The sequence below is a fragment of the Columba livia genome (genome assembly GCF_036013475.1).
Source record: "Columba livia isolate bColLiv1 breed racing homer chromosome W unlocalized genomic scaffold, bColLiv1.pat.W.v2 SUPER_W_unloc_5, whole genome shotgun sequence".
NCBI classification, from domain to species: domain Eukaryota; kingdom Metazoa; phylum Chordata; class Aves; order Columbiformes; family Columbidae; genus Columba; species Columba livia.
The window spans coordinates 3690361-3762449 of NW_027043000.1; the positions used below are offsets into that span (position 1 = coordinate 3690361).

The following is a 72089-nucleotide window of genomic DNA, read 5'->3' on the forward strand; positions in this document are numbered from 1 at the left end:
AGTTGTCAAGATGCTTGAAGAAGTGACAGTCAGGCGACTATGGCAGATGAGGCAAAACTTTGCAGCCCAATTTATTCAACTTCTGAAGCGTTGGGCAACGTGCGGTTGGGCATTGTCGTGGAGAAGAATTGGGCGCTTTCCATTGACCAAGGGCTGGCTGCGGGCTTTGCAGTTTTCAGTGCATCTCATTGATTTGCTGAGCATACTTTTTGGGTTTCGCCAGGATTCAGAAAGCTGTAGTGGATCAGACCGGCAGCAGACCACCAAACAGTGACCATGACCTTTTTTTGGTGCAAGTTTGGCTTTGGGAAGTCTTTTGGAGGTTCTTCTCTGTCCAACCACAGAGCTGGTCATCGTCAGTTTTTGTACAAATTTCACTTTTCATCAATCCATCACCTTTTTCACCTTTCCAATTTGCTTCAAATGCCAAACAACCGTAGGACGGTTGACGCTAAGTTCTTCAGCAACTTCTCCTGTAGTTGTAAGATGATCAGCTTTGATGATTGCTCTGAACTGGTTATTGTCAACTTGCAATGGCTGGCCGCTACCCTCCTCATCTTCAAGGCTCTCATCTTCTTTGTGAAACTTCTTAAACCACCATTGCACTGTACGTTCCTTAGCAGTTCCTGGGCCAAATGCCTGGTTGATGTTGTGAGCTGTCTTCACTGCTTTATGACTCATTTTGAACTTGAATAAGAAAACCACTCAAATTTGGTTTTTGTCTAACATTTCCATAGTCTAAAATAAACATAAAATATATAGCTAGTAATAAGTCATTAGCAAAAAAAAAAAAAAAAAAAGAAAAAAGAAGAAAAAACATAAAGCAAGAAAATAACATTAAAATGATGCATAAAATAACCACATTTATTTAAGAATGTATCCCAATATCAAACGGAAAATTTCAACAGTGTGAAAGCCACAATTCCTTTTGCACTAGCCTAATACATCACGATGCCTTACTGTTTCCTGCTTCTACTACTTAATGACTCCTGGAACATAAAAATAAAACCCCATTCTATAAAAGGTTACCATCTGATGAGTTTAAAGTCTTAAGATGAATGTGCACACAATATGTGAATTATTTGGGGAAATAAAAAGGCTCTTTCTACTTTTGTAAAATAGATGAAACAATGGCAGTGAAAAACCCACACAGAATATTAAACATCACATAGAATATTAGAAGGAAAAAATCCTCCCTAGGAGATTTAATGTTACAGATATTTGGCTAATATCTTTAATGTGGGCTGGATACAACAAAACATTAGTAGAGGAGTTGAGATTTGAGATGTATCCTGGTATTGCTCAGAGAAGGAAACTAAAGATATATAAGGATATTGTTAAATCTTGCAAGATGTGCAATTACTACTTTAAACAAGCTATTAACTTATTCTCCAATTAGCTTTAGATATGTTGTGTTATTACCATAGACCAGTCACCGTAAGGAAGTATAAAATGTCGAACAGATGATCGGTTTTTAGTTTAACTAAATCGTTAAGTGTGCAAGCATGAAACACAATTTCCTTTCAAAGGTGGTGTTCAAACCTATATAGAAGAGTAGTTATACTCTGCTAGAGCTCTACAGACAACAGGGTGGGTCTTTTGGGACTGTTTGAAAGTTGATGGTTGTTTTAAACTAAGGATTAATTTTTACTGGAATCAATACCATGTGAATGCTGAGATACCAGCTTCTACAACTCCTTTCCAAAATGTCTTCAGAAGGGCAGGTCCTTCAAAGTGGCAGTCTGGATCTTATTTCTTGCTCAGTCTCTAAATGTGCTTGGAAGACACTTTAGAACACTTAACTTACCCATTTTCTAACATGGTTTGGTATGTCAGTTTGTCAGGTTATTGCCTCTAATCATTCACTGTTTTTCCAGAACGAAGAAGCAGATATCACTTTATGATTACATATTTGGTTTATGAAGCCACTTCAAATGTTCTCTCCTTTGTAGTACGAATCAAGCCCATTAATCTCATGGGATCATCATGAATGGCTTCTACGTTTGTCGTGTTTTCAGCAGCCAGCTGCTCACTGTTGAGATAAATGCTAACTTTGGAAGCCATCATGGTGGGGTTAGATGATCTTTCTTCTTCATCCTCCTCTAATGAAGGGCCTTTCTTTCTCCTCGGTTTTCTGCGTTTTCCCTTGACACTGTGATCAAGTGAGGCATAACACATCTGATGGGCAGACTCCACCTAGATGAACATGCACTTTAACATTCAGTAGTTATGCTTGCTCTAAAGTTATGTCTAAGACTTTGAGTATGTCTACACCGTAATCATAATAGTGGCTGAATTTTAACCAAATTAGCTCATTAAAAGCACAAATGATTCAGCTGTGGCAGCACAGAAAACAGACCAACGTAACCTAACAGTAAATGACTCGTGTTCTTGGGGTAGTGTTGGAACGATAAAGGACTCAGCATTCCGATTCAATGTGAATCACGCAGAGACATTTATTACAGAAACAAGCCTCCTTATATATGCAACTATATTCTAATCACGCGTCCACGCTCCAAGCATGGATTCGCTAAATGAGTATCACGGGCTGTCCATGCGCTGGAGTCTCACTGATGATACGTCCAATGATTCACGCCATGTTGGGACCCCGCTGATTGAGGAAGTCCCCTCTTTCTCACAGCAGATTCTGTTCTCAGCTTCTCGAAGCGGCCTTGAGATTCCTTTGAGCCAGACTAATTCAGCAACAAATCTTTATCTATCAAAACCCCTCCGCACTTCCCCCTTTCTGTTCTTGAATTAGTCAGGCCCCTTTAACCGCACGGTGAATCATTTTTGAAATATACTGCAACATAGAACACGTGATTAACAACATAATTACAATTACATATAATGCAGTTAAACCTTACTTAATAAGATCAAACAACTACCTGCCTATTCTTAAAACCTTAATTCTACTATGACAACCTTATTAACACACTATTTTAATAGATTCAAAATAACCAGACAAGTTAATACAATATATTCTCTTAAATTCCTAAAAGATTTATAACTGCGCAGTTTATAGGGTAACATATTTAATACCATCAGCATATACTAATAATTGAATTAATATCTTTAAAGTTATCTTAACCTATTTAAAAGATCAATAGCTTAAGATTAATATCCCTTCTAAATCTTTATCAGTTGCTAAACTTAGATTACTATGGTAGGGATATCTCATAATTTTACCTTATCTATGCATTGACTATCTAATCATAATACCACCCTTTTGGATCTCCTGCTGATTGTTCAAATTGCCATTCTCCACAGAAGGTACACCACCTTCTTACTAATAGGCTTCTAGACCACCAGGTCTGTGAGCATCTATAACACTGAATTAGGATCCATGGTTTACATCTGAAACAGTCCTCACAACTTGTCTCCCTCCTGTCCATCTCCATCCGTTGAATCTTTGTGGAATCCACTTCAATCCTTGGCCTGTAATGACACAAACATAACCTTTTCCCCAGGTTATCAATTGATGCGGCCTTTTTCATTGACTAGTGATTTGACCATAACTAACGTAGGTTCTTTCTGGTTTAGCATGGTTTTGGGTCATACTTGCAAAGTGTTTCATCACATACAATGCTTTTGACAATTGGTTTTGTGGTGTTTCCCCTACTTCCCCCCCTTTTTTTTGTTTTTTTTTTTTTTTTTTTTTAAAAAAAGAAAAAAAAAACAAACAAACAAAAAAAGTTCAGAACCAGATACGTGTGTTGGATCTTGACTACGTACTCAGAATCACAAATCAAATGTAGAGGTTCCTCCTTAAAAAGCTCTAAGTAATTTAAAGCTGTGCCAAGTTCTGCTAATTGGGTTGAACCTTCAATAATTTTTACAGAATGATGCCAATCGTTATCTTCACACCAAACCACTACAGCTTTATGAGACTTCCCAGAACCATCAACAAAAACTTTGCAAGTATGTAGGATCAGACCAAATACAAGTATGGCCTATGACCTGATGTTAAAGGCTTGCAGTCTCTGCAGCAATTTACATTTAGGCATGCCAAAAGCTGTGCTGTTAAAAAAAATAGCTAGTGCAATTTACAAAGACATAGATTACAAATAATAAAAAAAATAAATCAGAATTAAATTTCACAAATGGTACATATATGACAAAAGGATCATGGCCCATTAAGACTTAAATTCATTCCCTGCATTTTCTTGATCAGAGTGACAATTGATATATAACAGTCGGTATATCAGTCTGCTAGCAATGTCATCATACTGTCCCACAATAGCCACAGGTTTTTCATACACAAATCTGCAAGTCCAATCGAATGCAGTCAGCCTGTAAGGTTGTCAAAAATTTATTCCTCAACATTTCTAACTCCATTTTGGCTGTCATATTTATTGGACATTGTTTTCCCTTACCGGATCGAAGTCCTGTTTCAGATCTATCAGTGCAGTATTTGCTTTATCGAAACATTGGCTGTTAATACTAGTGGAAATACAGCATTTGAAATTTCCTTGGAGATTTCTCACTTGCAGCAAGCAGATCTGCGCCATCCAAGCAGCTTCTTGTAGGCCATGCAACTAAACAGAATTCTCAGAAAACATTATTTGAGCTTACAATTTACTTAACAAATCTTAACCTAAGAGAGATATAGGACTTTCTGGCAACTATAAGAATTCATGTATTAAAACTTTCCAAATTTGGCATTCTATTGGTCTCAAAAAACAGCCTTTCTTTCGTTCTCTCCATTGACCTCAAAAACTAGCATGGTGAATTTACTAAGATGTCTCTTACAACTAATTACCACAGAATAAGCCTATTAACAAATTTTTGGTTTAATTTTCCAGTTTCATTAGAACTACGGGTCTGCTAGGGATGCCTTTAAACTTCACCCTCAGAGTGCTCCATTCAGTATTACATCGCTGCAGTGGGGGGGAGAGAAAACCCCCCTTTCACCGCTTTAAACGTGGGCAGCCAGATTTTTCCTTTTTTTTTTTTTTTTCCTTTTTTCTGTTCTTGCTGCAGTTTAGATATACCCAAGGTCATGCAGCTGGCATAATGGCTGGTACGAAGTGGGAGGCTCTGGGAAACTTCTCAGTTACAGTGAGCTCAGTTACAGTGAGCACACAGGCCTGGGATATTTTGCTCTTTTGTTTTCCCATTTCATTCCAACCATAATACACTTTATATGCAATTCCAAGTAGCTCAGCAATAGTTACATTCCTTAGCTCCATATACCTTTTACAATTTACAGATGTCAAAAACCAGTATAATAAACATAAATCCATTATTCTATTATCCTAGATCCAAATCAGTTAATATTCTAGCAACTTTTAAATACAATCTCTTCCAAATTCTCATCTATCATAGCATTTAGGTGTTTTGGTGTGGTTTTTTTTTGTTTTGTTTTGTTTTGTTTTGTTTTGTTTTGTTTTGTTTGTTTTGTTTTGTTTTGTTTTGTTTTGTTTTGTTTTGTTTTGTTTTGTTTTGTTTTGTTTTGTTTTGTTTTTTTTCAAAGCAGAGTTTAACAATTTAAATGCTTTTCTGGTCTCAAAATTACTAGATAACAATATAAGCAATTACTCTAATGTGTAAGGATGCATCCTAAGGGGGAGCAAGGTGGAATTTTGGCAGTGGAACCGGTTCCCATTTTGTAATTATCTCCCCAAACAAGATTATTTTGGTACCAAATATAAATATGCAAACTAAAATACTGAGCTCAGATATGAAAACCAAACACCAAGTTCAAATATTCAGATGGATCACAGTTACACTAATTTAAGACAATATCTCCATTTTTGCATTGCACCTTTGGGCCGCTTACTGCCCAGCCAGGTGGAGGAACCTCTGGGTCTCCCTGACAAAACAGGTCAGTGTGCGCTGGAGCCCCATTGGCACCCACTCCCCTACCACCGCAGAAAGCTGGACTGGGCAAGGCTGGTGCACTGCAGCTGTTATTCCAAAACCAGGATTCTTTACATGGTGTGCATACTGAAAAGCCAAATCCAGCACACCGAGATGAGACACAGCCTGTCACAGAGTTGTGCAAGTCTGAATGCTGGAGTAAAGGTAGCATGCTGGAGAGAAAAATAACAGCTACTACACGCAAAATTTTACCATCACATTCATGCAGTAAAGAACTAAATTACTTATCACAAAATGCACATTTTGAGTCAATGGATTCTCATGATTTAACAGTCTGTGAACTTATCGTACCATATAGCAAAGACCTACCAAAATTGCAACATGCTTAAACGGATACCCACAAAGAAAACAGGTTAATAAGTAAAGCATCTTGCAGACTTTAACAAGTTTTCTGACCTGTGTGTTATCAGTTAATTCTCTCTCAGCTTGTTGAAGTTCAAATCGCACCGCCTGTAAAACTGCAGAGATTTATTTTGTCCTGCTCTTCTGGCCTTAAAAACAACATTAATCGCAACGGAGTGTTACACTGCGATATTGTATTCCCCAGACACTTTTCCCAATCACTTAACTTATACAGCAGCCAACACTGATTTCAATATTTAACAAGATCTTCCTTCCTCATAATTCCTAAGTTTTAAAACACCTCCCAATACCGATTTTTTAGGAACACAACAGAAGACAATAATTCCTGACCCCATCTTGCAAGTAAAAACCTTGAGAAGAGGGAGGGAGGGGGGAAGGGGAGGAATGCACAGGGCTGCTTGCAGTGTGAGTGTGAAAAGCGGGGAGAAGGTTTTACGGCGCACTTAAAAACAACTAGTATAACAATTAACTCACATTCCTAACAAGCTGCTTGATTTTCAGAGAGGCAATACACAGGACCACATAATAGGTACTGTAAAACTCGCAAATAATATGTTGATAGCAAACATTAGCATTCTCTACTGCTAATTTCAATACCAATGCTTCCTTAGCTTTCAAGTTTTCAACCTGCTTATTGATGGCCTCTTGAAAGTGGTCAGTAAATTGCATGTAATTCTCATTGGGACCCTGATTAATAGTTGCAAATGATTTGGCTGTTTTGTTGGTTTCAGGCACCTCTCAGCTTGATATGCAAGGTCTGTTGACTGCCTCAGGATTTCAGAAACTTATCGTGCCTGTAGTTGTGATATGTCCATTAGTGTCTCTTCTAGGAGTTGTGGGATACCTGCCCCTTTGAACGAATCCCCATCGTTCTGTCCTAAATGATCTATAGCTGTTACATTGCATAGGTCTAATTTTGCTTGAGTCTTTCATGGTTCTTATCTGATCTCGGGGCAACTCGTACACATACTTAACTTTTCAAGAAAAATGCTTCAAACCCTCATTCTCTTCCGAGTCATCAGATAACACGGACTTGAACAGTGCTGGAGAATCATTAGTAACAGGGGAGTTCAGAACAGTGCACATTCTCGGCAAACCTTTGTAGCATCATAATTATTCGTATAAGCTGAGTCCCCAAGCGCATCCCCTTTCCCGTCACAATCAGCATGACCGCATTGCTGACTGTTGGATTCACTCGCTAATAGCTGATCTGATCTTTCACACAGTTCTTTTGCCCAGTTCATATCCAGCAACTCCTTCTGCTCTCTCGTAGGAGTTAGAGGGGTAGAAGGCGGTAAAGGCGGACACGAATCAGTAAAAGGACTGATATTACACATATTTACGACTCTAGCATTCTCATCTTTCACCAGTTCTTTTGACAAATTGTCTGATTCCAGTCCTTTAGACTTCTTGATCTCTCTAGAGTCGGGTAATGGTATAGGAGTCCATCCACTCGGTAATTTTCCTCCCTGCGCCCCAGACTGCTGTATCATCATGGGTGCCGACGGCACAACAGGGGATGGAGTGGGGAGGGGGTCAAAAGACTCGATCCGGGTAAACTTTACGGTTATTTTTAGGTTTGCTATCAGGCTGCCCCCTTAAAGTCTTTTAAGGTGGAAATTATAAGCTTCCATGTAATCGCTAATGATTTAGTTTCTTTATCATCTCCATTGCTGACCTTATTCCGTAATTTCTTCCCTTTATCGTCCCAAAGTTATCGTTTAAAAGCCTTCTAATTTTCTCCCGGGTAGCCGTGAATTCTACACCAAATTAATAGTCTACATATGTTACATTTTTCCTATGTAAGTCCTCTCATAGAGAGAATATGCAGGAGGAACTTAACTGCAGCTTGTGCTTCAGAGAACACGTTCTGTCCCATAACTTTACTCTTCCCTCCTGCTCCCAGCCAATCAACTTTTCCCTTTGCTGCGTCGACGACTTTATTCCCGGGGCGTCCTTACGCCTCTGTCCAGTCTTCAGTCCAGCTGAAGCCGCTCCCGGCTGGGCCACTCCAGGCTTTTACCCGATCGTAGTGGTACACCAGAGTATCACGTCGGTATCACCATTTGTTGGAACGATAAAGGACTCAGCATTCTGATTCAATGTGAATCACGCAAAGCCATTTATTACAGAAACAAGCCTCCTTATATATGCAACTATATTCTAATCACGCGTCCACGCTCCAAGCATGGATTCGCTAAATGAGTATCATGGGCTGTCCATGCGCTGGAGTCTCGCTGATGATACGTCCGATGATGGGACCCCGCTGATTGAGGAACACCCCTCTTTCTCACAGCAGATTCTGTTCTCAGCTTCTCGAAGCAGCCTTGAGATTCCTTTGAGACAGACTAATTCAGCAACAAATCTTTATCTATCAAAACCCCTCCACAGGGTTATGGCAGCTATTACTGGAAAGATTCACTGTGGGACTGAGGGTACTTTATATAATTGGTCCAAGTTCTTTGGGATGTAAGACATTATTTGATCTCTTTTTATTCTTACTGGTTTTGTTTGTTTCTTTTTAAATTATAATCCAGTTACATTTTTCATAGGCTTGGTCTGTGCAGAAGACTAAAGATGGGTGATTCTTGTCTGTAAATATGATCTCATTTGCAGTGCAAAATGTATGCCTCGTGTGTCTTTCACCTGTTTTTCTCTGTGTTTTTCAAGCCAAATTATCAAACATGTTTCATATTGGAATTTTCATAGGTTAGTCTGTTTCTGTGAAGTTAATAAAGCAAATGTCTAGATTTAAAAAGAAAAAAAAAATAAATTTTCCACCACCTGGAAGTATCCTGAGAGAGAATTCAATTCAGCCTGATCTGCATGCCTGTGACCGAGCTTTATTATGCCATATGGATGGAAATGAGCTGTCTATAATTCTCCTGCTCCCTCATTAATGTCCCAGATGGAACAAAGGGTCAAGTCTGTGCTTAAATTTCTTGATGAACTACGACACTAATGCATGGTAATTTTCATGATGAGCAGTGTGAAAATTTTTGTTATATATTGTCATGGGATACACACAAAAATTCTGAGACAGACCACATTACCCTAATTCAGAAATCCAGAATTAAACTTAGAGATACCTGTAGCTGGTTAACTGGCCTTTGAGGCTGGGACTTCATCTGCCCGTAACAACATTCCTCTACAGTTTATCAAAGTAGAAAAATGTTTTAGTTATTAAGGCACACTACTGATTCTTAAAAGATCAAATTAACAGCTCCTCCCTGTTACAGAACCAACTTCCCCCAGTTTACTTTGGTAGAAGTTTGGTTTTTTTTGAAGTCACACACAGATCTCTTTCTCTATTAACAGAAGGGCGACTAGCTAAGAAATTCAGACATGCATACTGTGAAAATGAAAAGCATTTTCTGTTCATATGGATGGAAAGTTTCTCATTATTCACTAAGTGGGCGTCATTTTAGACTGCTAGGGGTACCATCTTGTGTGGGAGCATTGACTTTGGGCAGGGAGTAATATGTGTCTTAGATTGCTGTAACTGCATGGATCAAGCTGTTATTTCAACTGGTGCAGCTTTACATGAAGAACAGCTCTTGGTTTTGAGATATTTGGCTGAACAGGATCATTTGGACTGCAAAAAATCCAATTCAGTATGAGACCTGGTCTTAAAAAGAGTAGTGCAGTATGATGGTTTGCAGTTCTATCCCAAGCTGGTATTAATTCTGTGTTGAGAAACACAGAAAGCGTTGGTCAGTCAGTTTTTAACTACACATTTATCACAGCCTCTGAACAGACACGTGTTCTCAAAGTGAAGCTTACCTAAAATATCTTGATTGAGATTGCCATAAACTGGGTCATCTTCTGTGTAGTAGCCATCATAGCTAGAAGGGCAACGGAAAAATACTTTTAATTCACAGAATATGCTTGATTTAGGACTTCACTATTAGACTTTAAACATTTTACACGCATGTGGCAGTAGCAAGCAGATTGTATGTGATCTGAAAAACAAGACCAAAAATATCGGGGTGGGGGGGGAAACAAGTGTGGGGACACAGCACAGAAATGGCTATGTGCATGTTCTGAAGAGAGATTTGTTATCTAGCCAAGAATAGAACTCTTCTTTCCTGGAACTTACTTAAATATAAAGCTAATCTCAAGAACACTAAGCTACCGTTTGATGTAGTTCTAGAGGTATTATTGATCACTGAAACGAACCCACTTCATGTCCTCTGAGCCTGCTTTGCAATACAAACTAAAGCACTAAATGGGTCTCTTGGGGCAATATTCTTAAAAACAGAGACTTCCCAACTTCAGGTAAATTTGTAATTGAGGATTGGTTTGGGGAAACAGGTGAAGGCTTTTGTATTTCTGTTGCAAGGGCCTTTTATATTTTGGTTGACATGAGACCCTTTCCATCTCTGTTTTTTAACGTTTGGCCTATTTTTTTTTTACTATGGGATAAGAGAAACAGACTTGTAACAGATCATCAGGTATCCAGCAGCTGTATACAGACTCCATTTCATTGCTTTTGAACATCATTTATAAAATAAGGGTATGAAATGTAAATACATGTTTTTATATATTGTAACTTATTGTTTTCTGATATTTATCTTAAATTATTATAGACTTACTGAGTTTGAGTGATAGTAAATATTGTTTTATCTTTATATCTTGCACTTCAGTATACAAAATTCTCATATTAACATGCAATTATTTCATTTTTGATGAAATGACTGGAGTACATCACTTCCACATGATTTTTTAGTACATCACTTCCACATGATTTTTTTCCTGTTTTCTTCGGATTTTTCTTTTCCACAATGAGCGTGCTCTCTGGTGTTTCCAGGCGGGCTTCATGAGATAATGGATTTTTCCCTATGCTGTCCCTCCAAAGCCGTCTCTCATTATTTATTGCTTATTTCAACCTTTCCAGAAAGAAATATTTTATCAATCTTACCTTGGACTGTTGTCTTCATAGTCTTTATACTTTTTAGCAGGAAAATTTGTTAAAAAAAAAAAGAAAGAGCAAATGAAACATGCTATTTTTAGAACACTTCAGATAATTGTCCAACTGACATGCTTTTGATTTCACCGTAGACAGTAAAATGGAATGCTCTTGGCTCTGAGAAACTCCATTTGTCCCCCTGCTTTTCTCAAATACTTGTGACTAATACAAGAAATGTTGGTGTGCTACCCTGTCCTGTGGCTGCAAAGTCCACATTAGTTTACAAGTCCCCCAAAATGTATTGTAACACCTGTGATTAATTTCTTATTTCCTTCTCCTTCTGCTTCTACCTCATCTTTTTCTCTGCCTAGGGAGGTGCATCATGTGTTTATATTACAAGGCGAAGGGTTTGTTTACTTATTTTGCTATTTCTGCTGCGTATATCTCAGAAAGAGAGACCATGCAGAAAAACAAACTGAGGCAGAAAGGCATTGGCTCCAAAGAGATTTGTTACTAGAGCTTGATTAATAACTCAGGAATGCTTGACTTTCTATCTTCTGCTCCAGAACTCCCGAATTTAGCACAGTAAGCTCCGATTACATGAGCAATGCAACATCAGCCAACCTTACCAAAACCTTGCTCAGCATTAATTTTGTAAATGACTGTGATTTTTCATCGTAGAAATCTCTGCCTAGCAGCACTAAAAGACAAACCAAAAAGGCACTCCCTCATCCCACAGCTCTCCAGCAGCTCTTTTAATATCCTGTCATATTCTAATTCTCTTGTACTTGGTGAGTTCAGTTCATAAGCATAGGCCTGTTTATGTAGGTTATGTACGTATGTGTGTTTAACATGATTGAACCCGCTAGTGTTTGCCTGAGCACCCATGTGCATATAGCACAGGTGCAGTTTTCCCTGTGGAAACGCACTTTTTCTCTGAGTGGGCGTGGTGAGGATGTGCAACTGAAATCTACAGAATTGCATGCATAAGAGAGGTTGCAATGGCATCATCAAATCTGTTGAAAGTCATAGTTAATTTTAACAGAAACAAAAGTATGACTGTAGTCGCCCTCTAACGTGAATTAAACACATCAGTTCCTTATTGTGAGTGACACATTGATTTAAGAGCTACATTAGCATCCCACGATGAAAAGCAATTTGGACTTTTTCAAAACAAACTAATTAAGCATAAAATGTGCATGAAATCTGAAATTCAAATAAGCATTCAGGAATTTTGGGAAGATAAAATTTTCTCAAATGTACTTTGTATCAGTGCAGCTACTTAAAATTCTTTTTAAACTAAAGTACGAATAACAACCAGTTACATGAAAAGTACACCTTAATAAAGGAAGTTACAGATGTTAAAAATGTACATTAAAAATACAAATTTAGCCAAAACTTAATTCCTCAACTTGTACGTGTTCTGTTGGTTTTTCTTCAGAGAATGGACTCAGGTAGCTGTGTTTGGCAGTGGACTGGGCAGCTAGCAACCATTGTATAATCATACCTGGCTCCCCTAAACATGTTTGAAAGTTACATGCTCTCTACTAGAATCATTCTTGCCGAAAAATAATTAATCCATTTGTTGGCTTGAAATCTCCAAGCAGTGATGGCTTTCTCTGCAAACACTTTAACCACTCAAACTCCATTCCTTACAGAGACATTACTTACCTTGCTTCTTTTTCATATAGTATGAAATGTTCAGTATCAACGAAACAACAAGAGCCAAACTCAGAAAGGCCAAAACTCCCCAGACAGAAAAATGGCAGTCCATTTCTGCAACTGAGAGAAAAGAATTCCATAGTTTGTGTTGTCAACAATTTTACTGTATTCTCTGTGGTGGGCTGATTTTTGCTTTCTGTAATTGAAGCTACTATTTTGTTGTTTACTCTGTGACAGCCATTGCTATACAAGCTAAATAATTAATATCAAAACCAGATGCTCAATAATAAGAGAGCAATGTCAAGAAGCTGTTAACAGGACTACTATTTCATAGGAATTCGGCCAAAGGTTGGACTATTGGTTTACCTGTAAGATGCAGTAAAAGTCAGAAATCGATAAAGAAAAAAGTCAATAGCTTTGAAATTATTTTTGTAACTGTCTTTAACTCATTATTTGCAGTAAATTTTGGGCTCAATTCTGGAGTTCGTGAATGTAGTTCTGAAGATTAATTCAGTCAAAACAATTTCACTGGAAATGTCTCTGAATAATAGCTAAGACCATCAGGGTTTTAGAATCTCTGCAACAGATTTCAAAGGTTGGTTATGTCTTTTCTTGCATTTCCTATTAAAACCACTTGTACTCATATCCTCGCTCTCCTTCCTGAGAAAGTAGATGTTGTAGTGGCAAAGGAGGAGAAGTGGCTGGGAATCAGTGAACTACTACTGAGAAAAACCTGAACAGCTCCTGAAGAATCACTTGGGAAAAGGTGTGTCAACTTAAACAAAGAAAGCCTCCTTTTGCACTGAGCTCACCTCTCCTTGGAGCCATGTTAGAAATACAGGAAGGAACTCCCCCTGCACCAAGTGAATTTTGCCATTTAATTAATTCTTCGATTAACCTAACTCATACAGATTTTCCATCACAAACCATGCTGAAGAAAATAGCCTATTTGTGACAGTCTAGTGGCCAAAGTGATTGGCGTTGCTGCAAATGGCTTGTGAAAACCCTTCCTTTACAGAGGAAATGCTGAGCCAAATACATGAGTGAAAGGAGCTTGAAGCTAGATTTTTCACCTTCCCTAGAGGCATGTTTTATATTTTTCTAGATTCAGAGTGTTTGAAATAAAGCCTGGCCCCCAAAACTAAGGAATTCCACTAATATTGCATTAAAAGGTCAAGCTGGAACAGAGCAGTCAAGGGGAGAGATTAGATGGTACTCTCAGAATGGGATTAGAGCAGGTTCTTAACACACTTATTTGGTTTTGCTGTAGCTGGATTCCTTCAGGGGGGTGATGTTTTGTTTAGTCCGTAAAGGAAAGCTGAGGTAAAAGAATACAGGAATACACGTTCCCGTGTTGCCAGCCACAGGTGGCAGAGGCAATAGATGTGCTCCTGCTGAGAAGACAGAGATTTTTTTCCCTGTTTGACTGGCTCCAGCTCATCTTGGGGACAGCCCCTTTATGGGCTTTGTTCCCTAATTATGCTGGGGTTGCAAAAGCTCTCTTAGTTTTGTTTTATTTCAAGCCAGAGATGTATTTATGATGTTGAAACAAGAGAAGATAATCCTTGGTAGTAAAAAATGACAAATCACATGGAATTCTATGATGCAGGTTTCCTTCATGTCAGAACTCTCTTTTAAAAGGGACAAAACAGAGATGTAACTTTCTGACAGGCTTGTAGCTGTTTTTATCACATTGTACTTCCAGTGGCCATTTATCCTTCCTTTTATACTAAACAACCAATTTCCAGTCCTTTCTTTTCTCCTAGAGTTCTCCCAAAGGTGTTTGAGGGTTCTCCATCACAGCAATACTACTTTTCATGTTGAGAGGCACTTTTTTACAAGGTACAGACATTCTTGAGGAGGGATGACACCTCCGTGAAGCAGCTACATATTATTCTGATTTTTCAGAGAAGGAGTTAAAAGAAAGGGACATCATACCTTGAGAAGATGTTGTCAGGCCACGTCAAGAACCATCAGTGCTTGGAACGTGGTTAGTCTACAATTAGTCACTCGGCATTTGCATCCTATGCAACCTGTCCAAAACTACAAGAAGTCTGTGTCAAAGGCAAGAGCTTAAAATCTCAAGGTCGTGCCTAAATAATAAGAGTCATCCTTGTCCTCCTTCCTTCTTCTCCTACAAAATCTCTTTATTTTTTTTTTTTTTATTTTTTTTTTCAGGGAGCAAAGCCAGTATTGTTGCATAAGAGAAGTGAAGCACGTGTAACTGAGATAGAAACTACAACCCTGTGATTTGTTTGAAAGAGAGTCAATACCTAAAATAAAGTTCTGCTCTAAGTATGTACCTTTTTCCTGATCCTGAATGCTGCCATTTATTTTTCTGATTCAGGAATCCTTTTTTTTCCCCCCAGTGTTTCCAGGCAGAAGGAGAACTCTTAGTTTTACTTTTTTATTTTAATATTTTCAGCCCTTAATTGAAGTGCAGGAGGAAAACAAATTTTTGATTACAAGTATTATTTTTGTGTTTCCGATTCTGATTTAAATTGGAATATTATCTGGAAAAATTAGAGGTTTGAAAAAAAAGTTGTTTCCCTTTTCAGTCTCAGGTTTAACATCTACAGTATTTGAACAGTCCCACTTCTCTAGGACTTTAAAAATATTCTAGCAAAACAAAAGGCATGAAACTGGGATTTCTAATACAACGTACCAATGTGTTAAACCTCACTATCTATAGTTCTTTCTTAAACATGATTTAGGAAATTGCATAGGTGTGGGGAGATTAAGAAAACAATATTTATATGTATTCCTAGCTGAACACAACTGAGTTTATTTTTAAATTTATTTTCCACAACTCTGACTTAAACACCTGGTTGTATTTCAGGGGAATGTATACAAACATATGTGTGGCTTCAGGTTGTTTTGGTTTTTGTCTTTGCCATAGGAGCTATAAAGCTGTCCCTTTATGTATAATAGCAGATGCAACCCATGACAGTTAACTGTTTGTGCTGGTTGTTGCCCACTTGAAGTGCATGTACACTAATGCACGCAGTATGGGCAACAAACAAGAGGAGCTGGAAGCCATCGTGCAGCAGGAAAGCTATGACATAGTTGCCATCACAGAAACATGGTGGGATGACTCATATGACTGGAGTGCTGCTATGTGTGGCTACAAGCTCTTCAGAAAAGATAGGCAGGGTAGGAGAGGTGGAGGGGTGGCTTTATATGTTAGAGAGTCACTCGACTCTGTTAAACTTGAGGTCAGCAGTGACAAGGTTGAGTGCCTGTGGACCAGAATCAGAGGGAAGTTCAACAAGGCTGACATCCTCGTGGGTGCCTGTTATAGACCGCCCAACCAGGACGATGAAGGAGATGAATTATTCTACAAGCAGCTGGCAGATGTCTCAAAATCGACGGCCCTTGTTCTTGTGGGTGACTTTAACCTGCCGGATATCTGCTGGGAGCAAAATACTGCACAGAAGAGGCAGTCTAGGAAGTTCCTAGAGTGTATAGAGGACAATTTCCTTCATCAGCTGGTAAATGAGCCCACCAGGGGCAAGACCCCGCTAGACCTACTGTTTACAAACAGAGAAGGGCTGGTGGGAGATGTAGGGGTTGGAGGCCGCCTGGGGCATAGCGACCATGAAATAATAGAATTTTCAATACTCAGAGATGCAGGGAGAACCATTAACAAAACCTCTACGCTGGACTTCCGGAGGGCAGATTTTTGCCTATTCAGAAGTCTAGTTCAGAGCATACCCTGGGAAACAATGCTTAAAAACAAGGGGGCCCAGGAGGGTTGGACATGCTTCAAGCAGGAGGTTTTGAGTGCACAGGAACAGGCTATACCAGTGTGCCGAAAGGCTAGCCGGCGGGGAAGACAACCGGCTTGGCTAAACAGGGAGATTCTGAATGAAATCAGAAATAAGAAGAGACTTTACCGACTGTGGAAAAAAGGGCTGGCTACTTATGAAGAATTTATGGAAATAGCTAGATCATGCAGAAAAAAAATCAGGGAAACAAAAGTGCAATTTGAAGTTAATTTGGCCAATTCTGTCAGGGATAATAAAAAGTCCTTCTTCAAATATGTTAATAACAAAAGGAGGGGCAAGGAAAACCTCCATTCTCTGTTGGACTTTGAGGGAAATATAGTTAACAAAGATGAGGAGAAAGCTGAGGTACTTAATACCTACTTTGCCTCAGTTTTTACCAGTAAGACAGGTGGCCCTCAGGACAACTCATCTCTGGAGGTGGTTGACAGAGATAGGAAGCCAAATAGGCCCCTTGTATTCCAGGAGGAAATAGTTGGTGATTTACTGAGCCATCTGGATCCTCACAAGTCTATGGGACCAGATGGGATCCATCCTAGGGTGATGAGGGAGCTAGCAGAAGAACTTGCCAAGCTGCTCTCCATCATCTTCCAACAGTCCTGGCTCACTGGGGAGGTCCCATATGATTGGAAATTGGCCAATGTTACCCCAGTCCACAAAAAGGGCTGCAAAGCTGACCCTGGCAACTACAGGCCTGTCAGCCTGACCTCGGTGCCTGGCAGGGTTATGGAGCAGATCATCCTGAATGGAATCACACAGCACCTTCAGGATGGACAAGGGATCAGACCCAGCCAGCATGGGTTTAGGAGGGGCAGGTCCTGTCTGACCAACCTGATCTCCTTTTATGATCAGGTGACTCACCTGGTGGATGAGGGGAAAGCCGTGGATGTGGTCTATCTGGACTTCAGCAAGGCCTTTGACACTGTCTCCCATAATATACTCCTGCAAAAGCTGGTAGCCCATGGCTTGGACAAGTGTACACTACGCTGGGTTAAGAACTGGCTGGAAGGCCGGGCCCAGAGAGTGCTGGTGAATGGGGCTGCATCTAGCTGGCGGCCAGTCACTAGTGGTGTTCCCCAGGGGTCAGTGTTGGGTCCAGTCCTGTTGAACATCTTTATTGACGATTTAGATGAGGGGATTGAGACCATCATCAGCAAATTTGCTGATGACACCAAGTTGGGAGGGAGTGTCGACCTGCTGGAAGGCAGGAGGGCTCTGCAGAGGGATCTGGATAGACTGGAAAAATGGGCTGATTCCAATGGGATGAAGTTCAATAAGGCCAAGTGCCGGGTGCTGCACTTTGGTCACAACAACCCCCTGCAGCGCTACAGGCTGGGCGCAGAGTGGCTGGAGAGCAGTCAGACAGAAATGGACCTAGGGGTACTAATTGACAGGAAGCTCAACATGAGACATCAGTGTGCCCAGGTGGCCAAGAAGGCCAACGGTATCCTGTCCTGTATCAAAAATAGCGTGGTAAGCAGGACAAGGGAAGTGATCCTTCCCCTGTACTCTGCATTGGTGAGGCCACACCTGGAGTATTGTGTTCAGTTCTGGGCCCCTCAGTTCAGGAAAGACATTGAAGTGCTGGAGCAGGTCCAGAGAAGAGCAACACGACTGGTGAATGGACTTGAACATAAGACCTATGGGGAGAGGCTGAGGGAGCTGGGGTTGTTTAGTCTAGAGAAGAGGAGGTTTAGAGGTGACCTCATCACTCTCTATAACTACCTGAAGGGAAGTTATAGCCAGGTGGGGATTGGTCTCTTCTCCCAGGCAGTTAGCAATAGGACAAGGGGGCATGGGCTTAAACTCTGCCAGGGGAAATTTAGGCTAGATATTAGAAAGAAATTATTTACAGAGAGAGTGGTCAGGCACTGGAATGGCCTGCCCAGGGAGGTGGTGGACTCGCCATCCCTGGAGGTTTTTAAACTGAGATTGGCCATGGCACTTAGTGCCATGATCTAGTAAACGGACTAGAGTTGAACCAAGGGTTGGACTCGATGATCTCTGGGGTCTTTTCCAACCCAGTCGATTCTGTGATTCTGTGATTCTATGATGGAGAGTGAGAAATAAACAGAAAGAGAAGTCTATTAGACTAATTATAGTCTGTTCTGAAATAGTCTCTTGTATTCTATACTCTAATATTAATTATCATTCAAGTAATTTACGGTCAAATGTAGCAAAAGCAGATTATTATTTTTTACGTATTACATATTTCTTCCAAAGAACCTGTAGCACTGTGTTCAGGGGCATTCTCACTCTATTGCAATCAAATTTCATATTTAAAAAAATTTGTTATATCTTTGAAAAAACAGTCCTAAGAAAAAATTAGGCCCCTGGAAATAGTACATTATGATTCTAATGGGATAAGCTCAAATTTCATCAGGGTTTTCTGTCATAGTCTATCTCCGATGGGGAAAAGCAAGAGCCATGGTAGTTTGTTCATAAGAAACTATGTTGAAGCTATTCTTAGACTAATGCGCTCCTCTGTGAAAGAGTTCATCATATAGCCAAAGGTTTCATGAGAAGGACGATTCTCGTTTTATTGTTCCAAGCTGGGAAGTGTAAGAGGCAGAAATACTATATTTAATCATTATAAAGGTGGGAGTGTTTTGACTATCTAATACCTGAATCTCTCTAGTATTAATTATATATTCCCGTTCTGCTGTTCTTTCACTTCTGTTTGGAAACAGGGTCAAACTTGGAGTTGCACCCAAGTAAACACCTACCTTCGGTAATTTGCTCCATCTGGATGATGTTTTTACTTTTCTGAGTTTAGGGATGGAGTTACTCGTCTCCTCTTAGTATATTTTACAGTGCTGTAAACTATATTCAACAACAAAATACAGGCAAGTAAAAGACTTTATAAAGACATAGTTATGTGTGCCTTTTCTCCTTTTTAAATCTATTATTGACGACTTTCTCTATCAACAGAGAAAAAACACGGGAACAAATAAACTTTTGGTCACTTGTCAGGTTTTCTCTTTGCAGGGATCGTTATACTGTAATTGGAGGGGGGTGGAGAGGAGGAAGCAAACCAAAAACAATAACCAAACAAACAGAAGCCCCCCAGACATTCTAAACTTTCCTGGATTAATTTCTGCAATTCAATACTACTGCAACTCAGAGGAGAAGGTATAATCTTGTACTTACCTTTGGGGGCAGGGGACAGATTTAACAATTTGGGGCTAGAAATAGGTGTTTGTCCTCCTAACAGCATTAGAATAGGTAGCAGAAGTACTATGTTTGGTTCCTTCTTGTTCTAATGTATTTTGTTTAGAGAATCTCTCACAAAGGCTAACAGGAAGATACCATACTTCGACCAGTTTCTCCTACGGAAAAGGAACGTGAGGTGCGCAATATAGATGCATGTCTAGCTGGACATGCCATCTATGGTATCGACTCATCATTCATACAAGCAGATTAATTACTTTGGTCACTACCGGATTTAAAATGATCATCTGGAGCACAAAATTATTTGCTTCCTGTTCTTTCTGCAAATTTGTCAAGATGAGATAAAATTAGTGTTTCCCCCCTCTCCAACTGAATGGTGAGATAAATAATATTACATACTAATGACCCTTAGATAAAGAAACCCATTAAAAGACTGATGAATGTTAAATTAGCATTAAACATGCTTCCACCTGTGTGAGTTTTTAAGGCAAGATTAATTCTCCGGAAAGGATTCCTTAAACTGCAATTAATTAGTGCACAACTAATTGCTTTGTAAGTTATCAGCTTCATCCTTCAGAAGGGAAGCGGCCCATTGTAAAATAAGCCTTCAGCACAGTAAATATATTAAGCACAAAACTAACACCAATCCTTAGACTTCATTAATAAACCTTAATTAAGGAAGGTTTAAGCTGTCGATGATGACTCATCATCATCATGATTATTATTAATAATTTGAATTCAGAACCCTGACCAACTTTCTTGGAATACTAGTGCTCTACCAGTGTGTTTTTACTGCTGATTTGTTTACAAGTTTATAATACTGAAAAGGTAACACTTGCCGGTTTTTGTTGTTTCTAGGAATACTCCCCACCCTTTATCCAACAGACAATCAAGTTATGTTGGCAAACCTTGGATGCTCTTTTGTGTTGGACCTGGCAGCATGAATCCATCTCTACAGCTGCCACCAGTCTTTAAGGTCTCCAGCCTTTTTTTTTCCACCAGCTTTCTTAAAAACAGGAAGCGTGGTTCAGGCTTATGCAACCTCACTAGCAAACTGGCAGTCTCCTTCAGTGTTTGCCTCATTCAAATGTGTAATTTCCTTCAAAGGAATTTGAAATTCATTTGCATATGTAATTATGTATGTATTTATTAGTGTATTTATTATCCACCTGCCTTGCCACAGAAGAGCATGTACAGGAATATTAGTTCCATTTTATGTGATACAAACCTGCTTTTGTGATATTCACATGAGACCCACGCTCTAAGTCTTCCGGTTTGTGATGTTGTGTTGAATTCAACAAAAGTATTTAGATACCTCTTTGATGACTCTTTATCTCTTGAGATTTCTAAACCAAGTCTGAAAGTTCATCTCCGAGAGAGACTATGGTTTAGCTGAAATAGGATTCAGAGGCACGATGCAAAAATGATACCATTGCCAGCTCTGGAAGGTCAGGTTAGGATATCATGATATGTTTCCTCTATTCTTTAAAGTCTATAAATCTGGACCCACAATCCAGAACATTTGTGGAAAGACAGGGTACATCAGCATGTGGCTTACGATGTGTATTTATCTTTAAAATTTAATGAAACATGCCCATGTTTGGGTAGAGAAGCCATTGGAGTAGCTTCTTCCAGAGGAAGATTGCACTGTGAGCACCGTCAAAGAAGTTTTCTGTTAACTTCTGAGGGCTTGGTTTTTTTATGGTTTTTGTTTATTTGTTTGTTTTTGCAGAGCAGAAGATTTTATTTCCAATAGTGCATAATGTAGAAGGCAGAACGGTTTCTTAACAGAAAAAGTGAATCACATGACTACGTTTACCTTTTTTGAATACGTACATTGAAATAGCCCTCATTGTAGTCTAAGGAGCAATGTAAAACATTGTTCTTCAAGAAAAGTTCTTATGTGAGAATATAACCTGTGCAGTATATGCTTATTTGAGATGTTATTACTTTGGAAAATTATTTTTACATTAACTGCCTTAGATCAATGCTTAAGAAATAATTTACTGGATTAGCATCCTATTTGAACATGAAGGAGCAGGTTAGTCTTGATTAATATAATATAACCTTCCATCTGAGTCCAAAGGTGATATAGACTCTTAACTATTTAGAGCTTTATCATAATGAAGAGAGTTGATGAGGAGAAATTAATGGAAAAACACTGAAAATTGTGGGAATTCTTCCACTTCATACAGTTCTTGAGGTTGTAATTAACATGATGAAAAATCGCATGAAAATGACACTATTTTAAAGTGGACATAGTTTTGGCATCTGCCATCAACTGAATTTAGAGACCACACTCATCAATACGAGTAGAATCAAAATTTCTCATCGATAAACCAAAAGGCATGGGTCCATCACATTTCACTGAAAACCAGGATATATAATAGAACTAGAACTCCTTTTGGTAAGTGATGCATTCTATCATCTGTAGTCTGAACTGTGGCTTAAAGCAGGGAAGACATAGAGTTTTATGAAGTGGAGACTGCAATTCATGTGTTTTTGAAAGTAAAGGTTTTGTCACAAGCCCAGGGAAGGAGAAGGACTCAAGCAGTTATAAGGACTGGATTGAGTCATTCCATTTGTACGATCAAGTGAACAGAAGAGTCCCAGGGCCATCTGATAGGAGTCTGCACCTCAAGAGGACGCCTCTTGTTCAGCACAGAAGGATCTTGTACTAAAAGAGAAGCTGGGGAGAGTGGGAGATGCGCATTGTAATACTGGAGACAGTTGCTTAATTTCTCAGCTAAGAGCATGAGGAGTAAATCCGAGATCTGCAGAGGATTCAGAATGAAATGCTTATCAGCCTGAACAAGAAGCTTACAAGGAATAAACTCCTTTGGAGATAATTAGGGGCATAATGGAAAGGTGAACACTGAGAATGCAGCAAAGGATCTCTGGGTTTGTGGTCCTGGTGGAGTGTTAATAAATCTGCTCTCCAAGGGCAAATCTCTGTTGTACAGTGTCAGCTTTGACTGGCTACAGAAGGAAAGTCTATTCGACTGGACACGAGCTTGGTATGCTATTTTGAGCAGCCTGCAACAGAATGGAAGCTCTCTTCAATAGCAAGAAATTATTTGCTGCAGGCTGTAAAATCCATTGTGAATATAAAGGGCTTCTAACTTATCATTCTTGTCCTTTATATCAGTGTTACATTAAAAAACTTAGTGAGCCAGAGCATGCTTAACATGCTTTTATTCGGGATGATAAAGACAAGGACAAATCAAGTCCAGTTTTAGAAAGATGGGACATAAGGTAATATTATTCCATCCACATCTATTGTGCACAAAGACATTTCCTCTTCTTTTCAAAGTCCCCAAGCTATAAACTGCTGGGTGCATATTCTGGGAAAGTATCTCTGACTGCTTGGCTACTTATGTGATCTTTGGTAAACATATGCTGCTGATGTCTCCAAGGTAAGAACCTATGTCAAGTGGACATGTGACTTGGCTGGGAATAGCTGTTGGTATTTAAGTGCTTGGAGAAGGTAAATGGAGTATTATTAAATATTGACGTGCACAGCTGTATATGAAGGAGTAAGTCTGCTCAAATGGAGTCAAGCAAACAGTAATGTTTGGCTAAAGGCTAACATGATTGAGTAAAGCTGACTGAGACAACACTTGACAAAGTAAAAAAAAAAAAAAAAAAGAGCTTATGAGGTAGTATTTTGTTTGTTGTTTTAGAGAACGACAAGGAGAAGCATCCTAAAGTAGGCATGAAAGACAACTCTACCTTAGGGAGGAAAGGCATACTTAGAAAGAAGAGGAAGTGAGCCAGTTTCCAGAAGCAATACAGTTACCAGAATTTTTATATTTAAAGGGCTTTTCTGGTTGTGGATGAAGCATGGAAGGATGGAATGTTTTACTGTTGGTGTCTTAAAAAGGTAACAACACCCTTAGCAGTTGCCAGCAGGCTCTTCCAAGCCTGGAATTTGCTCTACATGAGCAGAAACCTCAAGGGAAAAGAATTTTCAGCCTTATTGACCTGAAAGCAGTTTCAGAGTTTTTTCCTTTCCTTTCCTCTACCCTAAGAAATCAAAAAGCTGTCTTGAATCCTTCCTCTCTGTTTTCAAAGAAGAAAGTGTTTTCTATGCCACTGAAAGAAGACTTCTGGGGACTAGCTTAACTCTTTCTCGGAAAATGAGCGTTAAAACTAAATACTACATTTTTCAAATGTAATTAAAGAAAATGCAAATTTAACAGGCAGCTGGCACAAGGCTTCAATGCATTGGACTTGATAAATCTGCACCTCTTATTTACTTCGCAAGTAAATCTTGGGAGTTTTGCGCAGGTCCGTGTGGTGGGTTCGATAATCAACGTCTAGGATACCTGCAGACCGGTCCCTGTTTGTGTGGAGACAGTGTGCCTGAAAGTCTGTGTTGGTTAGCGCCTCCTGTATATATCCGTCTCTCCACAAGCATGTGACATGTCTTTCCCTCCACAAGCATGTGGGTTGATTTTGTCACACATGTGCATCTGCGCTAGCGTTGAGCTCAGCGAAGTGTGTCTGTTGACACTTGGTGTGCGTTGGCTGTGCCTGTGTGTAACACAGCACAGCCATGACTGCTCAAGTGAACAGAGAAAAGGGAAATCATCTAGGTAGAGGCAATAAAGCAAAACCGAGGAAGGATTGACGTGTGTGGGGGGGACTATGGTGGGTCCGTGGATTCCCTGATGGAGGGCATGGAAACAGAAATTAGCCTTGAAGATATGAAGGCCTACCCGTGAAAAAGAAGGGAGTAAAAGAGGATCCCGAGATGTTAAGGATGTACCCGTGAGAGAGAAGGGAGTAGAAGAGTAACATTGATAACAGCAAAATTGGCCAATGAGATGTTACTGCTGTAACTTGTAACCAATAATGAAGAGATACATTAATTGGTAAAACTGTATAAAAATGCACTTGTGGCAATAAATGGCATCTACTACTTTCAAAACAACCACCTACCAACCAAACACCTAAATGCTATGTTGGATGTGAACTTGGTATTGTATGAGGTTGTATTTAAAAGCTGCTAGAATATGAACTGATTTGGGTTTAGGAAAATGGATTGATGCTTTGCTTAATACACTGTTTTTTGACATCTGTGAATTGTAAAAGGTAAATGGGGCTGAGGAGTGTGGCAACTCTTGAGCTGGTTGGAATTGTGTATGAAGTGTGTTATGGTTGGAGTGAAATGGGAGAACAAAAAAGCAACATATCCCAGGCCTGTGCCTGAACATGGATTTCGGGCCTGTGTGAAGCTGCAAGATAAACTCAGCTCATTGCAATCGAGGAGTTTGCCAGAGCCTCCCACTTCTTACCAGCGATTACGCCAGCTGCGTGGCCTTGGCTACATCCGAACTGCAGCAAGAAGAGAAAGAAGAAAAAAAAAATGGAAAAGCCTGTTTGCCCGCTGCTAAGTGGAGAAAGGGGGGCTTTACTCCCCCCGCTCTGTCTCTTTAATTCTTTTTTTTCCTGGAGTATTGTCATCCATCCTTGTTGTGGCACCGTGTTGCTTCTCGACTTTGAATCAGGGGTTGTTGGTGTTGTTTCTTTTTGCTTCTGTCTTTTTTCCTAGGTTTTGACACATCTGGGGAGAGAGCTCATCATTTTACCTCCTTGCTGAGGTCGGTCTTTTCACACTGGTCAGCTTTTGGGGGTCAGAGTGCTCAGTGCTTCTCTGGGTCAAACTGGTACTGATTTGGGTGTGGAGTGGAGCCAGGTTGGTTTGATGTGGAGTTCGAACTGATCTGTTTTCATGCTGGGCTGGACATCCTGCCATCTCAGATGGGGGCAAGAGGGAGGTTTTATTCCCCCCTCCCCAGCGATGTTACTGCTAGGCAACTGTCATACTGCATGAAGGAGTCTGAGGGTTGAATTTTAAAGGCATTGCCAGTGGATCCATAGTTCTAATGAAGCTGGGAAATTAAACCAAATTTTTTTTTTTAATAGGCTTATTCTGTGGTAACTAGTTGTAAGAGACTTCTCAGTAAATTCACCGTACTAGTTTTTGAGGCCATGGGAGAGAATGAAAGAAAGGCCGTTTTTTGAGACCAATAGAATGCCAAATTTGGAACAAAGTTTTGATACATGAATTCTTGTAGTTGCCAGAAAGTCCTATACCTCTCTTGGGTCAAGATTTGTTAAGTAAATTGTAAGCTCAAATAAGGCTTTCTGAGAATTCTGTTTAGTTGCATGGCCTACCATAAGCTGCTTGGATGGTGCAGATCTGCTTGCTGCAAGTGAGAAATCTCCAAGGAAATTTCAAATGCTGCATTTCCACTAGTATTAACAGCCAATGTTTCGATAAAGCAAATACTACACTGATAGAACTGAAACGGGACTTCGATCTGGTAAGGGAAAACAATACCCAATAAATATGACAGCCAAAATGGAGTTAGAAACTTTGAGGAATAAATTTATTACCACCTTCAAAGCTAACTGTATTCGATTGGACTTGCAGATTTGTCTGTTTATAGCTACAACATAGAAACAAGCTGTGGCTATTGTGGGACAGTATGATGAGATTGCTAACAGACTGATATAACGATTGTTACTCTGATCAAGAAATGCAGGGAATTAATTTAAGTCTTAATAGGCCATGATCCTTTTGTCATACATGTACCATTTGTGAAATTTAATTTTGATTTTTTATTTGCAATCTACATCCTTGTAAATTACACTAGCTGATTTTTTTAACAGTACATCTTTTGGCATGCATAAATGTAAATTGCTGCAGAACCGGCAAGTCTTTAATATCAGGTCACAGACTGTACTTGTAGTGGGTCTGATCCTACATACTTGCACAGTTTTTGTTGATGGTTCTGGGAAGTCTCATAAAGCTGTAGTGGTCTGGCATGAAGATAACAATTGGCATCATTCTGTAAAAATTATTGAAGGTTCAACCCAATTAGCAGAACTTGGCGCAGTTTTACATTACTTAGAGCTTTTTAAGGAGGAACCTCTAAATTTGATTTGTGATTCTGAGTATATGGTTAAGGTCGAACACACACATCTGATTCTGAACTGTTTTGTTTTTTTTTAAACAAAAAGGGGGGACAAGTAGGGAAAACACCACAAACCCAATTGTCAAAAGCATTGTATGTGATGAATCACTTATATCTAAGTGATGCAGCCTAAATTTGCCCTGTGATGAAACACTTTACAAGTATGGCCCAAAACCATGCTAAATCAGAAAGAACCTGCATTACTTATGGCCAAATCACTAGTTAATGGTAAATGGAAAAGGCCACATCAATTGATAACCTGGGGAAAAGGTTATGTTTGTGTCATTACAGGCCAAGGATTGAAGTGGATTCCTGCGAAACGGGTTAAGCCATGGCTGAATAAAGACAACAAAGACTTAACGGATGCAGACGGACAGGAGGGAGATAAGTTGTGAGGACTGTTTCAGATGTAAACCATGGATCCTAATTCAGTGTTATAGATGCTCACAGACCTGGTGGTCCAGAAGCCTATTAGCAAGCAGGTAGTGTACCTTCTGTGGAGAATGGCAATTTGAACAAACAGAGGGAGAGCCAAAAAGGTGATATTACACTTAGATAGTCAATGCAAAAATGAGGTAAAATTATGAGACATTCCTACCATAGTATCTACTGCACTCCTCCTCCCTAGTCTAGCAGCTGGTAAAGCTTTAGGAGACATATTAAAGTTAAGCTATTGGTCTTTTAAACAGGCTAATCTATCTTCTGAGATACTAACTCAATTAATAGTAGATGTTGATGGTATTAGGCATGTTACCCTTCAAAATCGTGTTGCTAGAGATTTTTGTTGTTATCATAAGGACATGGTTGTGATGAATTTAAGAGCAAGATGTTGTATTAACTTGTTTAATCATTCTGGATCTATTCATAGTACTTTAGACAAACTAAACCAGCACGTTAATAAGATTGTCATAGTAGAATTAGGGTTTGACAAATGGTGGGTAGTTGTTTGATCTTATTATGTAAGGCTTATCTACATTATATGTAACTGTAATCATTGTTGTTAATCATATGTTGTATGCTGCAGTGTATTTCAAAGATGATTCCGCGCATTGTAAACAAGGCCTGGCTGGTTCAGAAACAAAAAGGGGAAATAGTGGGAGATTTGAGGAATTTTCTTGACGTTGTTGTGTGGATGGGTTTCTATTAGATGGAGATTTATTTCTGAACTAGCCAAAGGAATCTCAAGGCCAGCTCCAAGGCTGAAAAACAGCACCTGCTGTGGGAGTGAGGCCTCAGGGCCTCAAAAAGATGTAAATCAACAGACCTATTAGCAGTGAGATTCGGGCGCGTGGACAGCTCGTGAACATGGACAATATTCAATCAGCTAATGCATGCTTGGAGCGTGGACGCGTGATCAGGAAATAACTGCATATATAAGGAGGCTTGTTTCTGTAATAAATGGCTTCGCTTGAATTCATATTGAATCGTGTGGAGTCCATGAGTTTTCGCCCTCGCAAACCTCGAGCAGGTGCTGGATACAAGCGCAGAGTTGTGAAGGGACACACCGACCGGCAGCTGAGAATGTGTGGCGCTGCTCGGTGTTAAGGAGCACGGCCTTTTCTGGTGAATTAGTGAAGCATTTCCTTCTTGCTTTGCAGGCCGCCTTTGGAATCAGATGAGCACTTGCGCTGAGCTGGGCTAGAGGCCAGAAAGAGCGTGGGGCTGGGGACTTGTCCCAAGCACTACAGTCATTTTGTTTCTTGCTGTCTTAGGTGCCATGAGTGACAAGGGCTTCAGCGTCCACCTCTGGAATGAGCAGGTGAATGGAATGCCATGGGAGTTTTGCGGAAGTGGCAGTTGTGGAAATAGTTATCACCGATGGATGCAATACTTATTGCTGGCACTGACTGGCTCTTCTTGCTGTTTTTTTGTTGCTGTTGCAGATGTTTTAAAGGAGTCTGGTGACTGCAGGAAGATGCCCACTAGACGATGCGGTGTTTCTTTTTGTTGCGGATGGATTCGGACCCATGCCTCTATGAAAGCTAAGTGAAGGGACCAGGGCAGGGGAGGCGCTGGGAATTGCAGGGAGAGGTTTTAAAGTTGGTGTAGGGGATGGGACGGTCCAGGTACAGTCCCATTTCGCCACATAATTAGCGGTGCAGCTACGGTATTTTTCCTGTATTTTCGCCACATTTTAAGTTGTTCACGTACCTTATTTTACCTGAACATTCACCACATTTTTAGCAGTGCACATGTCTTTCTTCACCTGTATATTCGCCACATCTTTATTGATGCAGCTGCCGTATTTTACCTCTATATTTGCCCCTTTTTTAGCAGTGCGTGTCCTGTGTTTTACCCGTATATTCGCCACATTTCTAGCGGTGTAACTTTACTTTACCTGGATGTTCGCCACAATTTTAGCGCTACAGCTGCCGTATTTTACCTGTATGTTCGCTATATTTTCAGCGGTGCAGCTACCGTATTAAACCCGTATATTCGCCAGTTTTTTATTGGTGCAGCTGTATTATTTTACCAGAATATTCACCTCATTTTTAGCAGTGTGTGTGGGGATACAGCGGAAGATTTGGCGTGCAGTGTGTTTACCATATATTTCCTGTATATTCACCAAAATTTTACCCATGCAGCTACCGTGTTTTACCTGTTTGTTCTTCACATTTTAACCCGTGCAGCTGGCATGTTTTACCTGTATATTCGCTAGTTTTTTATTGTTTTTTTATTGGTATTGCTACCATATTTTACCTGTATATTTGCCGCATTTTTAGTAGTGCGTTTCCTGTGTTTTGCTAGTATATTCTCCCCATTTTTATTGGTGGAAGTAGCATATTTTACCTGTATATTCATCACAGTTTTAGTGGTGCAGCTACCATAGTTTACCTGTAGATTCCCCACTTTTTTATTGGTGCAGCTATGATGTTTTACCCTAATGTTCACCACATTTTTAGTAGTACGTGTACAGTATTTTACCTGTATAGTCAGCATGTTTTATAGCGGTGCAACTGCCGTATATTACCTTTATATTCGTCACAGTTTTAGCGGTGCAGGTACCATATTTTTCCTATACATTCACCATATTTTTAGCGGTGCCGCTCCTGTATATTACCTGTACATTTTCACATTTTCAGTGGTGAAGGTACCGTATTTTTCCTGTATATTCGCCACCTTTTCAGCGGTGCAGCTGCCGTATTTTACCAGTATGTTTGCCACATTTCTGGCGGTGTAGCTTCCGTATTTTTCCTGGATGTTCGGCACATTTTTAGCACTACAGCTACCATTATTTGCCTGTATATTCGTCACAATTTTAGTGGTTAATGTACCGTATTTTTCATGTATATTCTCTGCATTTTTAGTGGTGCAGCTTCCGTATATTACCTGCATATTTTCACAGTTTTAGTCTTGCAGTTACTGTATTTTACCTGTATATTCCCCAGTTTGTACTGGTGAAGCTACGGCATTTTACCTGTATGTTCACCACATTTTTAGTAGTACAGCTACCGTATATTACCTGTTGTCGAGGGTTTAGATTGCGGGGTGACAATAAAACACTGGCAGATGTATTGTTAACCTCCTCTTCCCCCCCACTTCCCCCTTTTTTGCCTCTCCCTCTCCCCCCTTCCCACTAAGGACAGGTGATCAGGAGAAAAAGAAGGGCAGAGAGAAGAGAGTTGGAAGAAATTAAAAATGTTTTACTAATGCTACTAATAAGAATAGAGAAAATAATAGAAAATATACAAAACCAATCTTGAAAGTCTCAGCAACTGCCGAGCCTGCACCCAAAGTCCTGGATTGGACTCTGTAGCCGATCGGAGCTGGATTCAGTCTGTCACTAGGCCTCAGTTCGCAGGGACGACTAGCAAGGTCCTCTCCTAATGTCAGCCATGAGGAAAAAGGGAAAAGGGCCGAGATCCTCGTGATCTCCCCCTTTTATATGAAGTATGCATGTGAATGGAATGTTATACAAAGTTGGTCAGTTTCTTGGTCACCAGTTTCTCGTTGCCCCTCTAGTTAAATGTCCATCCATGCTTATCAATAAGTTTGCATTCCATTGCTAGGTTTACCAAAATGTGTATCTGGTTCTTCAGGAAAATGCAGCCATTATGAAGGCTTTAACTGACAGGCAAACTCACTAAAAGAGAAACTTGTTTTTTAACAAAACCAGGACATTCCACCCCTTATAATATGCCATTCATGGAAATACCTAAACCTTATCAATACAATCTATCAATACAATTTAATTAATCACTACTACTATATATATACATATGTACATATATACACAGGAGTAATTAATCTTACTCTGTGGACCATCCTTTGAAAAGTTCATTAAGTTCATTTTGTCACAACAGTCTCCCAGGGCAGGAAAAAATGTTACATCAAGTGCATCTCATGACCACTGCTTGTGGGTTAGAGATATCAACTTTGAAGAAGTTGTCAGGCGCCACTCAAAGCAGCTAGCTCTGGTTTCATCATCACTGTCTTGATCTGAAAGACACTTATTAAACACTGTTAGTACAGCAATTCACATCATGCAGTTCAGTATTGCATATTTTCACCTAAAATCAAATCCCCTTGAGGTACACACCAAACCTCTCCATCCTTAAGCATCACTCACCAGGTGCTGCCAGGTCCCTGGGCAAAAACAATCCCGCGAATGGGCTTGCCTTTGCCTGAGGCAGGAGTAACCCAGACTGCCTTTCCTAACATCTTTTTCATGTGTACTACAGGGACTTTATCTCCTTCTACAGTCCGTAGAATTTCTGATTGGGCAGGCCCGGCTCAATTGGCTGATCCCCTGGTCTTGACCAACCAAGTGGCTTTTGCTAAATGTGAATCCCAGTTTTTAAAGGTTCCACCACCAAGTGACTTTAGTGTAGTTTTTAACAAACCATTGTATCTTTAAATTTTTCCAGAGGCTGGTGCATGATATGGAATATGATATACCCACTCACTACCATGTTCTTTGGCCCAATTGTCTATAATGCTGTTTTTGAAATGAGTACCATTGCCTGACTCAATTCTTTCTGGCATACCATGTCGCCAAAGGACTTGCTTTTCAAGGCCCAAGATAGTATTTTGGGCTGTAGCATGAGGTACGGCATATGTTTCCAACCATCCAGTGGTTGCTTCCACCACTGTAAGTACATAACACTTACCTTGACGTGTTTGTGGAAGTGTCATATAATCAATCTGCCAAGCTTCTCCATACTTATACTTTAACCATCGCCCCCCATACCATACAGGTTTTAACCCTTTAGCTTGTTTGATTTTGGTGCAAGTTTCACATTCATGAATAACCTGTGAAATAGTGTCCATAGTTAAGTCCACCCCTCGATCGTGAGCCCATTTACATGTTGCATTTCTTCCTTGATGCCCTGAAGCATCATGGGCCCATCGAGCTAAGAAAAGTTCACCTTTATGTTGCCAGTCCAAGTCCACCTCAGCTACTTTAATCTTAGCAGCTTGATCCGCTTGTTGGTTGATTAGATGTTCCTCGGTGTCTTGACTTTTAGGCACATGAGCATCTACATGACGAACTTTCACAGTCAGGCTCTCTAGCCGAGCAGCAATGTCTTGCCACAGTGTGGCAGCCCTAATGGGTTTACCTCTGCACTGCCAGCTGCTTTTCTTCCATTGCTGTAGCCACCCCAACAAGGCATTTGCTACCATCCATGAGTCAGTATAGAGATAAAGTATTGGCCACTTCTCTTGTTCAGCAATGTCCAAAGCCAGCTGGATGGCTTTCACTTCTGCAAATTGACTAGATTCACCTTGTCCTTCAGTGGCTTCTGTAACTTGTGGTGTGGGACTCCACACAGCAGCTTTCCACCTTCGATGTTTTCCTACAAGACGACAGGATCCATCTGTGAACAGTACATAATGCTTATCAGCCTCTGAAAGCGTATTATACGGTGGTGCTTCTTCAGCACGTTTTACTTCCTCCTCATCTGGAGGCATCCCAAAGTCTTTACTTTCTGGCCAGTCTGTAATCACTTCTAAGATCCCTGGGAGATTGGGATTTCCAATTCGAGCTCGTTGCGTGATCAATGCAATCCATTTACTCCACGTAACTTCGGTTGCATGATGTGGAGAGGGAACCGTCCCTTTGAACATCCAGCTCAGCACCGGCAGTCAAGGTGCCAGGAGGAGCTGTGCTTCAGTACCGGTCCCTTCTGAAGCAGCTCGAACTCCTTCGTATGCTGCTAGTATCGCTTTTTCAGTTGGAGTATAGTTGGCCTCAGATCCTTTGTATCCTCGACTCCAAAAACCTAAGGGTCGACCTCGGGTTTCTCCTGGTGCTTTCTGCCAGAGGCTCCAGGTAAGTCCATTATCTCCGGCTGTGGTGTAGAGCACATTTTTAACATCTAGTCCAGTCCAAACTGGTCCAAGGGCCACCACATGAGTTATCTCACGCTTAATTTGTTCAAAGGCTTGTCGTTGTTCTGGGCCCCACTCAAATTGGTTCTTTTTGCGAGTCACTCGATAGAGAGGGCTCACAATCTGGCTGTAGTCAGGAATACGCATTCTCCAAAAACCTACAAGGCCCAAGAAAGTCTGTGTCTCCTTTTTATTAGTAGGTGGAGACATTGCTACAATTTTGTTGATCGCATCCATTGGGATCTGACGACGGCCATCTTGCCATTTTATTCCTAAAAACTGAATCTCTCGTGCAGGTCCCTTGACCTTGCTTCGTTTTATGGCAAAACCAGCATCCAAAAGAATCTGAATTATGCTCTCACCTTTCTCAAAGACTTATTTCGCTGTTTCGCCCCATACGATGATGTCATCAATATATTGCAAGTGTTCTGGAGCTTTACCTTGTTCCAGCGTGGTCTGGATCAGTCCATGGCAGATGGTAGGACTGTGTTTCCACCCCTGGGGCAAGCGATTCCACGTGTACTGGATGCCTCTCCAGGTGAAAGCAAACTGCGGCCTGCACTCTGCTGCTACAGGAATAGAGAAAAATGCATTAGCAATGTCAGTTGTGGCATACCACTTAGCTGCCTTTGACTCCAGTTCAAATTGCAGTTCTAGCATGTCAGGCACAGCAGCACTCAGTGGTGGTGTAACTTCATTCAGGCCACGATAGTCTACAGTTAGTCTCCACTCGTCACTAGACTTAAGCACTGGCCAGATTGGGCTGTTAAAAGGTGAGCGAGTCTTACTGATCACACCCTGGCTTTCCAATTGACGGATCAACTTCTGGATAGGAATCAAAGAGTCTCGATTGGTGCGATATTGCCGGCGATGCACTGTCGTGGTAGCAATTGGCACCTGCTGATTGTCGACCATCAGCAGTCCTACAACAGAAGGGTCATCTGAAAGACCAGGCAAATCAGACAGCTGTTCAATTTTCTCAGTGTCCACAGCTGCTCTACCAAATGCCCACCTATACCCTTTTTGGTCCTTAAAATACCCTCTCCTGTGGTAGGCTATACCAAGGATGCACGGAGCATCTGGACCAGTCACAATGGGATGCTTTTGCCAGTTTTTTCCAGTTAGGCTCATTTCAGCCTCTACAACAGTCAGTTCCTGGGATCCCTCAGTCACTCCAACAATATTGATGGATTGCGTTCCTTTATAATTAGAAGGAATTATTGTGCACTGTGCACCAGTGTCCACTAAAGCTTTGTACTCCTGGGGGTGTGTTGTACAAGGCCATCGTATTTGTACAGTCCAATAAACTCTGTTATCCCTTTCCTCCACCTGGTTGGAGGCAGGGCACCTCTAATTTCTGTTTTGCACAGTCTCTGGGTGTGAATTAGAGGTTCCTTCAAGAGCATCAGAATCTCTTCTGCTCCTTTTGTAAACTGGAGCAGCCACCTTCCTAGGAGTTTTTCCTTTTATTTCATGTACTCGTTCTTGAAGTTCTGAGGTAGGTCTTCCATGCCACTTATTCATGATTTTTCTCCCTGCTCATGTAGGAAGAACCACAGTGAACCTCTTTTTGTGGGCTGCCTCTGTCCTCTCTCTCTCGAGATTGGAAATGCCTTCTCCTAATAGCTGAAACATAGGTTCATACAGGTTGTGAATGGTATGTGTCTTCTCTGAGTTCTTTGATTTCTTGCAACAGCTTTTCAAACCGGTCATCAGATTTTTCACACAGTTTCTCCACAGCAGACACACAAGCCCGTAGAGAACCAGCAAGGCTGTCCTCAAAGTTCCGGAGCTGCTCAATCACTTCAGTAATATTTTGTACACCTCCAGCTGACCAGTGTGTTCAGTTGTAATAAATGTTATTTTTTAAAATTACACAACTAAAGAAAAATACTTTTTTTCATCCATTTTTAAGCATTCTTACTATTATGTGGTTGTTAAATTTCCACAGTGTCGAGGTTTTGATTGCGGGATGACAATAAAACTGGCAGATGTATTGTTTACCCCCTCTCCCCCCACTTCCCCCTTCAGCCCCTCCCTCTCCCCCTTCCCACTGAGGACAGGCGATCGGGAGGGAAGGAAGGACAGAGAGAAGAGAGCTGGAAAAATTAAAAATGTTTTACTAATGCTACTGATAAAATAGAGGAAAAGAATACCAAATATACAAAACTAATCTTGCAAGTCCAGGCAACTGCTCTGGCAGATGTTGGGCTGGCACCCGAAGTCCTGGACTGGACTCTGCCGCCAACCGGAACTGGGTTCAGTCTGTCACTAGGCCTCAGTTCCCAGGGACGACTAGCAAGGTCCTCTCCTAATGTCAGCCATAAGGAAAAAGGGACGAGATCCTTGTTATCTCCCACTTTTATATGAAGTATTCACGTGAATGGGATGTTATACTCTGTTGGTCAGTTTCTGGTCACCAGTTTCTCGTTGCCCCTCTCTCGAGATGTCCATCCATGCTTATCAATAAGTTTGCATTCCATTGCTATGTTTACCAAAATGTGTATCTGGTTCTTCAGGAAAATGCAGCCAATATGAATCTGCAAGTCCAATCGAACACAGTTAGCTTGTAAGGTTGTCATAAATTCTATTTATCAAAGTTTCTAACTCCATTTTGGCTGTCATATACATTGGATATTGTTTTCCCTTAACGGATCGAAGTCCTGTTTCAGTTCTATCAGTGTAGTGTTTGCTTTACCGATACTTTGGTTGCCCGTACTAGTGGAAACACAGCATCCAAAATTTCCTTGGAGATTTCTCACTTGCAGCAAGCAGATCTGCACCATCCAAGCAGCTTCTTGTGGGACATGCAACTAAACAGAATTCTCAGAAAACATTATTTGAGATTACAATTAACTTAACAAATCTTTACCCAAAAGAGGTATAGGGCTTTCTGGCAAATAGAAGAATTCAGCTGTTAAAACTTTGTTCCAAATTTAGCATTCCATTGGTTTCAAAAAATGGCCTGTCTTTCTTTCCCAGAATCTCAAAAACTGTCACAGTGAAATTACTAAGAAGTCTTTTACAATTAGTTACCACAAGATAAGTCTATTAAAAGATTTTTGGTTTAATTTCTCAGTTTCATTAGAACTATGGATCCGGGATGCCTTTAAATTTCACCCTCAGACTGCCCTATTCAGTATTACAACATTGCTGCAGTGGTGGGGGTGGGGAGAGAAAACCCCCCTTTCACCGCTTTAAAAGCAGGCAGCCAGGTTTTTCTTCTTTTTTTTTTTTTTTTTTTTTTTTTTCTTCTTGCTGCAGTTTAGATAGAGGCAAGGCCACCCAGATGGCGTAAATTCCTGGTGCTAAGTGGGAGCTCGTCTCGCTTTAGAAACAGCAGAGTGTTTTACCTCAAGATTCTATTCTCCGGACACTTTTCCCAATCATTGAACTTACACAGAAGCCACCATTAATTACAATATTTCACAAGATCTTCCTTCCTCATATTTCCAAGGGCTTTCCTATGTTCTAAAACACCTCCCAGTACTAATTTCTTAGGAACATGACTGAAAACAGTCGTTCCCAACCCCATCTCGTAAGTAAAAACCATAAGAAGAGGGAGGGAGGGGGGGGAAGCACAGAGCGGCTTGCGGCACGAGTGGGAAAAGTGCGGAGAAGGCTTACAGTGCACTTATACAAACAATATCACAAAGAAACAATTGTAACAACAACCAATAAAACAATTAACTCACATTCCTGACAAGCTGCTTGATTTTCAGAAAGGCAATACACAGAAGCAGGTATTCCGTCATGTTCTGGTGGTTGTTATGGTTTGTAAGTAACTGGACAGGTGAAAGAAAAATCGCCGTTCCCCATAGCCTTTTCACAGCATTTTGCATCACCCCTTTGTGTTCTGCCGTCTTAGTCATGAAGGGGTTACTGTGTGCTGTATAAGCATCATTAAAATCAGGCGAAGGAGGTGCTGAGGGCAGAGTTTTAGACTCCTGACCGAGCTCCACACAAATTCCGGCCTTATCTTTACACAGCTGTGATGACATTAATGATGGATATAAAACCGACTCTTTTTCGAGATCTACAGAACCAGACTCAAAAGGATAAGTGCTGTCAAGACTCAAATCATTAACAACCTGCTCATTTGTGTTTTTCTGTCCATCCTCCCCTGTTTGCCCTTGCAGTATGTGCTCTGCCGACTGCAACTGCGATAGTGCAGAGTTTACAAATCTCCAAGTAATATGTAAACTATTGGGAACTGAATTCTTTTGTGCATGTAGCTGTTCCCTGACCTGTTTCCAAATTTTACTGTCAAAAGTCCCCTCACTCGGAAACCAAACACAATTCTCTCTCACCCATACCAGGAGCAAAGCTACCTGCTTCTCAGAAGTACGATAACCAGAAGAACGTAACAGCTGCAGTAAAACCTGAAAATACAGTTTATGTTCCTGAGAAGCGGCTTGCCCTATACTAATGCAATCCTGCAGCTCTCTCATTCAACAAGGACTGCTTGTCCCTATCTATACCGTATGGATTAATGTGGCCACAAATAAAATTTACTCACCCGTTGGATTGCGTGGTCGCCGCCAAACACACTGCTCAATGAAGAGCTTCCAGGGGTCACACACTCGCACAGGGCACCATTTGCGGCGATTAGGAGCGACGCATACCGGGACGCAGACAGAAATTCACGCAGAGGCAGAGATCTTGTTCAGGAAGGAGCGCAGAGCGTGGCCAAGCCGAGAGCTGACCTAGGCCTAGGCTGCTTTCTTTATTCACCATTGACAATTTATAGGATTTACAGGAACGAGCATGGACTAAGATGTTTACAAAAAGGTGTTTTTCCACTAATTATTATTAAGAACACACTTAACTCATGTGATGTTTGTCTCACTTGTTTCTCCACTCTTGCACAGACCAGGCCCAAGGACATTCACACATCCCATGCATTTGGGGGCGGTTATCCGGCCCGAGATGCCGTTCTCACGAGTCTGGGCTATAACTTCTTACAATTACAAGAAACATACTTCAAAGTAATCTGTCCAAGGCCCTTTAGATATTATTATGTAAGTATTATGTCTTTCACCGTCCAAATGGTCATGTTAGTATTGATCTTCCTTTATCATCCAGGTGGCTGGAACCACACATCTTGCTTTCCCACATCTTACTTCCCAACAGCTCATTAAACGCATTAACTATATTATTATGTAACAAGGTGGATGGATGATGGCAGAGCGGTGGATGTGGTCTACCTTGACTTCAGTAAAGCCTTTGACACAGTCTCCCACAGCATCCTCACAGCTAAGTTGAGGAAGTGTGGTCTAGACAATTGAGTAGTGAGGTGGGTTGCAAACTGGCTTAAGGAGAGAAGCCAGAGAGTGGTAGTCAATGGTGCAGAGTCTAGTTGGAGGCCAGTATCTAGTGGAGTGCCTCAGGGGTCAGTACTGGGGCCAATATTATTCAATATATTCATTAACGATTTAGACGAGGGAATAGTGTGTACTATCAGCAAGTTTGCTGATGACAGTAAGCTGGGAGGTGTGGCTGACACACCAGATCGAGAGAGGTTCTCCTTCCCCTCTACTCCGCCCTGGTGAGACCACATCTGGAATATTGTGTCCAGTTCTGGGCTCCTCAGTTCAAGAAGGACAGGGAACTGCTGGAGAGGGTCCAGCGTAGGGCAACCAAGATGATTAAGGGAGTGGAGCACCTCCCTTATAAAGAAAGGCTGAGGGAGCTGGGGCTCTTTAGTTTGGAGAAGAGGAGACTAAGGGGGGACCTCATTAATGTTTATAAATATATAAAGGGTGAGTGCCATGAGGATGGAGCCAGGCTCTTCTCGGTGGCAAACAATGATAGGACAAGGGGTAATGGGATCAAGCTGGAACACAAGAGGTTCTGCTTAAATTTGAGAAAAAACTTCTTCTCAGTGAGGGTAACAGAGCACTGGAACAGGCTGCCCAGGGAGGTTGTGGAGTCTCCTTCTCTGGAGACATTCAAAACGCGCCTGGACATGTTCCTGTGCGACCTCACCTAGGCGTTCCTGCTCCAGCAGGGGGATTGGACTAGATGATCTTTTGAGGTCCCTTCCAATCCCAAGCATACTGTGATACTGTGATACTGTGATATTATTGAAATTATGTACTTACATTTCCTGACAAAAAAATAATCAAAATGCTATTGCATTACACTGAATTTCTAGCAAGACCACACATCCTACCTAACTTCTACCAGAACTATGTTCTGGGAAGGACTGAAGGACAGAGCAGACTTAGATTCCATAAGAATCTCTTCTAAAAACTAAACTAGGGCTTGCCTTGCCTCTCCAGGACTCCCAAGGCCTCCTCTCATCTTCCAGGGCTCCCCAGACCCTCCCTCTCCAGGTAGGGCCTCATCTCCCTACTGCTCCCTTGAGATCCACAGTCCTGCCCAAGGCTCGCCTTGATTCCTCAAGGCACCCAAGTTCTCCCCAGGGCTTGTCTCATTTCCCCAGGGCGCCCAAGGCCTCACTTGATCTGCCTTGGTCTCCCCAGGACTCTACAATGCTCTCCATGGGTCCCCCAAGCTCACCTCATCTACCCAGGGCTTGTCTGTATTCCCCAGGAATCCCCCCTTCTCCCCAGGACTCACTTCCGTTCCCCAAGACTCTCCAGTCCTCCCCAGGTCTCCTCCATTCTCCCAAGGGCCACGGTCCCCCAAAACTCATCTCAGCTCCCCAGGTCGTGCCTCAGTTCCCCAAGGCTCCCCAGTCATCCTCAGGGCTCCTCGTCGGCTCCTTTCAGCTCCTTATTCCTCCCCAGGGATCGCGCTGGCTCCCAAGGATTCCTCATCTTCCTCTCTGACACCGCACGCTAACTCACCTTCTTACTGCATTCAGTTCACCTCCTCTGTCGCTTTTTGTTGTGCATCATCATCTTCTTCTTCTTCTTCTTCTGAAAAAGATCATTCAACAAGTACGGTACATGAATGTGGCGAATAAACTGGTAAAATATGGTACGTGAACCACTAAAAACTTGACAAAAACACAGGTAAAATACGGCAGCCGTAAAGCTAAAATGTGGCGAACACACAGGTAACATACGATAATTCCACCGCTAAAAATATGAAAATATACAAGTAAAACAGGATAGCTGCACTACTAAAAATGTAGTGAACGTACAGGTAATATACAGAGGCTGCACCAATAAAAACTGGGGAATATACAGGTAAAATATGATAACCAGGCTTTGGTTCACCCTTGCTTTATTCCCCAGTAATGTGACAACTTCTTCTGACCTAAAGTTTAGGAAAGGAGCTACTGCTCAGGCAGTACATGTACCAGGCAGAGAACTTGTTTCCCTCTATAGCCTGACTGGGACAGAGAGCAGAAGCCTCCAGCTTCGAATAAAGGTATATGGCTCAATGTGAAAAGCAATGTTTTATGCTCAGGCCTGCACTGATTTTTGCCTTACAGCAGCCACGTGAGAGAAGGCTCACCTATCAAAGGTAACTTAACTGCCAAAGAAAGTTGTTCTAAAAATGTTTGTGTGTCAATACTTAATTTTTATTTCCACCTCCTCTGCAGAAGAACTGTGAGATAATTTAAGACAGGTCACTACATAGTTGTCACTGTGCTTACAACCAACACTGTAATGAAATACTCGCTTTTGAATTGCTAACCATCAAATACCACTGGCTCTGGCTTGAATGTCTAGTTGCTTTCAGTAAGGCCTGAACTTCTCAACTCATTTAAAGCTGCACTGCTTATAAGAAACCTAGACTGACCTACATCTCATACAGAATACCAGAAAGACTGGGAGGGTGGGTGGGAGTGAGACGCAGAAAACCAAAAAAGACCACAGGGAAAAAGAAGCAGGGGAAGAAACCTGGAGAGGAGGTAGAGGCAATCAGACTCCATGAAACGGACGTCATGGCATGACAGCCTCTGGCCCTAAGGGACAAGCTCTAGAAGAAAGTCCAAATTTCAAAGTATGGAAAAGAGGAAAAGGAGAAGAGACAAAGGTGATGAAGAGGCATGTTCATATTGTGACTGTTCTATGATTCGGATGATGCTTGACAACTCAATTGCTTCTGCAAGTGCTCAACAAAACCTTAAACAGAAAGGATATGATATTTCGTCTCAGACACTGTCCAAGATTTGACTCTCCTTGCTGCCTTAATGGAACTAAAAACTTTTCCAACAACACACCGTTGAAGGAATAGCCCAAAAGAGGTCATACATACTACCCTGTATAGGCCTAGCTCCTGCACAAAGGTACAAACCAAAACTGCCTTTCAAGACTGACAAGCATTCAGAAGGAATCGGATTAGTAATATTACACATTAGGAATTTGAGATAGTGATGATCTGCCCCAGCAGTTTTTTATACCTGAGGACAGTGCTGGGGCACTACTGCTATTGCACTTTATTTCTCATGGACCAAGGGAATTAACCACTCAAGATGTCTTCTGTTTCTTCAGAGAAGATGTTCAACAGCCCAGCAAAACAAAGGTACCTTTTGTTGTTCCTCTCTATATTATTTTCATTAGCTGTCCAAATTAGTAAGGTACCAACAAGTGTGTTGGAATGCAGAATTTTGCATGCTGTGGAAAACTGTTTGTTTGGGAAACACAGTAATTTCTTCTCTCCCAGGTAACTAAATACCCTCTGAATGCCAATGATACTCGAGTGCTGTTTTTCACAACTGAGTCTGAGCAACTGATCTAAAGAGAAAATGGTTGATATTCCATTCTCCTATCCCATGAGCCATCTAGTCTTCTGGCATTTTGAATATACATAGCAATTACAGATTTTTTAAACTCCATTTTTCTTGGAAAACTCAAAGTACACTCAGAATAATAAATGAATGTGGACTTATGGACCATTGGTGGTCCCATATAAGTCAATGATCCCATTGGTTGCAAACTGAAACAGAATTTCTTCATGCTAATATCTGAAGAATATAAGAAATGTTTGATTTATTCAGAATCTTATTAACCTTTTATGCAGCACAGTATTTCTGTGGGCTACTGCAGAAGGCTGTAGTGAAGGAATGAAATAAGTATTTTGGAAACACGTTAAAAAAATTAGTAAGGTGTTAGCACCATGATAATTTTCCTTTTAAAAATGAATGAAATATTCATGGAAAGGGTTGACACAGTTTTGAGTGTATCAAACTAAACTAAACTCCCATCAGGCTTCAGGCACAGCTTTTCATTCTTAGCATCCATTCACATGTTCTTTCTATCCCTGTCCCCAAAGCAAAATTATGTGGGGATTTTTTACACTGGCAGCATACCTCTGGCACATAACTTTAATGGTTCTGGACAATATGGGAAGAGTTTGCATGTTTCCTCATCTTTTTATTTAAATTACAAATATTTGACCAACTGCTTCTATCCTGGAGGATTTCAAAACACTTCAGCTTTAAAACACAGCTCACTCTTTAAGAGAGCTGCTAACACTTAGAGGAAAAAGTTGAACATTTGCAGTTAAATAGTTTTTTATTGTTCCTTGTTCCTTTTTTATACTAAAGGGGCTTACATCAAAAGAGGATCTTTATTCCCTTACCCTCATTTATTTTTTAATTAGGTCAGTCCCCCTTCTGTTCACCAGCTCAGCCTCTAATGGTAGTGTCAGCTAGCAACCAAATTTGGTGAAGACCGTAACAATTTAGTAATCTTCTAAGTAATACAACGACTTCCAATAAAATTCTATAAATAGTGAACATTAAACAGCTCGCAAAACACTATAAAAGAGAAAAGGGAAACCATCTAGGTAGAGGCAACAAAGGAAAGCCGAGGCAGGATTGACGTTTGCTAGACAGAGACGGATTCCCTGTGCTGACATTTCTCAGTTACACGAGAAGAAAGCTGAGCAGTAGATCGACTGGAGAAATGTTTCCGAAGAGGGCATTTAGCGAATGAACAGCAGTGTGTGCGGCTTTCAGGAGTGTGCCTGAAAAGTGCCCAAACTAGCACAGCCTGTCTTCAAAAGCTAGTGCCTATGTAACTGCATTGATGCATGTTCCCGTGTCTGCGAGTGTGTCATGGAGGCACCCCGAGGTTAGTTTAAGGGACAACAGGGTCCAAAACAACTTTTATTATTATTATTATTATTATTATTATTATTATTATTATTATTATTATTGTAAATCTCCTAGCTCCAATCCTGAATATGGCGTGCTATGGGTAGCCGTGCGTGGATTTTTGCCTCGTCCTTCTGTATGTGTTTCAGTTCTAATAAGAGGATGCAAGTCCTTTGTTTCTACTCCCCCTTCACCAACACTGTTTTCAGACTCAGTATCTTTGTTGAGAAGCGGGGGGGCCGAGGGGCACACCTGAACTGGGGGGATGCAAGAGGAAGCTCTTATATTAATTAACAAAAACTCAAGTTTTTGTTCCAAAAAACCAAGTTTCTGTTCTAACAAGCCAAATCTCTCTTCTAAAAAATCCGATCGTATGCTTTGCCGCGAAAAGTCCTGTATTAGAGAATCAAACTGTTCGCTTTGCCGCGAAAGGTTTTGCTTTAAACAGTCAAATTTTTCACTTTGCCGCGAAAGATCCTGCTTAAAAAAGTCAGACTGTTCACTTTGCCACGAAACGTCCCACTTTAAAGAGTCAAACTGTTCACTTTTCCGCTAAAGGTTTTCCTCCATTTGGTGCTTAAGTTTACACAGATCCTGTGCTACCTTTAAGCAAACGCACAAACTGAAACACACCGTGATCCACATTACGGCAAGACCCCAGGTTACTGCAGAGATATTACTCAACCCTCTGAATAATTCCTCCATTTCTGATATCCTGCTCGACTACTCCAAAAATGTCACGGAAGCACCCCGAGGTTAGTTTAAGGGACAACAGGGTCCAAAACAACTTTTATTAAACCAGTGAGAAACAAGGTTTTAGCACTCCAAAAGTGACTTAAATGCAGGTTCGGATATCAGTTGAGGAAAATTATTAAGGGGCAGTAACTAATACAACAGGAGGTCCACAGTGTGCATGCACGTGGCTTCACCCAAAACAATGCCGGAGCCGCCCCTGAGTCCCGGACGAGTACACACTTGCCTGAACACAGTGTGGGATTATTTTAAAGAGATACACGTACTTGTAGTGAGTACAGAAAGTGTACACTCACGATTGTGCGAGGAAATAATTTATACACGTGCTCGTATTGAGCACGGAAAATACACGTGCAAATGTGCACAGAAAGTATGTACTCGCAGTCCTGCGAGGGTTAATTTACTTACACACATGGTGGCAAGGCAAGCGGAGTCTCAGTCCCGGGGAGCAGGGGGGCCGTGGCTCCTGGCGGCAGTGGCTATGCTCGTACTCCAAGAGACCCGCGACAATGGGCTGAGTCTCGACGAGAGTTCCGTTTTTTTATTGGCTGTTCAGATCTGACTGTAGGCATTCCAGAAGCTTCTCTGCACCCCCACCTGTGGGGTGCCCCTGAAGCCTCCAAACATCCCCCACGCTGGCCACAGGCAACCAGCATCTCACTGGCACCTCTGCACTCCCTTCTCCTAATGGCCCTGTCCAGGGTGCTCTGGGGCCAAACAAAAAAAGCTGTTAGCCTCAAGTAGCAGAGAGAGAGGGAGATGTGCCTAATCCTTCCATACTGAAGGAGGGAGGGGGAGAGAGGGGGGTTTGCATCTGCCACAGAGTGTATAGACGGCTGTTTCATGTTCACACAAAGGCAAATGATCAGGTTTTTCTTCTGTGCGTGCACACGCACTACGTTCTCGCTTCCCGACAGAGGTAGGTGTGTGCATGGAAAACTATGTAGTAAAACGCATCTGCATATGTTTTGGTAAACAATCGAGTGTGCGTGTTCAGGCAGCGGCATCTACGCAGACGTCTCCACAGAGCCAGTTCTGAAAGCCCCGCACCGCAGGACTTGAATGTATAAACAACCAATTGCACCGGTGTGCGCAATCACATATTCAGAGGGACGTCTTTAATCTCACAGAAGCACGAACGTATTTGCGTTCAAGCATATATCAGAAACAATGTGTGAACAGAGGAGCTGCTGGTATTTTCGCTGTTCGGCATGCTTCCTTGTACCTCTCTTGAAGATCGCAGGCTTATGGGCTTACTTTGCACGACTAGGTGTAGGGAGAGAAAGAGATAGCATCGGAAAACTTGCCTGTTGCCTCCTTCAGTGCTGGAACCTAGTTGCTACGCCTTCTGTTTGTCCACGTGCACACAGGCTAATCCTCACCGAAAACCACGCAGAAAACTATCCACAAGCACCCAGGTATGCGCAGCCACCATTACGTGCACGCACACGCAGCTAGAGAAAAGCACCCACCTTTTCACACACTGATGCGTAAGCAAATACGTGGCCACAAACATGCACACATCCACAAGCGCGCCCACTCTCACCTATTGACAGAAAGACCTACAGGAAATGTACTGACATGCCTGAGGGTAAACACGTTCATTGATGTATAACGTACTGCACAAACGTATACGTAGCTGCACGAGAATACACATATGGAGGGTACCTGCAGATATGTGCTTGTTCTTGGACGACCCTCTGCGTGAAATCATTTGTGCCTACAAACGTTTGTCTGTCCACATGCGTGTGCCTAGGTGCTGGCTCCATTCATGCTTAAGCTGGAGTGAGTGAGTGCACAGCTGCGCTGTTTTTTGACGAGGTTCCGCGTGTTGCACAATGTTGCCCAGTCCTGCATTTCTCATGTGGACCAATGGAATGGAGCTCTGCTAGTAAAGGAACAAAGACAGTCGCAGGCAGTACTGAATGCTGCTCTGTGGTCCCTCTCTCCTATGGTAAATGCTTCACAGTCGCCCGAGGAAAGACGCTTAGCAATCGATCTCCAAGAGAAACGAAACTGAGCATGCCATAACGCGAAAGAACAGCACGGCATCTCTTCACAAGCGTCTAGGATGCCTGCAGACCCGTCCCTGTTTGTGTGGAGACAGTGTGCCTGAAAGTCTGTGTTCGTTAGCGCCTGCTGTATCTATGCGTCGCTCCACACACGTGTGAGTCCATGTCTTTCACTCGACGAGCATGTGGGTTGATTTCGTCGCACAAGTGCATCTGCGCTAGTATTGAGCTCAGCGGAGTGTGTCTGTTGACACTTGGCGTGCGTTGGCTGTGCCTGTGTGTAACACAGCACAGTCATGACTGCTCAAGTGAACAGAGAAAAGGGAAACCATCAAGGTAGAGGCAACAAAGGAAAGCCGAGGCAGGATTGACATTTGCTAGACAGAGACAGATTCGCTACACTGACATTTCTCAGTTATTGAACCCACCACATGGACCTGCGCAAAACTCCCAAACACTTACACACCACCAGGACCACAAAGCCAGAAATCCTTTGCTGCATTCTCAGTGTTCACCTTTCCTTTATGCCCCTAATTATCTCCAAAGGAGTTTATTCCTTGTAAGCTTCTTGTTCAGGCTGATAAGCATTTCATTCTGAATCCTCTGCAGATCTCAGATTTACTCCTCATGCTCTTAGCTGAGAAACTAAGCAACTGTCTCCAGTATTACAATGCGTATCTCCCACTCTCCCCAGCTTCTCTTTCAGCACAAGATCCTTCTTTGCTTAAAAAGAGGTCTCCTCTTGAGGTGCAGACTCCTATCAGATGGCCCTGGGACTCTTCTGTTCACTTGATCGTACAAATGGAATGACTCAATCCAGTCCTTATAACTGCTTGAGTCCTTCTCCTTCCCTGGGCTTGTGACAAAACCTTTACTTTCAAACACATGAATTGCAGTCTCCACTTCATAAAACTCTATGTCTTCCCTGCTTTAAGCCACAGTTCAGACTACAGATGATAGAATGCATCACTTACCAAAAGGAGTTCTAGTTCTATTATATATCCTGGTTTTCAGTGATATGTGATGGACCCATGCCTTTTGGTTTATCGATGAGAAATTTTGATTCTACTCGTATTGATGAGTGTGGTCTCTAAATTCAGTTGCTGGCAGATGCCAAAGCTATGTCCACTTTAAAGTAGTGTCATTTCCTTGCTATTTTTCATCATGTTAATTACAACCTCAAGAACTGTATAAAGTGGAAGAATTCCCACAATTTTCAGTGTTTTTCTATTAATTTCTCCTCATCAACTCTCTTCATTATGATAAAGCTCTAAATAGTTAAGAGTCTATATCACCTTTGGACTCAGATGGAAGGTTATATTATATTAATCAAGACTAACCTGCTCCTTCATGTTCAAATAGGATGCTAATCCAGTAAATTATTTCTTAAGCATTGATCTAAGGTAGTTAATGTAAAAATAATTTTCCAAAGTAATAACATCTGAAATAAGCATATACTGCACAGGTTATATTCTCACATAAGAACTTTTCTTGAAGAACAATGTTTTACATTGCTCCTTAGACTACACTGAGGGCTATTTCAATGTACGTATTCAAAAAAGATAAATGTAGTCATGTGATTCACTTTTTCTGTTAAGAAACCGTTCCGCCTTCTACATTATGCACGATTGGAAATAAAATCTTCTGCTCTGCAAAAACAAACAAATAAGCAAAAACCATTAAAAACCCAAACCCTCAGACGTTAACAGAAAATTTCTTCGACGGTGCTCAGAGTGCAATCTTCCTCTGGAAGAAGCTACTCCAATGGCTTCTCTACCCAAACACGGGCATGTTTCATTAAATTTTAAAGATAAATACACATCGTAAGCCACATGCTGATGTACCCTGTCTTTCCACAAATGTTCTGGATTGTGGGTCCAGATTTATAGACTTTAAAGAATAGAGGAAACATATCATGATATCCTAACCTGACCTTCCAGAGCTGGCAATGGCATCATTTTTGCATCGTGCCTCTGAATCCTATTTCAGCTAAACCATAGTCTCTCTCGGAGATGAACTTTCAGACTTGGTTTAGAAATCTCAAGAGATAAAGAGTCAAATAGCACACCTAGGTAATATAGATCTGTAATTTAGTTTAAGAGGTATCTAAATACTTTTGTTGAATTCAACACAACATCACAAACAGGAAGACTTAGAGCGTGGGTCTCATGTGAATATCACAAAAGCAGGTTTGTATCACATAAAATGGAACTAATATTCCTGTACATGCTCTTCTGTGGCAAGGCAGGTGGATAATAAATACAGTAATAAATATACATAATTACATATGCAAATGAATTTCAAATTCCTTTGAAGGAAATTACACATTTGAATGAGGCAAACACTGAAGGAGACTGTCAGTTTGCTAGTGAGGTTGCATAAGCCTGAACCACGCTTCCTATTTTTAAGAAAGCTGGTGGAAAAAAAAAGGCTGGAGACCTTAAAGACTGGTGGCAGCTGTAGAGATAGATTCATGCTGCCAGGTCCAACACAAAAGAGCATCCAAGGTTTGCCAGCATAACTTGATTGTCTGTTGGATAAAGGGTGGGGAGTATTCCTAGAAACAACAAAAACAGGTAAGTGTTATCTTTTCGGTATTATAAACTTGTAAACAAATCAGCAGTAAAAACACACTGGTAGAGCATTAGCATTCCAAGAAAGTTGGTCAGGGTTCTGAATTCAAATTATTAATAATAATCATGATGATGATGAGTCATCATCGACAGCTTAAACCTTCCTTAATTAAGGTTTATTAATGAAGACTAAGGATTGGTTTTAGTTTTGTGCTTAATATATTTAGTGTGCTGAAGGCTTATTTTACAATGGGCCGCTTCCCTTCTGAAGGATGAAGCTGATAACTTACAAAGCAATTAGTAGTGCACTAATTAAATGCAGTTTAAGGAATCCTTTCCGGAGAATTAATCTTGCCTTAAAAACTCACACAGGTGGAAGCATGTTTAATGCTAATTTAACATTCATCAGTCTTTTAATGGGTTTCTTTATCTAAGGGTCATTAGTATGCAATATTATTTATCTCACCATTCAGTTGGAGAGGGGGGAAACACTAATTTTATCTCATCTTGACAAATTTGCAGAAAGAACAGGAAGCAAATAATTTTGTGCTCCAGATGATCATTTTAAATCCGGTAGCGACCAAAGTAATTAATCTGCTTGTATGAATGATGAGTCGATACCATAGATGGCATGTCCAGCTAGACATGCATCTATATTGCGCACCTCACGTTCCTTTTCAGTAGGAGAAACTGGTCGAAGTATGGTATCTTCCTGTTAGCCTTTGTGAGACATTCTTTAACCAAAATACATTAGAACAAGAAGAAACCAAACATAGTACTTCTGCTACCTATTCTTATGCTGTTAGGAGGACAAACACCTATTTCTAGCCCCAAATTGTTAAATCTGTCCCCTGCCCCCAAAGGTAAGTACAAGATTATACCTTCTCCTTTGAGTTGCAGTAGTATTGAATTGCAGAAATTAATCCAGGAAAGTTTAGAATGTCTGGGGGCCTTCTGTTTGTTTGGTTATTGTTTTTTGTTTGCTTCCTCCTCTCCACCCCCCTCCAATTACAGTATAACGAACCCTGCAAAGAGCAAACCTGACAAGTGACCAAAAGTTTATTTGTTCCCGTGTTTTTTCTCTGTTGGTAGAGAAAGTCGTCAATAATAGATTTAAAAAGGAGAAAGGGAACAAATAACTATGTCTTTATAATGTCTTTTACTTGCCTGTATTTTGTTGTTGAATATAGTTTACAGCACTGTAAAATATACTAAGAGGAGACGAGTAACTCCATCCCTAAACTCAGAAAAGTAAAAACGTCATCCAGATGGAGCAAATTACCTAAGGTAGGTGGTTACTTGGGTGCAACTCCAAGTTTGACCCTGTTTCCAAATAGAAGTGAAAGAACAGCAGAACAGGAATATATAATTAATACTAGAGAGATTCAGGTATTAGATAGTCAAAACACTCTCACCTTTATATTGATTAAATATAGTACTTCTGCCACTTACACTTCCCAGCTTGGAACAATAAAACGAGAATCGTCCTTCTCATGAAACCTTTGGCTATATGATGAACTCTTTCACAGAGGAGCGCATTAGTCTAAGAAAAGCTTCAATGTAGTTTCTTATGAACAAACTACCATGGCTCTTACTTTTCCCCATTGGAGATAGACTACGACAGAAAACCCTGATGAAATTTGAGCTTATCCCATTAGAATCATAATGTACTATTTCCAGGGGCCTAATTTTTGCTTAGGACTTTTTTTTTTTCAAAGATATAACAAATTTTTTTAAAATATGCAATTTGATTGCAATAGAGTGAGAATGCCCCTGAACACAGTGCTACAGGTTCTTTGGAAGAAATATGTAATACGTAAAAAATAATAATCTGCTTTTGCTACATTTGACCGTAAATTACTTGAATGATAATTAAAATTAGAGTATAGAATACAAGAGACTATTTCAGAACAGACTATAATTAGTCTAATAGACTTCTCTTTCTGTTTATTTCTCACTCTCCATCAACAACCAGCACAACCAGTTAACCGTCATGGGTTGCATCTGCTATTATACATACAGGGACAGCAGCGTAGTTATCTGAGGAGGCGAATTCTTTTCTTCGCACAGGTATTCAGCTTTTCTTCTATTGCTGCTGTTGCCAAAGTAGTAAGTATTTAATGTATTCAGTTATAAATGTAAACAGCAAACTGGCAACAGCTGTAAGGGTAGTACAAGAACACCTGGGAAAGAGCTGCGAGTTGTATATCTGTAAAGCTAAGATATATAATCAAAATCTCGCGTATTTTGTACTTGGAAAGTAAGATTAACTTGAAACGGACATTGGGAAAACATAGAGAACTCAGAGTGGCACCTGTATGTCTCTGATCATGCCTTTACTATGGTTTTATAGGGTAAATGAAAACTGCTGTTTGTTTCTCAGATACAACTAGTGTTGTCTGACAAACAAATAGCTCCTATGGCAAAGACAAAAACCAAAACAACCTGAAGCCACACGTATGTTTGTATACATTCCCCTGAAATACAACCAGGTGTTTAAGTCAGAGTTGTGGAAAATAAATTTAAAAATAAACTCAGTTGTGTTCAGCTAGGAATACATATAAATATTGTTTTCTTAATCTCCCCACACCTATGCAATTTCCTAAATCATGTTTAAGAAAGAACTATAGATAGTGAGGTTTAACACATTGGTACGTTGTATTAGAAATCCAAGTTTCATGCCTTTTGTTTTGCTAGAATATTTTTAAAGTCCTAGAGAAGTGGGACTGCTGAAATACTGTAGACGTTAAACCTGAGACTGAAAAGGGAAACAACTTTTTTTTCAAACCTCTACTTTTTTCCAGATAATATTCCAATTTAAATCAGAATCAGAAACACAAAAATAATACTTGTCATCAAAAATTTGTTTTCCTCCTGCACTTCAATTAAGGGCTGAAAATATTAAAATAAAAAAGTAAAACTAAGAGTTCTCCTTCTGCCTGGAAACACCAGGGAAAAAAAAGGATTCCTGAATCAGAAAAATAAATGACAGCATTCAGGATCAAGAAAAAGGTACATACTTAGATCAGAACTCTCTTTCAAACGAATCACAGGGTTGTAGTTTCTATCTCAGTTACGCGTGCTTCACTTCTCTTATGCAACAATACTGGCTTTGCTCCCTGAAAATAAGTAAATAAGTAAATAAGTAAATAAGTAAATAAGTAAATAAGTAAATAAGTAAATAAGTAAATAAGTAAATAAGTAAATAAGTAAATAAGTAAATAAATGAAGAGAGTTTGTAGGAGAAGAAGGAAGGAGGACAAGGATGACTCTTATTAGTTAGGCACGACCTTGAGACTTTAAAGCTCTTGCCTTTGACACAGACTTCTTGTAGTTTTGGACAGGTTGCATAGGATGCAAATGCCGAGTGACTAATTGTAGACTAACCACGTTCCAAGCACTGATGGTTCCTGACGTGGCCTGACAACATCTTCTCAAGGTATGATGTCCCTTTCTTTTAACTCCTTCTCTGAAAAATCAGAATTATATGTAGCTGCCTCGCGGAGGTGTCATTTCTCCTCAAGAATGTCTGTACCTTGTAAAAAAGTGCCTCTCAACATGAAAAGTAGTATTGCTGTGATGGAGAACCCTCAAACACCTTTGGGAGAACTCTAGGAGAAAAGAAAGGACTGGAAATTGGTTGTTTAGTATAAAAGGAAGGATAAATGGCCACTGGAAGTACAATGAGATAAAAACAGCTACAAGCCTGTCAGAAAGTTACATCTCTGTTTTGTCCCTTTTAAAAGAGAGTTCTGACATGAAGGAAACCTGCATCATAGAATTCCATGTGATTTGTGATTTTTTACTACCAAGGATTATCTTCTCTTGTTTCAACATCATAAATACATCTCTGGCTTGAAATAAAAGAAAAAACTAAGAGAGCTTTTGCAACCCCAGCATAATTAGGGAACAAAGCCCATAACGGGGCTGTCCCCAAGATGAGCTGGAGCCAGTCAACCAGGGAAAAAAATCTCTGTCTTCTCAGCAGGAGCACATCCATTGCCTCTGCCACCTGTGGCTGGCAACACGGGAACGTGTATTCCTGTATTCTTTTACCTCAGCTTTCCTTTACAGACCAAACAAAACATCAGCCCCCTGAAGGAATCCAGCTACAGCAAAACCAAAGAAGTGTGTTAAGAACCTGCTCTAATCTCATTCTGAGAGTACCATCTAGTCTCTCCCCGTGACTGCTCTGTTCCAGCTAGACCTTTTAATGCAATATTAGTGGAATTCCTTAGTTTTGGGGGCCAGGCTTTATTTCAAACACTCTGAATCTAGAAAAATATAAAACATGCCTCTAGGGAAGGTGAAAAATCTAGCTTCAAGCTCCTTTCACTCATGTATTTGGCTCATCATTTCCTCTGTAAAGGAAACAAATGGATTAATTATCTTTCGGCAAGAATGATTCTAGTAGAGAGCATGTAACTTTTAAACATGTTTAGGGGAGCCAGGTATGATTATACAATGGTTGCTAGCTGCCCAGTCCACTGCCAAACACAGATACCTGAGTCCATTCTCTGAAGAAAAACCAACAGAACACGTACAAGATGAGGAATTAAGTTTTGGCTAAATTTGTATTTTTAATGTACATTTTTAACATCTATAACTTCCTTTATTAAGGTGTACTTTTCATGTAACTGGTTGTTATTAATACTTTAGTTTAAAAAGAATTTTAAGTAGCTGCACTGATACAAAATACATTTGAGAAAATTTTATCTTCCCAAAATTCCTGAATGATTACTTGAATTTCAGATTTCATGCACATTTTATGCTTAATTAGTTTGTTTTGAAAAAATCCAAATTGCTTTTCATCGCGGGATGCTAATGTAGCTCTTAAATCAATGTGTCACTCACAATAAGGAACTGATTTGTCTAATTCACGTTAGAGGGTGACTACAGTGATACTCTTGTTTCGGTTAAAATTAACTATGACTTTCAACAGATTTGATGATGCCATTGCAACCTCTCTTATGCATGCAATTCTGTAGATTTCAGTTGCACATCGTCACCATGCCCATTCAGAGAAAAAGTACGTTTCCACAGGGAAAACTGCACCTGTGGTATATGCACATGGGTGCTCACGCAAACACCAGCGGGTTCAATCACGTTAAACACACATGCGTACATAACCTGCATAAACAGGCCTATGCTTATAAACTGAACTCACCAAGTACAAGAGAATTAGAATATGACAGGATATTCAAAGAGCTGCTGGAGAGCTGTGGGATGAGGGAGTGCCTTTTTGGTTTGTCTTTTAGTGCTGCTAGGCAGAGATTTCTATGATGAAAAATCACAGTCATTTACAAAACTAATGCTGAGCAAGGTTTTGGTAAGGTTGGCTGAAGTTGCATTGCTCATGTAATTGGAGCTTACTGTGCTAAATTCGGGAGTTCTGGAGCAGAAGATAGAAAGTCAAGCGTTCCTAAGTTATTAATCAAGCTCTAGCAACAAATCTCTTTGGAGCCAATTCCTCTGCCTCAGTTTCTTTTTCTGCGTGGTCACAGGATATATATCCCTCTTTCAGAGATATAAGCAGCAGAACTAGCAAAATAAATAAACCCTTCGCCTTCTAATATAAACACATGATGCACCTCCCTAGGTGGAGAAAAAGATGCGGTAGAAGCAGAAGGAGGAGGAAATAAGAAATTAATCACAGGTGTTACAATACATTTTGGGGGACTTGTAAACTAATGTGGACTTTGCAGCCACAGGACAGGGAAGTACACCAACATTTCTTGTATTAGTCACAAGTATTTGAGAAAAGCAGGGAGACAAATGAAGGTCCTCAGAGCCAAGAGCATTCCATTTTACTGTCTACGGTGAAATCAAAAGCATGTCAGTTGGACAATTATCTGAAGTGTTCTAGAAATAGCGTGTTTCATTTGCTCTTTCTTTTTTTTTTAACAAATTTTCCAGCTAAAAAGTATAAAGACTATGAAGACAACAGTCCAAGGTAAGATTGATAAAATATTTCTTTCTGGAAAGGTTGAAATAAGCAATAAATAATGAGAGACAGCTTTGGAGGGACAGCATAGGGAAAAATCCAGTATGTCATGAAGCCCGCCTGGAAACACCAGAGAGCACGCTCATTGTGGAAAAGAAAAATCCGAAGAAAACAGGAAAAAAAATCATATGGAAGTGATGTACTCCAGTCACTTCATCAAAAATGAAATAATTGCATGTTAATATGATAATTTTGTATACTGAAGTGCAAGATATAGAGATAAAACAATATTTACTATCACTCAAACTCAATAAGTCTATAATAATTTAAAATAAATATCAGAAGACCATAAGTTACAATATATAAAAACATGTATTTACATTTCATACCCTTATTTTATACATGATGTTCAAAAGCAATGAAATGGAGTCTGTATACAGCTGCTGGATACCTAATGATCTGTTTCAAGTCTGTTTCTCTTATCCCATAGTAAAAAAAAAATAGGCCAAACTTTAAAAAACAGAGATGGAAAGGGTCTCATGTCAACCAAAATATAAAAGGCCCTTGAAACAAAAATACAAAAGCATTCACCTGTTTCCCCAAACCAATCCTCAATTACAAATTTACCTGAAGTTGGGAAGTCTCTGTTTTTAAGAACATTGCCCCAAGAGACCCATTTAGTGCTTTAGTTTGTATTGCAAAGCGGGCTCAGAGGACATGAAGTGGGTTCGTTTCAGTGATCAATAATACCTCTAGAACTACATCAAACGGTAGCTTAGTGGTCTTGAGATTAGCTTTATATTTAAGTAAGTTCCAGGAAAGAAGAGTTCTATTCTTGGCTAGATAACAAATCTCTCTTCAGAACATGCACATAGCCATTTCTGTGCTGTGTCCCCACACTTGTTTCCCCCCCCACCCCGATATTTTTGGTCTTGTTTTTCAGATCACATACAATCTGCTTGCTACTGCCACATGCGTGTAAAATGTTTAAAGTCTAATAGTGAAGTCCGAAATCAAGCATATTCTGTGAATTAAAAGTATTTTTCCGTTGCCCTTCTAGCTATGATGGCTACTACACAGAAGATGACCCAGTTTATGGCAATCTCAATCAAGATATTTTAGTTAAGCTTCACTTTGAGAACATGTGTCTGTTCAGAGGCTGTGATAAATGTGTAGTTAAAAACTGACTGACCAACGCTTTCTGTGTTTCTCAACACAGAAGTAATACCAGCTTGGGATAGAACTGCAAACCATCATACTGCACTACTCTTTTTAAGACCAGGTCTCATACTGAATTGGATTTTTTGCAGTCCAAATGATCCTGTTCAGCCAAATATCTCAAAACCAAGAGCTGTTCTTCATGTAAAGCTGCACCAGTTGAAATAACAGCTTGATCCATGCAGTTACAGCAATCTAAGACACATATTACTCCCTGCCCAAAGTCAATGCTCCCACACAAGCTGGTAGAAACAGACACAGACCAGTTCTCTGTTGTGGCTGTCCACAAATCATCAGCAATGTTGGCAAATATGCTGGAACAAGTCTGAAAACTGTGAGGAAATAATCTGTTTTACTGATGGCTAAAATGAGATACGTGATGAAAAAATGACTTACACCAGATTTTTCAGAAAACTGGAAGTAGAGTCAGGAATACAATTTAATCACCAGCTGCTGCAACTCACAGCCTCTTTTGTGGCCCAGTATAAGTTTGCCCGTGCTGAAAAATACCTTATTATGTGGTTACGCTCTAATTGCAAGATGTACCCCTAGCAGTCTAAAATGAGGCCCACTTGGTGAATAATGAGAAACTTTCCATCCATATGAACAGAAAATGCTTTTCATTTTCACAGTATGCATGTCTGAATTTCTTAGCTATTCGCCCTTCTGTTAATAGAGAAAGAGATCTGTGTGTGAATTCAAACCAAAACAAACTTCTACCAAAGTAAACTGGGCAAAGTTGGTTCTGTAACAGGGAGGATCTGTTAATTTGATCTTTTAAGACTCAGTAGTGTGCCTTAATAACTAAAACATTTTTCTACTTTGACAAACTGTAGAGGAATGTTGTTACGAGCAGATGAAGTCCCAGCCTCAAAGGCCAGTTAACCAGCTACAGGTATCTCTAAGTTTAATTCTGGATTTCTGAATTAGGGTAATGTGGTCTGTCTCAGAATTTTTGTGTGTATCCCATGACAATATATAACAAAAATTTTCACACAGCTCCTCACGAAAATTACCATGCATTAGTGTCGTAGTTCATCAAGAAATTTAAGCACGGACTTGACCCTTTATTCCATCTGGGACATTAATGGGGGAGAAGGAGAATTATAGACAGCTCATTTCCATCCATATGGCATAATAAAGCTCAGTCACAGGCATGCAGATCAGGCTGAACTGAATTCTCTCTCAGGATACTTCCAGGTGGTGGAAAATTTATTTTTTTTTTCTTTTTAAATCTAGACATTTGCTTTATTAACTTCACAGAAACAGACTAACCTATGAAAATTCCAATATGACAAATGTTTGATAATTTGGCTTGAAAAACACAGAGAAAAACAGGGGAAAGACACACGAGGCATACATTTTGCATTGCAAATGAGATCATATTTATAGACAAGAATCACCCATCTTTAGATTTCTGCACAGACCAAGCCTATGAAAAATGTAACTGGATTAAAATTTAAAAAACAAACAAACAAAACCAGTAAGAATAAAAAGAGATCAAATGTCTTTCATCCCAAAGAACTTGGACCAATTATATAAAGTACCCTCAGTCCCACAGTGAATCTTTCCAATAATAGCTTCTACTACCCTGTGGAAGGGTTTTGATGGATAAAGATTTGTTGCTGAATTAGTCTGGCTCAAACAAATCTCAAGGCCGCTTCGAGAAGCTGAGAACAGAATCTCCTGTGAGGTGTGTTCCTCAATCAGCTGGGTCCCATCATCGGACGTATCATCAGCGAGACTCCAGCGCATGGACAGCCCATGATACTCATTTAGCGAATCCATGCTTGGAGCGTGGACGCGTGATTAGAATATAGTTGCATATATAAGGAGGCTTGTTTCTGTAATAAATGGCTTTGCGTGATTCACATTGAATCAGAATGCTGAGTCCTTTATCGTTCCAACAAATGGTGACCCCGACGTGATACTCTGGCATACCACTACAATCGGGGAAAAGCCTGGAGCGGCCCAGCCGGGAGCGGCTTCAGCTGTACTGAAGACCTGACGGAGGCGTAAGGATGCCCCGGGAATAATGTTGTCGACGCAGAAAAGGGAAAAGGTGATTGGCTGGGAATAGGAGGAGGGAAGAGTAAAGTTATGGGACAAAACGTGTTCTCTGAAGCACAAGCTGCAGTTAAGTTCCTCCTGCATATTCTCTCTATGAGAGGACTTACATAGGAAAAATGTAACATATGTAGACTATTAGTTTGGTATAGAATTAACGGCTACCCGGGAGAAAACGAGAAGGCTTTTAAACGTTAACTTTGGGACGATAAAGGGCAGAAAATACGGAATAAGGTCAGCAATGGAGATGATAAAGAAACCAAATCATTAGCGACTACATGGAAGCATATAATTTCCACCTTAAAAGACTTTAAGGCTGAGTGGGCTGCAGTTACCGGAATTTTTTCAGCCTTGCAGCCTGATAGCAAACCTAAAAATAACCATTAAGTTTATCCGGATCGTGTCTTTTGACCCCCTCCCCACTCCATCCCCTGTTGTGCCGTCGGCACCCCCGATGATACAGCAGTCTGGGGCGCAGGGAGGATAATTACCGAGTGGATGGACTCCCATACCATTACTCGACTCTAGAGAGATCAAGAAGTCTAAAGGACTGGAATCAGACAATTTGTCAAAAGAACTGGTGAAAGATGAGAATGCTAAAGTTGTAAATAAGTGTAATATCAGTCCTTTTACTGATTCGTGTCCGCCTTTAACGCCTTCTATCCCTCTAACTCCTACGAGAGAGCAGAAGGAGTCGCTGGATAAGAACTGGGCAAAAGAACTGTGTGAAAGATCAGATCAGCTATTAGCGAGTGAATCCAACAGTCAGCAATGCGGTCATGCTGATTGTGACGGCAAAGGGGATGCGCTTGGGGACTCAGCTTATACGAATAATTATGATGCTACAAAGTATTGCCGAGAATGTGCACTGTTCCGAACCCCCCTGTTACTAATGATTCTCCAGCACCGTTCAAGTCCGTGTTATCTGATGACTCGGAAGAGAATGAGGGTTTGAAGCATTTTTCTTGAAAAGTTAAGTATGTGTACGAGTTGCCCCGAGATCAGATAAGAACCATGAAAGACTCAAGCAAAATTAGACCTATGCAATGTAACAGCTATAGATCATTTAGGACAGAACGATGGGGATTCGTTCAAAGGGGCAGGTATCCCACAACTCCTGGAAGAGACACTAATAGACACACCACAACTACAGGCACGATAAGTTTCTGAAATCCTGAGGCAGTCAACAGACCTTGCATATCAAGCTGAGAGGTGCCTGAAACCAACAAAACAGCAAAATCATTTGCAACTATTAATCAGAGTTCCAATGAGAATTACATGAAATTTATTGACCACTTTCAAGAGGCCATCAATAAGCAGGTTGAAAACTTAGAAGCTAACAAAGCATTGGTGTTGAAATTAGCAGGAGAGAATGCTAATGTTTGCTATCAACATGTTATTTACAAGTTTTACAGTACATATTATGTGTTTCTGTGTATTGCCTCTCTGAAAATCAAGCAGCTTGTTAGGAATGTGAGTTAATTGCTTTACTAGTTGTTTTTAAGTGCGCTGTCAAACCTTCTCCCCGCTTTTCCCACTCACGCTGCAAGCAGCCCTGTGCCTTCCTCCCCTTCCCCCCTCCCTCCCTCTTCTCAAGGTTTTTACTTGCAAGATGGGGTCAGGAATTATTGTCTTCTGTTGTGTTCCTAAAAAATCGGTATTCGGAGGTGTTTTAAAACTTAGGAATTATGAGGAAGGAAGATCTTGTTAAATATTGAAATCAGTGTTGGCTGCTGTATAAGTTAAATGATTGGGAAAAGTGTCCGGAGAATACAATCTCGCAGTGTAACACTCTGTTGTGATTAATGTTGTTTTTAAGGCCAGAAGAGCAGGACAAAATAAATCTCTACAGGTTTACAGGCGGTGCGATTTGAACTTCAACAAGATGAGAGAGAGTTAACTGATAACACACAGGTCAGAAAACTTGTTAAAGTCTGCAAGATGCTTTCTTATTAACCAGTTTTCTTTGTGGGTATCTGTTTAAGCATGTTGCAATTTTGGTAGGTCTTTGCTATATGGTACGATAAGTTCACAGTCTGTTAAATCATGACAATCTGGTGACTCAAAATGTGCATTTCGTGATAAGTAATTTAGTTCTTTACTGCGTGAATGTGATGGTAAAATTTTGCGTGTAGTAGCTGTTATTTTTCTCTCCAGCATGCTACCTTTATTCCACCATTCAGACTTGCGCAACTCTGTGACAGGCTGTGTCTCATCTCGGTGTGCTGGATTTGGCTTTTCCGTATGCACACCATGCAAAGAACCCTGGTTTTGGAATAACAGCTGTAGTGCACCAGCCTTGCCCAGTCCATCTTGCTGTGGCGGCGGAGGAGCGGGTGTCAATGGGGCTCCAGCGCGCACTGACCTGTTTTGTCAGGGAGACCCAGAGGTTCCTCCACCTGGCTGGGCAGTAAGCGGCCCAAAGGTGCAATGCAAAAATGGAGATATTGTCTTAAATTAGTGTAACTGTGATCCATCTGCATATTTGAACACTCGTGTTTTCTCATCCTGCTAGCTGAAATCAACACTTTGCTACTCTTGTAAATGTGATTTAACCACTGACCACAGGGGCCCATGCAGTGGTGGCAGAAAAATCGTACCTTGAAAAACAGTAAGTCCTTAATGCACAACCAGAAAAAGGGTAAGACCTGCTAAAAACAGTGTGAGGCCTTAATGCAAAGCCAGATAGACACAGCAATGGAATGTGAGGTCATGGATGAGGATGAGGATGATGGATGAGGATGGATGGATGTACATCTCACAAGAGGGGCAACGAGAAACAGGTGACCAGAAACTGACCAACAGAGTATAACATCCCATTCACGTGAATACTTCATATAAAAGTGGGAGATCACAAGGATCTCGTCCCTTTTTCCTTATGGCTGACATTAGGAGAGGACCTTGCTAGCCGTCCCTGGGAACTGAGGCCTAGTGACAGACTGAACCCAGTTCCGGTTGGCGGCAGAGTCCAGTCCAGGACTTCGGGTGCCAGCCCAACATCTGCCAGAGCAGTTGCCTGGACTTGCAAGATTAGTTTTGTATATTTGGTATTCTTTTCCTCTATTTTATCAGTAGCATTAGTAAAACATTTTTAATTTTTCCAGCTCTCTTCTCTCTGTCCTTCCTTCCCTCCCGATCGCCTGTCCTCAGTGGGAAGGGGGAGAGGGAGGGGCTGAAGGGGGAAGTGGGGGGAGAGGGGGTAAACAATACATCTGCCAGTTTTATTGTCATCCCGCAATCAAAACCTCGACACTGTGGAAATTTCACAACCACATAATAGTAAGAATGCTTAAAAATGGATGAAAAAAAGTATTTTTCTTTAGTTGTGTAATTTTAAAAAATAACATTTATTACAACTGAACACATAAAAAGTAAGTAGATAAGTAAAAGTCAGCTGTAGACAAGATGCCATTATGAAGATGCCATTCTGAAAAGATGCATCTAAGCCTTTATATTGGTGAAATAGAAAAGGTTTTTGGAATGGGAGTTTCCAGGCAACTTGATGTACTGATAGCAATTTTTAAAAATTAAATCTTTATTTATAGAAAACGGTTGGTTTAGGAATATTGGGAGAGGAATGGGATGATATCAAAAATACCAGTGCCAGCAGACTGGTAATGCTTTCGGTGGTGCCAGTTCCAGCCCTTCTCCTCAGTGGCCTCAGGCCTGCAACCCTCCAGGACCCAATGGAGAACAACCAGAAAGGGCATGAGTCGTGGTGGCCACTTAGAGTCCAGTTTTCCAGCCCTTGTTCCTCTGGCCATTTCTGCGGAACACAACAGGAAGGTTACATTCTGTATTGCTTTGCCCAGAGCTCCCCACTGGGAGCCACAGTTTGATATTAAGCCACTAGAGACTGTCCAGAAGAGGGCTGCAAAGTTGTGAAGGGTTTGGAGGGGAAGCTGTATGAGGAGTGGCTAAAGTCACTTGGTTTGTTCAGCCTGGAGGAGACTGAGAGGAGACCTCATGGGGCTACAGCTTCCTGTGGGAAACTGCAGCGGGTCTGTGGAATCCTTGACAGAAAATATGAGAGTAGAGATCAGCCTTGAGATATTAAGATTTACCCTTGAGAAGGATGGGAGTAAAGGAGTATCCGGAGAGAGGAGAGATGTACCCGTGAGAGAGAAGGGGATAGAAGAATAACATGGATGATAGAAAAATTAACCAATGAGATGTTAGTGCTCTAACTTGTAACCAATAGTGAAAAGACACATGAACTGGTAGAATTGTATAAAAATGCACTTGTAGCAATAAATGGCATCTATTACTTTCATCTTGAAAGAACTTGGTCCATGTCGTTTGTCCGTCTCAACCGCGACACTTCCTCACAAGGGGAGGAGGAGGGGCAGGCGCTGATCTCTTCTCTCTGGTGACCAGTGACAGAACCTGAGGGAATGGCAGGAAGATGTGCCCGGGGAGGTTTAAGTTGGACATTAGGAAAATGTTCTTCCCCCAAAGGGTGGTGGAGCACTGGTACAGGATCCCCAGGGAGGTGTCATGGCTCCAAGTCTGACAGCGTTCAGGAAGAGACTGGGCAAGGCCCTGAGACACATGGTGTGAACTGTGGGGTCGTCATATGCAGGGACAGGAATAGCACTCTATGATCCTTGTGGATCACAGGACATTCTGTGATTCTGTGATTGCCCGGTCCATACCGCTCCCCAGCTGGGGGGCAGCACAGCCTGCAGACCCAGGGAGCCCTGGCTAAGCCTTGCTTAGAACAAACAAACAAAAACCAAAACAAAGTCAAAACAAACAAACAAACAAACAAACGGTTTTACATGAAGTGGCTCATGCTCTTTTTTTTAAATATTGGCCTTTTGCCGACGGCAGGGCACCACCTTGCAGGCAAAGCAGAATTTCCTGGTCTCAGCACCTGCTTTCACAGCAGCCACCCCACGGGGCCCCTGGGCCACCACGTTCACCCCAGCAGCGTTCCCGCTGGCAGAGCTCTCCTCAGAGCACTCAACCCCACACGGCCCACGACCGCTAAGCAGCGGCTACAGCCCGCAGGCGGGCCACGGCTCCAGGACCCACCTGACAGGAGGAGCCCGCGGTCGGGAAACAGCCACAAGACCGGGGCCCCCACCGCCCCCCAACCCAAGCACAGAGTTCGGCGGGCTGCGCTTGCGGCTGACCCCGCGGCCAATGAGAGCTCACGGTAGGACAGTGATGCTTAGTAGAACAGAGACTTCGTGACGCGTCCAACCCCCGATTCGCTGCGAGCCCCGTAGCCAATGGGAGGACCTTGAGGCGAGCTGGCGGTGAGGAGGGGGTGGGCGCTCGGCATCTCTAGCAGCCAATCAGAATAAGAAGCGCTCCTGGCCGCGTACTCGGCCTTCAGGCTGCTGCCGCCCGGCCTCGCCCCTGCCTGTCTGAGGAGCGCCGTGCGCTTTTATGGTCCCTCTTGCCGAAATGGTGTGCGGCGGGGCCTGGCTGCCCTTGTGCGTCCCTCTGTCTGCCTCTGGCAGGCTGCCAGGCAGCGCGGCCCTCCCTGCCCGCCTCGCCTGGTGCGGTGGCCGGGCTCTCCACTCCGATCCTCCCTGGCCACCTCTTAAGTCCTGCTCTGTTAGTGCCGACACGTTCATTTTTCTTTCCGTGTGCTGATTTGCAGTAACTGGCACTGAATTCTCTTTGTCAATTAATTACTTCTGGTGTCACAAGCTCCCATTTTTCCTGGCTGATGAAAGCTTTGCAGTTCAGATAAATGGGTTGTGTTAATGTCTAGGTGCTGGCATAAGGCTATATCTATATATATAAATATATATATATTTATATATAAGGCCATATTTATATACAAAGCACCTATTACCATATCAATAAACATTCTTTGGAACCACTCTGACAGCAGAGGTAAGAACAGGAGTTAGCCTGTTAGTACCTCAGCAATGGTTTCCAACAACTTAAAAAAAAAGCCACAAGACTCTGTTTCTAGAATGTTTTCCTCATCTCGCATTAGACTGGATGACATTTTCATATGTCATGACCTGTAGGTCTCTGGTAAGTGGCTGCTTCCAGTTACGACAGAGGGAGTTTAGAAGCTCTGTAATTAAGTAACTTAACCATTTTTGAAAACTCGCTGAAGCCTCATTTTGTCAGCAACTGGCTTATGCCTTGAGATTGAACAGCTCATACATATGCTTAAAATATGTGTGTTTTTTCTAGGAATTAAAGTTTTGAGATTGCTAACTTCAGCCAATAAAGCAGCATGTGGATAATTTCATGTTTTGGTCAAAACAAAATTGTGTAAAAACAATACTTAAAATGCATGTTAAAAACATCACTGTAAGCATTTATTCTAATCTTTAATGGTCCTTTTTATTTAGTATAATCATCCTTTTGAAGATGATTTACTTATCTCCATGGAAACTCTCACTTACAGTACGCCTGACGGTAAGAACTTCGTAAAGCTTCAATATTTACGTGCTGTGTATTTATACTTAGTCAAGCATGCAACTGGTGGAAGTTATATAACATTCGACGGCAGAAGATGCTGAATTTTGTACACTTTGGTGTGGCCTTTCATATGTAAACTTTGAGGCATGCATGTAATACCTGGAGATTTTCTTTATATGCACCATTTTGGTCTATTGCGTGCTCTGTTTTAGACAACAGAAAAGAGTTATTAGTGAAGTTCAGGATAACAATGGTTAATATTTAGATGACTTGTAAGAAGAAGGATCAAAGTGAAGAAGACTGAGAGGAAACAAAGGAATGACACCTTCCTGTGTAACCGCATCTAGGTGTTCCTGCTCCGGCAGGTGGACTGGACTAGATGGTCATTCAGTCAGCTGATCGGAGCCAGCCGAGCGAGAGCCGGAGCCGGCGGGGTTCAGCCGACCACGAGGTTCAGCCGAGATTAGGAAGCTCAGAGGGAAACGTACAGGGACAGCGTGATTCCCGGCGAGTCCCGATCCCTGCAGCCCCGGCAGCCATTGCGAGAGAGCGGCTGACGTGGCGGGGGACGTTCCCACGTTCCCACGGTGACGGCGACCACACCTACTCCTCTTGCCTTGAAAAATCCTTTGGGAGGGCAGCGACTAGTCGCTGTCCACCAGGTGTAGGGAGGAGCAACCAGCTTGTGTAGCGGGTGAGTCCCACCCACACTGTGCTGCAGCAGCAGGTGTGATAGCTTGTGTAGCAGGGTGCAGAGAGCACTTGTCGCTTGTCAGCCCCTCTAACTTATTGCCAGCATCCCAGACTGCTGACGACCATGGTCGCCTCCAGGAGGAGAGCTTGTCTCAAACAGACTGTGGCTACGCAGACTGAGGAGCTTCTGTCCCAAACAGTGGCTGTTCAGGTCTCTGGCTGCAGGGAGTGCCAGAGCCTGCTGCTGCCGGGGGAGGGAGGCCAGCTCTCCACCTGTGTGAGGTGTGAGCAGGTGCAAGATCTGCTTGACATGGTTGTGAAACTTAAGGAGGAGGTTGAGACGCTGAGGACCATCAGGGAGTGCGAAAGGGAGATCGACTGGTGGAGTAACACCCTGACGTGCCAGTCGGAAAGGTCCCAGGGAGGTACCCCCCAAAAGGAGATGGACCTCCTGCCCTCTCGGACAGAGGCGGAAGTCCTGAGATGGCCCCTCCCTTGTTGCTGTCGGGCAGAGGTAGGGGACCTAAAAGACGACGAGGGTTGGAAGTGTATTCTGGTTCGGCGTCACAGGCAGCCCCCCTCCCTGCCTGCTTTGTCTCCCCAGGTGCCCCTCCGTAATAGGTTTGAGGCCCTGGATCTTGAAGAAGAGGTAGGTGAGGAGGTGGTGCCAAACCTGCCTACAAGATCACATAGGAAGAGGCGGTTGACTTCACAACTTACGACTGCCTCTGATAAGAAAGAAAGAAGGGTGACTGTAATAGGAAATGCCCTTCTGAAAGGAACAGAGGGCCCAATATGCAGAGTTGACCCTCATCTTAGGGAAGTTTGTAGTCTACCTGGAGCCCGGATCAAGGATATTGCTAGAGAGCTCCCCAAACTGGTGCACCCGACAGACTACTACCCGCTGCTGGTCTTCCAGACAGATGGGGAGGAAGCTGCTTCCCGTAGTCTGAGGGGAATGAAGAACGATTTCAAGGTCTTGGGAAGGATGGTGAAAGACTCAGGGGCTCAAGTGATCTTCTCTTCACTCCTTCCATCTTCAAGTGACGATGTAGGATGGAATAAGAAAATTCAGTCTCATAATGGTTGGCTCGAAGACTGGTGCTACAGGGAGGGCTTTGGATTTTTTGATAATGGTTGGTTTTATAAGACACCAGTCCGGACAGTGTCACACGGGAAAGGTTTATCTCGCAGGGGCAAAAGGATGCTGGGGCAGGAATTAGCTGGGCTCATTTGGAGAGCTTTAAACTAGGCTCGAAGGGAGATGGGGTTGTAGCTGGGCTTGTCCCAGTGGGGCAGCATTCTAAAACTGATGAGGACCAGGTGGCCTCCTATGCCCCTAGGGAGAAATTGGTGTGCTCTGCTCGCTCCCTGAAATGCCTGTACACCAATGCGTGCAGCATGGGGAATAAGCAGGAGGAGTTAGAATCCTGTGTTCGGTCGGGAGATTATTATCTGGTGGCAATTACGGAAACATGGTGGGACAGTTCACATGACTGGAATGTGGACATGGATGGCTATGCCCTTTTCAGGAAAGTCAGGCCAGCCAGGCGTGGTGGTGGAGTTGCTCTCTATGTGAGAGAGCAACTACAATGTACTAAATTCTGCCCAGGAGTGGATGACGAGCGAGTTGAGAGTGTATGGGTCAGGATCAAGGGGCAGGCTGGCAGGGGTGACACTGTTGTGGGCGTCTGTTACAGGCCACCAGATCAGGATGAGGAAGTTGATGAGGCCTTCTATGGGCAGTTGAGAGTGGCCTCACAGTCACAGGCCCTGGTTGTTGTGAGGGATTTTAACTTCCCTGATGTTTGCAGGAAGGACCATTCAGCCAGCCAGCCACAGTCCAGAAGGTTCCTCCAGTGCATTGATGATAACATCCTCATGCAGATGGTGGAGGAGCCGACTAGGAGAGGTGCACTGCTGGATCTCATCCTCACTAACAAGGAGGGTCTGGTTGAAGCAGTAAAGGTTGAGGGCTGCCTGGGTTGCAGTGACCACGAGATGGTGGAGTTCAGCATCTTGGGTGGCAGGAACAGAATAGCAAGTAGAATTGCAACCCTGGACTTTAGCAGGGCTAACTTTGGCCTTTTCAAGCAATTGCTGGGGGAAATCCCATAGGCAAGACTGCTTGAAGGAAAAGGGGCCCAAGATAGCTGGATTGCATTCAGAGATTGCTTCTTCCACGCTCAGGATCAGAGCATCCCCACACATAGGAAGTCAAGGAAGGGAGCCAGGAGGCCTGCGTGGTTGAATAGGGATCTGTTGGATATGCTCAAGCAGAAGCGGAGAGTTTACATGTCATGGAAGCAGGGGCTGGCCACTTGGGAAGAATATAAGGCTGCTGTTAGAGGATGTAGGAAGGCAGCTAGGATAGCCAAGGCCTCCTTAGAATTACAGCTGGCGAGAGGGGTCAAGGACAGCAAAAAGAACTTTTTCAAATACATAGCAGATACAACTAATACCAGAGGCAATGTAGGCCCACTGATGAACGGGGTGGGTGCCCTAGTGGCACAAGATACAGAGAAGGCAGAATTACTGAATGCCTTCTTTGTCTACTCTGCTGGAGGCTGTCCTGGGGAGCCCTGTACCCCTGAGACCCCGGATGAAGCCATGTCAATGGAGGAGTTTGCTTTAGTCAACGAGGACTGGGTTAAGGAGCAATTAAATAGTCTGAACATCCATAAATCCATGGGTCCAGATGGGATGCATCCGTGCGTGCTGAGGGAGCTGGCTGAAGTCATTGCTGGACCGCTCTCCATCATCTTTGCCGAGTCTTGGGAAACGGGGGAGATGCCCGAGGATTGGAGGAAAGCAAATGTCACTCCAGTCTTCAAAAAGGGCAAGAAGGAGGACCTGGGTAATTATAGACCGGTCAGCCTCACCTCTGTCCCTGGGAAAGTAATGGAACAGCTTATCCTTGGTGCCATCTCAAGGCATATCAAGGATAAGAGGGTTATTAGGGGCAGTCAGCATGGCTTTACCAAGGGTAAGTCATGCTTGACCAACCTCATAGCCTTTTATGAGAATGTAACAAGGTGGATGGATGATGGCAGAGTGGTGGATGTGGTCTACCTTGACTTCAGTAAAGACTTTGACACAGCCTCCCACAGCATCCTCACAGCTAAGTTGAGGAGGTGTGGTCTAGACAATAGAGTAGTGAGGTGGGTTGCAAACTGGCTTAAGGAGAGAAGCCAGAGAGTGGTAGTCAATGGTGCGGAGTCTAGTTGGAGGCCAGTATCTAGTGGAGTGGCTCAGGGGTCAGTACTGGGGCCAATATTATTCAATATATTCATTAACGATTTAGACGAGGGAATAGAGTGTACTATCATCAAGTTTGCTGATGACACTAAGCTGGGAGGGGTGGCTGACACGCCAGAAGGCTGTGCTGCCATCTAGCGGGACCTGGACAGGCTGGAGAGTTGGGCGGGGAATAACCTAATGAAATTTAACAAGGGAAAGTGTAGAGTCCTGCATCTGGGCAGGAACAACCCCAGGTTCCAGTATAGGTTGGGAAATTACATATTAGAGAGCAGTGTAGGGGAAAGGGACCTGGGGGTCCTGGTGGACAACAGGATGACCATGAGCCAGCACTGTGCCCTTGTGGCCAGGAAGGCCAATGGCATCCTGGGGTGTATTAGAAGGGGGGTGGTTAGTAGATCGAGAGAGGTCCTCCTTCCCCTCTACTCCACCCTGGAGAGACCCCATCTGGAATATTGTGTCCAGTTCTGGGCCCCTCAGTTCCAGAAGGACAGGGAACTGCTGGAGAGGGTCCAGCGTAAGGCAACGAAGATGATTAAGGGAGTGGAGCACCTCCCTTATGAAGAAAGGCTGAGGGAGCTGGGTCTCTTTAGTTTGGAGAAGAGGAGACTAAGGGGGGACCTTATTAATGTGTATAAATATATAAAGGGTGAGTGCCATGAGGATGGAGCCAGGCTCTTCTCGGTGGCAAACAATGATAGGAGAAGGGGTAATGGGATCAAGCTGGAACACAAGAGGTTCTGCTTAAATTTGAGAAAAAACTTCTTCTCAGTGAGGGTGACAGAGCAGTGGAACAGGCTGCCCAGGGAGGTTGTGGAGTCTCCTTCTCTGGAGACATTCAAAACGCGCCTGGACATGTTCCTGTGCGACCTCACCTAGGTGTTCCTGCTCCAGCAGGGGGATTGGACTAGATGATCTTTTGAGGTCCCTTCCAAGCCCAAACATACTGTGATACTGTGATACTGTGAACTTTTGAGGTTCTTTTCAATCCCAAACATTCTGTGATTCTGTGAATGGAGGTATTAGCAGGAAGTTGTTACACATGAAAGGACTGTGTAATTTCCTTTCTGCTTAGTATTCTGAAAGCTGCTCTGATAAGTTTCTCTTATGTCAAATGTCAGGGGGAACTGGGTGGATAGTATCTTTAACTTTTCATTGAATGTTTCAGTGGTTAGCATAAATCTGTACCACATTGTGCTATGTCATGTTTTTCCAGTGTTTCATTATAAATGTTGATCCATTATAGAGTTGACAATGCTTATGCAGAGTTTATTGGGGAAAAAAAAAAACTGTTGTTCTAAAATACTTTGGGGTTTTAGTAGGACTTATGACTTAGCGTCTTGGTGGCTTTACAGGGAAATGAAATGTTCTACCAGTTTTATTATCACTGAAGTGATGATTACGTTTTGTAAGTTACTTTATCAATTCTTGTAAAGTAGAACTTAGCACACATACACGTGATGTACTACCACAGTACCAAGCCTTATCTAATCATTGCACGAAATATGATTTACCTTTTAAAGGCTTTTACAGACTGGGAAAACTGCATTTCATAGCATTTTGTATACATTGTCCATCAAGAGAAGGAGAGGGTGGCATACAGCACTGTAATTCACAACCATTGATTTGTAAAGGCTGGCTTATACTTTTGGTTTACTAACCTCTATTCAGTATGGAATTAACATGGATCTCAGTCCTGTCAAGCCTTAACTATGGCTTTAACTAACGTCAGATACCATGTAGTCAGTATGCATTCAATAATATTTTAAGAGTAAAATAATTTGCCTTTTTTCCCCTCTTCATGGCATGTGTGGCTGTAATGCTCCTCGGATTTTAGCTTAGTGTTGCTAGACTTAGCATGTGATTATTTAGTTGTTGCTTTGTTTTTCTTTTGTTTTGCCTGACTTCTCAATTAACTTAGAATTACAATTTTCTCTTGGCTTGTTTACTTATGAGTTTTTGCTTCTACAATTGTATTGGAGGCTGTTCAGATTTGATAATGTGTTGTTACTATGTAATATGTTCTTCCTAAATGTTTATGTTTGTTAGACTGATTCTGGGTATATATAGTGCTATAAGAAAAGCTGTGTTTATACTGATCTCTCTTGTTATTTCTAGGACCAAAATCATGGGAGGATGTGTCAACCGAGGACCTTAGAAAATGGCAGGAGGAAGTAGTTGAGGTAGCTATTAATGTAGTCCTACTATGCAGTTTGTAGTAATGTTTCTTTTTCCTTCATATATAATATCTATAGGAATAAATTCAAATCTCGCTGTGCCATATCATATTTGCAAGAGGTATTAATCAATTAATTCAACATCTGCCTTAAAATAGGGTTTTAGGATAAATTGGTTAAGACTGTCAGATGAGACAGACCATTTACCAGTGCTAAGCACCTGTCTTTGCCAGGCTAAAGCCATTACTGTTGTGTGATCTGTATTTTTTTATTCTGAGTACTTACATTAAACAAGCAGTTACTTCTTTTTCTATTTCCTGAACTCCCTCGTAAGAACTCAACAGTGAATTTATTCTAAATCTCAGTGTTTCTGCCATAACTGCCAAAAGTCACCTTGTTGCTACATTCCTAATATCTGCCTAAAAAGCTAAGTTATGTGGTGTGCCTTGGGAGTTAACACAGAAGCTGTTTGGAACCCCACAGAGTGAGGGGACAAGGGGTAAAATTCAGTCTTGGGAAACAAGAGAGTATCTAATGGAGAGAGCAAAGGGGCTGTATTTCCCTTTCCTTTTCCACTCCTGGGTAATACCTTGTGCATCCTCTACTAATCCTTGCTGCACAACTTTACAGACTAAATACATTAAGGACTGTAAGAGGAATTATCTGTCTTAGCCTGGGCCAAGGTAGCTAAAGCTTACATTCTTGTAGCGATTTTAACAGCAATAGTATGACAAGAAGTAAGTGATCAGGTAACTTTTAACATGTATAGCATTTGTGGCTTTTCTGATCAGGCCGTGGGAAACCTGATGGAAACGGAATTATTATTTAGGAAGTGCCTAGTTGTGAGATGTACCAAAGTAAACAAAGGCATCCATTAATTACTATTCTAATATTCTTCTGATGTTTCTTCTTTTCCTGTTTCTAATTGCAGTGTAGCAGAGGAAGTGAAAGGAATGCAGGTAAAGTGTTTAAGAAAATAAGTGCCATAGATTATCTTATCCAAAGAGTCTTGACTTAATAGAAGACATCCTGGTTTTATGCCAAACTCTCTAGGATACTCACTGTTTTTAGTGGGGGGAACCACACAAAACCAATAATGTTCATAAGTAAAAGCTTGAATAAATACATTATAATTGATATTGGTGTCATCACAAGTTGTATAAAATAATCTCACCTGATCAATTAAACAGATAGCTTGTTGTTGTATATGTCAGTTTCAGCAGATGTTCATTGAATCTGAAAATTCCAGCATATTATTCTGTATACTGAATGAATCAGGCTGCCTGCAGGAAAAGGTTCATTAGAGACCAAGTATCACGATGAAAGTCAAATCAAGACTGAACACCTAAGTGTAATTCTGATACTACTTAGGGAGATGTATGCCATATGAAGATTTTCTCATTGTTCTGAAAAGGTCCTGTATGTTCCAGAAAAATACAAGTTTTTACTGGAATAAATGATTGGGGAGAAAAGCTGATGTGTAGTACAGCACCGATATGCTGGGCTTTATTTTCTTAAGGCTTTGCAGTCTTTTTTTCTTTTTTTTTTGGTGTTGCTTATTTCATGACATTTATCTAAGAAACCCTTAGCTGAACATCTGAGGACAAAACACAATCTAGTGTCTCTGTCTCTCTATGAAGAATTGATCTAATTAATTTTAAATGTACTGCATCACAGATAAGGTAGAAAAGCAAAAAAACCCGATGTCTGTCTCATTTTTTCCAGCTTTGAGTATAACTGGAGCAAAGTCTTTATTATTTAGTTATGTTTTAAGTTATGCTAGGGAAGATATATTTAACTGAATATTGAAGGCGTTAACAGCTTTTGTTATGAGGAAAAACCTACTTTTACAGATTAGTATTTATACCTGTATATTTATATATGC

At 41.5% G+C, this 72089-nt stretch overlaps 1 protein-coding gene across 1 annotated transcript; it reads right to left on the bottom strand.

Moving 5' to 3' along the window:
- Window positions 1–1917: 1917 nt before the first annotated feature.
- Window positions 1918–57401, bottom strand: LOC135577510 (T-cell receptor-associated transmembrane adapter 1-like). Its single transcript, XM_065047645.1, has 5 exons — window positions 57161–57401; window positions 11168–11249; window positions 10030–10091; window positions 9336–9394; window positions 1918–2196 (listed from the first exon to the last, which is right to left on the bottom strand). Exons 1-5 carry the CDS (start codon window positions 57399–57401, stop codon window positions 1918–1920), a joined length of 723 nt encoding a protein of 240 aa, XP_064903717.1.
- Window positions 57402–72089: the final 14688 nt, after the last annotated feature.

Bases quoted from the DNA above. Each gene is read 5' to 3' on its own strand.
- LOC135577510 (XM_065047645.1), bottom strand. From the start codon at position 57,401: ATGGATTCGCTAAATGAGTATCATGGGCTGTCCATGCGCTGGAGTCTC. The intron at 11,250-57,160 runs GTACTTTATATA...TTCTAAAAATAG, and splicing joins GATTCACTGTGGGACTGAGG to CATGTTTCATTTGCTCTTTC. The intron at 9,395-10,029 runs GTAAGCTTCACT...GATAAACTGTAG, and splicing joins TCTCAATCAAGATATTTTAG to AGGAATGTTGTTACGGGCAG.